Here is a 72,089-nt window from a genome sequence, read left to right as displayed (position 1 = left end):
TACTTTTACTCTCTCTCATCTCCTGACGTTGGTTTTCATACAGACATTTTATCAAATACCTTACAGGCAACCTTAATTCTCAACTTTTTCTCATGGCACCTAAGGATTTGATCATAGATGGAGCCAAGTTCGTTCCCAACAACTATGCTGCAATCCTAAATCATGATGAAGCTCCATCTGAGTTGCATTTTGTGCAAGATCTTCTTGCACACAGCGAAATTGGGTATGCATTGACCCAGCCTTCAGTCTTTTCAATCCAACAAGTTCTGACGTTTTGGCGGACTGGGCATTTTGATAATGGTGGTGCAACTGGTACTCCCAGCATTGTTTTTGAAGTCAATGATGATGAGCATGTGGTAACTCCTGGAACAGTTCGCAAGGCTGTACATTTACCAAAAGGCTGCATTTTCTCAACACCGGAGGAACCAGCTCTACAGCAGCTCATGGCCAATTTGGGGTATGAGCAGAGTTTGGCTAAGCTTGGACAGTTGAAACGAGCACATATCAGAAAGGAATTGAGCTTTTTCTTCGACTGCATCACTAAAGCCTTCGGGAATAAGTGTTCCAACTTTGATGCCATTCCAATAATGAGTCAGCACATCGGGTATGCTATTATTAACCAAACTCATTTTGATTTTGCAAGTGATGTGCTAGGTTTTATAGGGGATAGGATGACAGAGGATAGGAATTTTGTCTACTTTACTAGATTCTGTCATCTTATATATAATTTCTATTGTGCTGATGAACCCCAACCTACCACTGACTTATTTCCACCCTTTAAACTTGCAAAACGGGCTTTTAATGACTTGGTAAATGCTGACCTTAAGAAAATGGTGGTTAGACCTTTACAGATTCCTCAGTCTGTAAAACAGATCCTGGTAAATGCTGTTCCTCAAACCTATAGATCTGTTTATCCTGATGTTCAACCTACCACCACATCCCAAACACCACACCAACCATCAGAACATACCACAGATACATCTATACCTCAACCCTCTCTCAGAACATATCTCAAAACTTATCTCACACCTTCACAGACAGCTCAACCTTCATCCTCAGCACCTACTGTGAAGCCTTCATCTTCCAAGCCCAAGAGGAAAAAGATTGTACCTCAGTCACCACAGAAGAGAAGGAGGATTATTCTGAGAGATGAGTCAGACATCGAGGAACATGTTTCTGCATCAGAACCTGTTGTTAAAGAAGCTGAGAAGGTCCCTTCTCAGAAGGATTCTGGAATTGAGGGATCTAAGCTTCTCAAAAGGCTTAGAAGAATGACTTCTGCTGAACCTCCCAAGGAATCCCCACCTTCAAAGAGATACAAGAAACAGAGAGCTAAAAGGCCAGCTTCAGATGATGAGGAAACAGCAGCTAAGGAAGGAGATCAGGAATCTCTGATCTGAAAAGAACCAGAATTTGCTGAAGCTACTGCATCTCCCTCTTCATTGTCCCCAACTCAGGAAGCTGCTACAGATAAGGCAAACACACCATCTGTGTCTCCTGTACATGAAACTGTATCTCCTGTAGACCCAGGCACAAGTGCTGAAATTGATATTCACAACCTGGTTGTGCCTGAGGTTCTCTACTTAGAAGCTCCAACATCAATTAATCCATCAACAACACCTTTTCCTGATGCTACTCAAAATCCAGAATTATCTACAACACCTTCTCTGCATCTAGATGTAGATGATCAAAATATAGGTGAGCATCAGGATATGACTGTTGATCAGAACTTGGAAACAGATCAGCACTTAGAGGATGATGCTGAAGCCTCAATTGCTTCTCATACTGTTGTTTTATCAGCAGATGCTGATTCTGTCAGTTTTGATGCTTCAAATGCTGATGATATTGGTGATGCTGCTATTAATGCAGATGCTGATGAAGCCGGTCCTTCAGGACATGCATCTCAACAAACTGTTCATAAATCTGAACTAGTTAAGAAGTTTGTTACAAGAGCAGTACCAGTACCTTGGAGTGAAACTCCTAGAGGACAGGAGTGGACTAAGGAATGGAACTCGGTTACCTTTGTTCCATCTGAAAAGATTCTTGCTGAGCACTTGGCAAAAGCTGATGAAATATTAATTAATGATGATTTCAAGACACAGCTTCGAGTCACTGCATTGAGTACTAGACATCTTCAAGGTCTCCATTCAACAACTCATGCCGAGTTACATAAAATTCAGGAAGAATTGCTCAAGCAAGAAACGACTCAGAAAATTGATAAGAAAAAATTCTTCCAACCTACCTTTGACAGAGTTGCTTACATTGAGAAGACCCAAGAGAAGCACCAGTCTCAGATTGATGAAATTTTGAAAAATCAAGCTTCTCAGCAATCTCAACTCGATGAAATCCAAGCCTTAGTGGAATTTCTTGTCTCTCTTCTCTTACCTGCTGATGCCAAAAAGGGGGAGAAAGTAATTAAGTCCAAATGCAAAACTGTTAAGACACTGAAGGGGAAGGATGATGAAAAAGATGACCAGGGAAACTCTGGAATGGGTGGAGGTCATGGTCAAGGTAGAAGTTTCTCATCAAGAAGAGCTGAAATTACAAGTAACAGGACAAGTTCCGATGCTGGAAAAAGAATTACTTCTGCTACTGGTAAAAGGATAAGTTCTGATGAACTTTTGGATCTTGATGAAGAAATATCAAGACAGTTATTTCTGAAAGAAAATCCAGGATTGGACTTGGAAAGTCTGATGGAAGAAGAAGCTAGACTTAAGTCAGAAAAAGTCAATTCTAAATCTGAAGCTTCTGTTGGTAAAAAGAAACTTCCAAAGGCCAAAGGCATTGTGATAAAAGAAAGAACAAATCCTGAAGCAACCAAGGCTAAATCACAATTGCAGATAGATCCAAGGTCCAAGGTCAAAGAGAAAGTTGGTGAACCTATCAAGCTTTATGTGCCTCATGTGGATGAAGAAATTACTGTTGAAGATTCCGATCTTGCTCTGACTTCAAGAAAAATTTCTAAGACAACCTCTGACATGGCTCAAGTTGTTCAGAGTAAAGATATAGTTAGTTCTGATATTTCAAAGAAGCAAGTAACCTCTGACATAGCTCAAGTTAACTTGATATCAGAAGATAAATCAAAGGAAACCTCTGACATTGCTCATGTTAAACCTTCAAAGATACTCCTACCAGGATTCACCAAAGCCAAACAGACTCAACCTTTGAAGACTGCTGCAAGTGGTTTTGAAGCAACAGTGGTTACTGAAAAGGAAGCAAGAGATAAATCTAGATTGGGTAGTGCTGATGAAAGAAGAATACAGAACACAACCAATGATCCAACTTCCTTAAGTGAACCAGGTATTGGAGCAACTCCTGAAAGATTGAATCAACTAGAATATGTACAGATGGTTTACCATACCTACTTGAAAGAACACATCTTGTTGTACTTCATGACAGATCGTAGGGTTTATCATATAAGGGAAAATGTCATTCCACTGAAGTATTTTGAAGAATTGGAATATATATTATTCTTACTTCAAGTGAATGACAAAATAACAGAAAGTGCTGCAAACTATTTGAAGAGTCAAATTCAGAAACAGAAAAGGCTTTATTCTGTTAAGTCTAACAGCATATATCTTCCAAAGTACAGAGATCACAAGGGTGATATTGCTGAGATGAAGCCTAACGCTGCTAAGATTATAACTACCTTTCTGGGTTACAAGGCTGTGGAATTCAATCTTGAGTCTGACAAGGCATATTTGATCAGACCGGATCAGGACATAAGGATAGCTAAAATTAATGATCTCAGGGCTGCAATCTTTCAAACTGGTGAAGATTCTGCAGAACTTAAAGATGCTAAAAGGAGGATGATTGATGAACTCAGATATGCTGAGAGATGTTTGTTAAAGAATTATCTCAGAACAACTCCTGACATCAGAGAGATCAGAAAGTGAAGCCAAGTCAAGATCTACAACTGCTCAAATTCTGATATGTATACAGATTGAAGTTGTTATCAGAAGTTAAAGTTGGTAAAGCTTTAAGGACTGTAAGTTGTAGTTATCTAGTCAAATTCTCATGCATTTGTACTTAATGTTTTTGACATTATCAAATATCTGTTAAACTTGTATATTATGCTAATTTAAAAGTTGGGGGAGATTGTTAGATATATTTGATAATGTCATGTCTAATATGATTTATGTTTAGTTTTTCAGATCTTACTTAAACAGGACAAATCAGTACTTAACTGAAATCAGCACTTATACTGAAGTCATAACTTAAGTCATCAGTACTTAAGGTTCAGGAGATATTTATCAGAAGATAATATCAGGACTTAAAGGAAATATTAAGATAAGGAAGGCAGCTGATTTACAGGAAGAGAAGATCTAGACAAACGTAAGAAGAGATATGCATAAAGAAGGAATTCCGTGAAGATTGGAATACTTGGAAGAAAAGATATCCGATTAATATATTTTAGGAAGCAGAATTATATTCCATATCAATTAGCGATTATCTTGTAAATGTGTAGTATATAAACACAGACATAGGATTTACACTATAAGTGTTATCATTATCGAGAAGATTATTCATTATAACCCTAGCAGCTCTCGTGATATTTGTTCATCACCGAGAGAGGATAGTTCCATACTATAACAGAGTTTATTGTTTTGAATAAAGTTTGTTTTCTGTTACTTGAGTTATTAGAGTTCGATTTGATTGTGCTATACACTGTATTCCCCCCCCCCTCTACAGTGTGTGTGTGACCTAACACCATGTTTGAGTAAAAATTCTGACAGTGTGTCATACCAGGCTCTAGGTGCCTGTTTCAATCCATATAGAGCCTTGAGTAATTTGTAAACAAAGTTAGGGAATTCTGGATCTTCAAAGCCAGGTGGCTGCTGTACATAAACTTCTTCTTCTAGTTCACCATTAAGAAAAGCACTCTTGACATCCATTTGATACACCTTGAAATTTGAGTGTGCAGCAAATGCCAGAAAAATTCTTATTGCTTCTAGTCTTGCAATAGGAGCAAAAGTCTCATCATAGTCAATTCCCTCTTCTTGTGAGTAGCCTTTAGCAACCAGCCTTGCTTTGTTTCTAGTAACAATTCCATTTTCATCCATTTTGTTCATGTACACCCACTTACTTCCAATTATGCTTCTATTCTTTGGTGCAGGAACCAATTTCCAAACTTTGTTTCTCTCAAACTGATTCAGCTCCTCCTGCATAGCACATATCCAATCAGGATCCAATAGGGCTTCTTTAGTTTTCTTGGGCTCTACTTGAGATAGAAAATATGCATGTAGGCATTCATTAGCAGTTGCACTCCTAGTTCTCACACCAGCTGAGGGATCACCAATAATAGCTTCTACTGTATGACTCCTATCCCACTTTCTAGTGTGTGTCTGTTGACTAGTGCCTTCATCATTTTCTTCAGTATTACCATGACTGTCATTTCCATTCTCTTCTTTTCCTCCTGAGTTTGTGCCATCAAATTCAGGTGTCTGAAGAGAGCTTTCATTCCCATGAATTTGTTCAGAGGTCTCTTCATTTGTCACTTGTTGTGCCACAACTTCATCTTCCTCATCAGAATCACTATCAGTGGTTAGATTTTCAAATGCAAGGGCTTCAGCATCATTTACATCAAGGCATTCCAAGCCTGGACATTTGTCATCATCAAAAGTCACATCCGTGCTTTCCATAATTTTCTTTTGATCAATCACATAAACTTTGTAGGCTGTTCTTTCCAATGAATATCCCAGAAAAATTGTTTCAGAAACTTTAGAGTCAACTTTTCCCACATATTCAGAGTTGTCTTTTAGAATATAACACTTGCTTCCAAACACATGTAGATGTTTCATTGTAGGCTTCCTGTTAGACATGATTGAGTAAGGTGATTTACCATGAGCTTTGTTTATGAGATATCTGTTTTGAGTGTAGCGTGCAGTATTAATAGCCTCTTCCCAAAAACTAGTTGGCAACTGAGCATCTTGTAGCAAGGTTCTAGCAGCTTCAACCAATGTTCTATTTTTCCTCTCAACTACTCCATTCTGTTGAGGTGTTCTAGCTGCTGAGAATTCTTGAACAATACCTTTGCTTTTGCAGAATTCACTTAATGTTGAGTTTCTAAATTCTGTTCCATTATCACTCCTCAATCTTTTCACACTAACTTCTCCTTCAGCTTGCTTCTTAATCTTCTTGATGTGCTAAATTATAATGTTTGGAGTTTCATCTTTAGAGTACATGAACTCAACCCAAGTGTATCTTGAGAAATCATCAACCATGATAAGGGCATATTTGTTCCTTGAAATGGACAAGACATTTACTGGCCCAAACAAGTCCATGTGAATAAATTGTAGAGGTGCACTTATAGAATTCACAGATTTTGATTTGTGACTTGATCTTTTCATTTTTCCTTTCTGACAAGCTTCACAAACTTCCAGTTGAGCAAATTCCAGACTGGTCATGTCTCTCACAAGCTCCTTCTTGACTAAGGTGTTGATTGCTTTGAAATTCAAGTGAGATAGCTTCTTATGCCACAATTTGCTTTGCTCTTCTGATGCTTTGGTGTAGAAACAACACACTCCATCCTTATTTGTTGAGTCTAAGTCTGCAACAAATAAGTTTCCCTTTCTTACTCCTTTGAGAGCAATTTCACTAGTCTTTTTGCTAATAAAAGCACAATCTTCTTTGTTGAAAACAACTTGAAAACCTCTGTCTGCAAATTGACTAACACTTAGAAGATTTACTTCTAAACCAGCAACTAGTGCTACATCTTTAATGACAACATTTCCAGAAACAATCTTGCCATATCCCATTGTGATTCCTTTGTTGTTGTCTCCAAAGGTCACCAAAGGGCCAGCCATCTCCTCAAATTGTGATAGCAGGGCCTTATCACCTGTCATATGCCTGGAACATCCACTATCAATGATCCATATGACCTTCTTTCCTTTGCCCTGCACATAATGAGGATTAATTGTGTTTAGCTACCCAAGCTGTGTTGGGCACTTTTTTCATGTTAACTGATTTTGCAGAAGTAGAATGTGAATTTTGAGATAAAATGGAATTCATAGACTGTTGAGCATTCTCCCTTTTAGATATAGAACCAATTTTTGATTCTATGAGATCAATTCTCAATTTGTGGCAACTATTCATCACTTTCATGTTGCAGGGGATGCAGTCAAACTTGTCACAGAATGAATAGGGATCATTAGCCTTAGCTTCATTGTACTTGCAGACTCCTTCAGGTGAATTGCTAACAGTCTTTTTACAAAGGTGATTCAACTTTCTTCAAAATAATTGGAACATCCTCAGTTTCAGTTGATTTTCCTTTGTCACTGACAGACTTCTTTTTGTTGTTCAAACCCTCATAATCAAGACCAATGGCAATGTTTGCACATGGCTTGTTATTTTTCATGATATTGGCCAATCAAATCAGAAGCATTTTTAAAGGATTTCAGCTTCACTTCATTCTTCTCCAGCCTTTCTCTCAATACTGCTTCAATTTCACTTGCACACTTTAATTTGTTCTTTATGTATGCATTTTCTTGCCTAGCAGCATCAAGCTCAACCAGCAAAAATTCAGTCTCTTGTTTTTCACTCTCAAGTTTTTCATTGATCTTTTTCAATCTGCTAAGTTCCTCATTTGCAGCAACCATGCTTATATGAATGTGGAACATTTCTGTGCTCATCTTTTCAACAGTTTCCTTATATTGACTCACATTTAAATCAATTGTGGTAAGAGTTGGTACCTGTGATTTAGATGATGAAGAGTCTCCTTGCTCCAAGGCCATGAGTGCATAGTTTCTAACTTTTTCATCTTCATCATTATCTGAATCATCCCAGCTCTTACCCTCAACAATATAAGCTTTCCCTTGTTGCTTCTTTAGAAAAGCATCATACTTTGCTTCCAATTCAAGATATGCTTTGTCTTTCTTTGCCTTCTTGGGTTTCCTACATTCTGTAGCAAAATGGCCCAACTCATCACAGTTAAAGCATCTTATGTTTGATCTATCAACAGATCCAGTTTTGTAGCCAGTTTTGCTATCAGGAGTCTACTTCCCTTTTCCTTTCCAGCTGCTGTCTTTGTTGAAGGACTGTCCTTTGCTCTTGAAGAATCTTGGTTTCTTCACTCTAATGTTAGGGAATTTTCTGGCCAAGTAAGCCACTGATTTTTCTAGCTCATCAAGCTCATCAAGAGTGTAGAACTCATCTTCTTCATCCAATTCCAGTATGACTTGCTCTTTAGTGTCATTGACTCTTTTCTCACTTATAAAAATTTCTGGAGTTTGGGATATTTGCTCATCATTAGAGGTCTGGCCATCATTCACAATTAGTGCACTTGAGCCGTCCAGTACATATCCTTGACCAACCCTTAATGATTTCTCTTGAATCATCTCAAGTTCATAAGTTTTCAGAACCCCATAGAGCACTTCCAATGTGATTTTACTCAAATTCCTTCCTTCTCTGATTGCAGAGATCTTTTGTTCCAAATGATCAGGGAGAGTAAGCAAGAACTTCAAATTCACTTCTTCGACATCATAAAATTTATCATGAAGCTACAAGTTATTTATCAACTTATTAAACCTTTCAAACACATCAGTAATACCCTCCTTTGGTTTAGCCATAAAACCCTCATACTGAGAAATCAATATCCTTCTTTGATTTGACCTAACCTCCTCAGTTCCTTCACTAAGTATCTCAATCTTTTCCCAGATCTGTTTAGCAGTGTCACAGTTGACAATATTATTATACATTACATTGTCAAGTGACTCTATTAGTATCAGTTGCAAAGCACTGTCTAGGGAAACTTTCTCTCTTTCAGGTTCAGTATACTCAGAGGGATCATTGGGAGCATAATGAGCTGGAATAACCATATCTCCATCTGTGGTTTCCTCAACTTTAACCACAACAGTGAAGGGCCCATTCTTGAGGATACCAATGTAAAGGTGATTGGTCATTCTTATAAACAGCAACATTTTCTTTTTCCATAAAATGTAGTTGGCCTTATCAAAGGGAGGAATCTTGATACTACTGATTTTATGTGTATTCATTTTTCAAGATCTAATCTGTTTACTTTCAGATTTTGCTCTTGTACCACTTGTTAGGTATGAATACAACACAGGGGGGTGAATGTGTTTTGGCTTAAATATTTGATTTTGATCGACTTTGGCTTTAGCAGTTGGTTGTTATCAATGATTTAGTAGAGTATATGTTAAATATAAATAACTGTGCAAATATGTAAAACAAAGATCTTCAAAACTCACTTAATTTTATATTAAAAATAAGCAATGTTTTGCTACAAAATCTCTAAGTTCTTGTTTTAGAACTTAGCTTCTTTCTTGAGAGAGAATTACCAGATTTTCTATCTAGATTGTTCTGCTTAACTAGAGGACCAGTGTTAACTTTATAACTCAGTTAACTGCTGGTTTACACAGTGGATAATAAACATGTTATTAGCTTTTCTAAACTGTCACTTATCATTTCTATTTATAGAAAAGCAAATCTTCCATTTCTGGCTTAGCATATCTTTAGCATCCCGTGATTACTTTAATCTCCTCTGTCAGTTAATCCTTGCCATTGATCTTGCACATCTCTCAAGCTGCTTTTTGTAGACTTGCCAATCCATCTATGTGAATTGTTTGTTGATTTGCAACCTTGGATATTGAACTGTTCTGCAATTCTGTACTTAGAGAAATTTCTTCACTTCGAGATCTCCAATAAAGCTGTAGAGAACTCGACATCTCGATAGGCATATTGGCTTTTCGATATCTCTGAAACTTCATTGTTGACTTGACATATCGACAACTCTGAGTTTTCTAGTGAATTTTGGTTTATCGATAACTCAGAGTTCTCTAATGGAATTTTGTTTATCGATAACTCAGAGTTATCTAATGAATGTATACTTGTCGATATCTCTGAGTCCTCGAATGGGTATCTGACTTATCGATATCTCCAAGAGCATTACCTGAGTTCTCGATAGACAATTCATGAGTTCTCGATAGGTCTTTCTGAGTTCTAGATAGGTCTTTCTGAGTTCTCGAATGACTTCTCTATAACACTAATTCTATGACTTGTAGAGATCTTGACTTAGAATGTTTTACACCAAACAGATTTATTCAACTCCAAGTTTCTTCATAATTCTTCTGAGGCATGATCTTCTTGATCTTCTTCTAGATAGAATTCTTAGTCTTGACACTGTTTAGGGAAAAATGCTCCAGTCTGCTCCATTTACATTTTACAGATATTAAGTGTTACAAGTATGAATTACAGATTAAGGTTACAGTACAACTAATCTCAGGATTTTCAGTATGACTTAGTCTTGTTATGATACAGGCATGTCTTGTACAACAAAGATCTTCAAAACTCACTTAATTTTATATTAAAAATCAAGCAGTATTTTGCTACAAAATCTCTAAGTTCTTGTTTTAGAACTTAGCTTCTTTCTTGAGAGAGAACACACAATTTTCTATCTAGATTGTTACTTTTAACTAGAGGACCAGTGTTAACTTTATAACTCAGTAAACTGCTGGTTTACACAGTGGATACTAAACATGCTGTTAGCTTTTCTAAACTGTCACTTGTCATTTTTATTTATAGAAAAGCAAATCTTCCATTTCTGGCTTAGCATATCTTTAGCATCCCGTGTTTACTTTAATCTCCTCTGTCAGTTAATCTTTGTCATTGATCTTGCACATCTCTCAAGCTACTTTTTTAGACTTGTCAATCCAGCTGTGTGAATTGTTTGTTGATCTGCAACCTTGGATATTAAACTGTTCTGCAATTCTGTACTTAGAGAAATTTCTTCACTTCGAGATCTTCAATTAAGCTGTAGAGAACTCGACATCTCAATAGGCATGTTGGCTTGTCGATATCTCTGAAACTTCATTGTTGACTTGACTTATCGACAACTCTGAGTTCTCTAGTGAATTTTGGTTTATCGATAACTCAGAGTTCTCTAATGGACTTTGGCTTATCGATAACTCAGAGTTCTCTAATGAATGTATACTTGTCGATATCTCTGAGTTCTCGAATGGTTATCTGAGTTATCGATATCTCCAATAGCATTTCCTGAGTTCTCGATAGGCAATTCCTGAGGTTCTCGAATGACTATTCCTGAGTTCTCGATAGGTGTTTCTGAGTTCTCGAACGACTTCTCTATAACACTAATTTTGTGACTTGTAGAGATCTTGACTTAGAATGTTTTTCACCAAACAGAATTATTCAACTCCAAGCTTCTTCATAATCCTTCTGAGACATGACCTTCTTGATCTTCTTCCAGATAGAATTCTTAGGCTTGACATTGTTTAGAGAAAAATGCTCCAGTCTGCTCCATTTATATTTTACAGACATTAAGTGTTACAAGTATGAATTACAGATTAAGATTACAATACAACTAATCTTAGGGTTATCTGTATGACTTAGTCTTGTTATGATACAGGCATATCTTGCACAACACAATATCAGTATACTCAGAGGCATCTTTGGGAGCAAAATGAGCTGGAATAACCATGTCTCCATCTGTGTTTCCTCAACTCTAACCATAGGAGTGAAGGGCCCATTCTTGAGGATCTGAATGTAAAGGTGATTGGCCATTCTTATAAACATCAACATTTTATTTTTCCATAAAGTGTAGTTGGCCTTATTAAAGGGAGGAATCTTGATACTACTGATTTTATGTGTATTCATTTTTCCAAGATCTAATCTGTTTACTTTCAGATTTTGCTCTGATACCACTTGTTAGATATGAATACAAAACAGGGGGGGTAAATGTGTTTTAGCTTAAATGGTTACTTTTTGATCGACTTGGGGTTTAGCAGTTGGTTGTTATCAATAATTTTATAGAATAGATGCTAAACATAAATAACAGTGCAAATATGTAAAACAAAGATCTTCAAAACTCACTTAATTTTATATAAAAAATCAAGCAGTGTTTTGCTACAAAATCTCTAAGTTCTTGGTTTAGAACTTAGCTTCTTTCTTGAGAGAGAATACAATTTCTAATCTGAATTCTTACAACTGACTAAGGACCAGTGTTAACTTTATAACTTAGTTAACTGCTGGTTTACACAGTATGTAATAAGACATGCTATTAGTTTTTCTAAACTGTCACTTGTCATTTCTATTTATAGAAAAACGGATCTTCCATTTCTGGCTTAGCATATCTTTAGCATCCCATGTTCACTTTAATCTTCCTTTGTCAGTTAATCTTTGCCATTAATCTTGCACATCTCTCAAGTTGCTTTTTGTAGACTTGTCAATTCAGCTGTGTGAATTGTTTGTTGATTTGCAACCTTAGATATTGAATTGTTCTGCAATTCTGTACTTAGAGAAATTTCTTCACTTCGAGATCTCCAATTAAGCTGTAGAGAACTCGACATCTCGATAGGCATGTTAGCTTGTCGATATCTCTGAAACTTCATTGTTGACTTGACTTATCGACAACCCTGAGTTCTCTAGTGAATTTTGGTTTATCGATAACTCAGAGTTCTCTAATGGACTTTGGCTTATCGATAACTCAGAGTTCTCTAATGAATGTATACTTGTCGATATCTCTGAGTTCTCGAATGGGTATCTGACTTATCGATATCTCCAATAGCATTTCCTGAGTTCTAGATAGATAATTCCTGAGTTCTCGATAGGTCTTTCTGAGTTCTCGAATGACTTCTCTATAACACTAATTCTGTGACTTGTAGAGATCTTGACTTAGAATGTTTTTCACCAAACAGAATTATTCAACTCCAAACTTCTTCATAATTCTTCTGAGGCATAACCTTCTTGATCTTCTTCCAGATAGAATTCTTAGGCTTGACACTTTTTAGGGAAAAATGCTCCAGTCTGCTCTATTTATATTTTACAGACATTAAGTGTTACAAGTATAAATTACAGATTAAGGTTACAATACAACTAATCTTAGGGTTGTCAATATGACTTAGTCTTGTTATGATACAGGCATGTCTTGCACAACATCATTAAATGCTTTATATGAGAAATTGAATAGTAAAACTAACAATCTAGAGGGTGTGTTTCAGGATGTTAGAATTAATATACTTACTGATACATGGAGTACTAAGAGTTACATTGATAAGAAACTGGTAGATAAAGCTAAGTTTCAAAAGATTAGTTGTGAAGCAATTACCATCAAGTGGGCTGATGGAAGGACTACTGTTAGCAACTACTATGTACCTAAGGTTAAATGGAAAGTACATCAATATGATTTGTATTTGATTTCAGAATAATTGATATTGCTGGTTGGGATATAATTTTTGGAGTGGATTGGTTAGAACAGTATAGTCCTATACTGTTCGATTTTTAAGAAATTGTATCTTAAGTTGAATGCTGATTCAGATACTCAAAATCAAATTCTATTAAATGGTAGAGTAGATGAGGCTACTTTACATTTGGTCAGAGGAAAGGAATTATAGGTTCTTAATAAGAAGTTAGCACAACAAAAATTAAAGGAAGATTTGTGCAGTTCAGCAGAAAATCCTAAGTTGGCTAAGGGAATGTCTAAGTTACTTGAGAAGTACTCCAAAATGTTTGAAGTTCAAGTTGGTTTACCTCCTTCAAGGTCCATTGATCATGAGATTCCTCTACAAGGAGGAACTATACCCTTTAAGTTAAAACCATACAGGTATCCTCATTCTAAAAAAAACTGAGATAGAAAATCGGGTGCAACAAATGTTAGATAGTGGTACTATCAAGACTATCAATAGTCCTTTTGCATCCCCTGTAATTGTAGTGAGAAAAAAAGATGATTCTAGAATATTTTGTATTGATTATAAGCATCTTAATAAGTAGACAATAAAAGATAAATTTCCTAATATTGATGAGCTATTGGATGAATTACATGAAGTAACAGTTTTTACAAAGTTGGATCTCAGATCTGGTTATTATCAGATATTGGTTAAACCAACAGACACCTACAAGACTGCTTCTCAGACACATCGCGGACATTTTGAATTTGTAGTGATGCCATTTGGTTTAATAAATGCACCTACAACTTTTCAAGAATTAATGAATCAAGTCTTTCAACCCTTCTTGAGAAAACCTGTACTAGTATTTTTTTGATGATATATTGGTATATAGTTATGATTTGGAATCTTATATACGATAATTGGAATCTGTGTTGAAGCTATTAGAGGGAAATCAGCTTTATGCTAAGCAATCAAAGTGCATTTTTGCAGTCGAATCTGTAGAATACTTGGATCATATTATTTATGCGTAAGTATGGATCCTTCAAAGATTCACAGTATCATGTCATGGCCTATACCAGATTCTATCAAAGCTTTGAGAGGGTTTTTAGGTCTTTCTGGGTATTATAGAAGGTTTATAAAAGGTTATGGAATGTTAACAAGACCTTTAACTGAGTTACTGAAAAAAGATGTTTTTTATTGGGATGAAGCAACCACAATAACTTTTAAATTTTTAAAGCAGGCACCCTGTGCAGCACCGGTATTGGTAATGCCCAATTTTGATATTCCTTTTATAGTAGAAATTGATGCTTGTGCTACAGGTATGAGAGCTGTTTTGATGCAGCAAGGAAAACCAATTTCTTACTTAAGCAAAGCTTTTAATAAAAGGAATTTTGGTTTTTCAGTTTATGAAAAAGAACTGTTGACATTGGTGTTAGCTGTTACTAAGTGGAGACACTATCTAATGGGTCATCACTTTATTATTAAGACTGATCATTAATCTTTGAAATACCTACTGGAACAACCTCTGCATACTTCTCTACAGTATAAGTGGTTAGCAAAATTAATGGGAATGGATTATGAGATACAATATAAAAAAGGATGTGAAAATATTGTTGCAGCTACTTTGTTTAGGGTTATGGCAACATGGGAAGAAAGACATAAAAGTCAAATTTCAGAAGAAACAGTTTCTGACCTAAATGCAATTTCTGAGTTGCAACCCGTGTGGGTACAACATGTGGAAACAACTATAAAGGTGATGAGGAATGTCATAAATTGATATCTCAAATTATATTGGATGTTGATTCACCTTTGCATTCTGAGTATCACTATGTTCAAGAAATATTGAAGAAGCAAGGGAAAACTTATGTTGAAAGTAATGGGGAGATCAGAAATCAAGTGATTGCAGCATTACACAATTCTTCATTAGGAGGTCATTCAGGACAGACAGCTTGTGTTCAAAGAATGAAATTACTATTTTTTTGGCCAAATATGAAGAAGGATGTGGATCAGTGGATTCAGAAGTGTGAAGTTTGCCAAAGGTATAAAGGTGAGCATGTACTGTCACCAGGATTGTTACAACCACTTGGAAGTTCCAAATGTACCTTGGAAACACATCTCTATGGATTTTGTTGAGAAGCTGCCAGTTTCAGAAGGTGCTGATACAGTATTGGTAGTGATTGATAAGTTGTCAAAATATGGTCATTTTATACCTTTGAGTCATCCGTTTAATACAGAAACAGTAGCTAAAATATTTTTAGATCAAGTCTTCAAGTTGCATGGTTTCCAGATTCTATAGTTTCTGACATAGATAAATTTTTTTACTAGTAAGTTCTTTTCTTACTAGATAAACTCAGAGTTAAGTTGAATTTTACTTCAGCTTACCATCCACAAAGTGATGGACAGACAGAACGTTCGAATCGGTGTTTGGAAACTTTTCTAAGGTGTTTTTCTGGAGATAGGTCGGGAAGCTGGAAGCAGTGGCTTAGTATGGCTGAATATTGGTATAACACTTCATTCCAGACTAGCATAAGAATCACACCTCATGAAGCATTATATGACATTAAATCGATTCCTATCAATTTAGGAAATCTCAGTGATATGACTTTATCAATAGCCCAAGATCTGTTATCACACATGGAGCAAGTGTTGCATCAACTGAAAGATAACTTGCTGAAAGCTCAGCATATAATGAAATTTTATTCAGACCGAAAACTGATTGAGAGGGTGTTTAGTAAGGGTGACTGGGTGTTTTTAAAATTACAACCCTACAAGCAGAAATCTTTGGCAGAACGGGTTTCATTAAAGCTTTCAGTTAAATTTTTTGGACCTTTTCAGGTGGAAGAGAAAGTAGGGGCAGTTGCTTATAAGCTGAGGCTTCCAGCTCATTCTAAACCACATACTGTATTCCACATAACATTGCTGAAAAAATTGTTAGCAATAATAATCTCATTACTGCAGGAGAATTGCCTGAATATGATCAAGAAGATGTCATTAAGTTGGTCCCATAGAAAGTGTTGCAGAGAAGACAAGTCAGGAAAGGTGATGAAGACATTGTTCAATGGCTAATACAATGAAAAGACTGGCTAATACAGTGGAAAGACTGGGACAAGACTGAAGCTTCATGGGAGGACTGTACTTTCATTTCCAATCGGTTTCCACAATTTAAAGCTTGAGGACACGCTTTTGTTGATGGAGAGACATTTGTCACGATACTAATTAGAAATGACAGAGTTTTGGAGGGAAATTCAGTTATAAGTAGACAAACTCTCTTTGAGAGGGGAGTTAATTTTTGGATATTCTGATTCTGTATTTTTTTTATGTTATCCCTCTCTCTCCTTGACATCTATCATTTCTCTCTCAATCTCTTTGTATCTTCTTCTCTGTTCAATCTTGATTGTAAACAATTTGTGTAATTGGAGCAATAAACAGAATTTATACGTTCGATCGTAACACCGGGCTCGGCTAAATTTTAAGACCCAATTCTATCAATCTCAAGCTGGAGTCTCTGGTAATCTTAAGAAGGTGGACCGGACCTGGCTGATAATTGGGGCCCAATTAAATGAGTGGCCGGTCAAATGCCAATGCGTTCCTCCCATATCCAATATTAATAAATCAGAATGGGGCCTGACGTTTAAATTGAATCTTGGGCCAAACCACAATTTGGTGGAATGAATGAAAACAAAATAATTGAGGGCAAGATTAATTATTGGAATATGATTGGGTCATGTGTTTGCACATGAGGTGTAGGGAAATGTACTGAAATTGCAGTAAAAGAAATGGAAATCATAATGAAAACAACAATACGTGAGCAAGTAGCAATGAAAGCTTCGTTGTTGTTTCTTACACGCCATACTCAAACCCTGACATGCTCTGCATGTATGATCATGGTTTCATTTTACACACAATGTAGTAAAGTGTATTAGTACGTACAAGAACATAGTATATAATTAAGTCACAGTGTAGTAGATGTAGCATGCAAGGAATATACAAAAATCAAACCAAAACTTACTAATGGAGTTTAAGTAGGGATTTGTTCAATGAGTTGCAAATTGGGTTGATCCTTATGATTGAGTTTACTCTGAGGATTAGGATGTGTACTCTCTCCTCCGTCCCTCCTTTTGTATTATTAACATTATTCAAATTATATTAACAATATTTGAATGGGACGGAGTGCTTATCTATCCAATATTATTGTTTTGTTGGAGTAATTGAACATTGTAATCTTGGCTGGTCCCGAATTTGTCTCTCTACACAGTTCACTGCATATCTCTCAGCTAGATGATCTTGCAAGGCCCTTAAATAAGCTCAGGGCTAAATATCTCTCACTCCTTGAAATAAACACAATGACAACAACTCACTTCCCCAACAGATTCCCAAATAAATTCTAAAGAGTACAAATTTTGGTAGATGTTTAGTACCATTGTTAAGGAATGGGGTGTGTGGGCTGGCAAATGGTAATCTTTATCTTTTAGCAATGTCCCCTATTCTGTGGGGATGTAAGTGATATGAGAAATCTGAAATGAATGTCATGTATATTCTAAATGGATCCCAAGAGTAAATGTAAAGAAAAGGGGGGGGGGGGTTTGTCCTTAAACAAACACACTTTAAATTCCTCACAAACTTTGCCTAAAGGAATACTGTTGGGCTGTGCTTCTTGTGGTCCAGTTTATAGCACAAGACAAATTTTATAAAGGGCTCCTGGGAATGTTCTCAACGCCTACTAGCTTCTATCCCCCCTTTATTATCATCTACATTATCCCAATTTATGCGATTGCCACACACTATAAACATAGTTTATCAATCATCTATTCTCAACTAGGGCTCCTCGGATCTCAGGGACCGGCCCTCGTGTGAAAGATTAAACCATATCATATGGGAATGAGATAAAAAATGAAGTAGTGGCATATAAACAGCCCTTACATGAAAATAACCAAAGCATAAATAACTTGTAGCAGATGTTTTTGAATGGAAGATTTGCGGAAATAGTAAAAGGAGGATGAAGCAAGCAAGAGTACACAGAAAATAAAAATCATTAAAATTCACGTGTTAAGAATGAATGAGCTAAAAATGATGTAACTGCAGGCTTTATAAATCCTCATCCATGGGGGATGGGCAGACATGAAACATTAATGCTACATTTTTCACATTCAAGCAACCATCTGAATACATAAAAAGTTAGAAGCAATGCAAGAATCTATTTCCTACATTTGTCAAAGATTAAGTTACATCCATTGTTTTATAACTTGGGCAAAAGAAAAAGGAGTAGGAATTTGGCAAAGATTACATGATACCTGGTGCCCCTGGTGGTAGGTCACCATGCATGTGGAATTGTTGTTCCTGCATTTTTCTCACTTAAAACCCCATAATACACATAAATCACACTGTCTGCAGTCTTATTTCTCTGGAACATTAATCATTTAGTTTTCTTCTTTTAAAAATATTTCTTATTTAGTTTTTTTTTTTCACTTTGGCTATTCAAGTCAAACAACAATGTAAAAATTAAGAGGTTGATATTTGCTAGAAAATGATTGTTCACACTTAAGCATGGGACAGAAGAATGTCCAGGACTAATAGGATCTATTAAAGAAAGAGCTAGTGGGATCAAAAAATCAAAAGATGGGGATAGAAGAATTATCGATAAAGTTTGGTTTTATGAGAATTACTTTTATTCTATTTCAGGAATAAGTGTGGTCAAGAGAAAGAACAATATGCTCTTATCAAACCATAAAGTTTGTTTAGACTCTACCATTGTATGATTGTGATTACTAAGATCACTTACATTACCAAAGAAGAAGTGATCAAATATCAATAATAGAATAAAGTTTGGTTGATTGAGATAGATACATGTAAATGTAAGGCCTTTCCTCTTGAGATGAACCCTTATAAGCTTGTAAACAATCTTGTGTCACAAACCCCATATCATAATTCTTATTGTGACCCCTTCTAATTGTCTCTTTGGGACCAAGTTGTTCCTAAGGGATTGCTCAACTTTGTTGGATTCCCTTTTAGAGTATAAGCCTAACTTTTAATCGTAGTTTTAGCTACTCTCCTTGTAACAAGTTCTCAACAGCCCAGCTTAAGAGCTGTTATGTCACGTGGCGTTGGTATTCCTTTCCAAACCCTTTACTAAGTTACACTAAAATTTGTTGAAAAGTGAAAATTTTGGTACTATTATTCCAATAATTTTTATATGAACCAAGAATTTGGTGAAATGTCATTTACTGTGAAATTCGAAAAAACCATTACATAACTTGAAATTCCAAAAGATTCTACTAGACAGAGGAGTGTGGAATAAAGGGCATGCATCCAAAAAAAACCCAACTAGAATGACTTGATCAATAACCCACTAGCTAACCAGATTTTCAAAGTCACCTTACACATGCACAAACTAATTAATTTGCTTGACCTGTATGCACCAAGATGAGAAGATGGTGTAATAATGAACAAGGCTCAGGCTTGGTCTGATGAAAACCATGATGATAAGTTTTTTTACTCCAAATGCAAAGTCTGGCTCTTGAACAATAGTATAAGCCATTATAAAAGAACTTGCCTGTTTTCAGCTAAACTGCCATTTATCACTGTTCACCAATTGACCTTACATCTCACTAGTTATTTATCAACAGTAACTCTACATATTTTTTTCTGTAGATAATTGCATTGTTTGAGGTCAATAAAGAATTATTGAAGATTTATAATTGTATTCCTTGGTAGTTCTCAATTGTCTGACACACAAACACTGGTATCTCCCCCCAAATGGTGCTAACCTGATTCCTGATAGTGCAAGCAAAGCAAGCAAGTGCCCCACCTTTTCCTTTTCATCTTCACCTCCTGTATTTCTTCAGTAGATTCTTTATCTCTCTGTAAAACTATTTTTCTTTTTGTTTCAATGGAAATTTATTTATGTGGCAATTTCAAAGCCTATCCTTGTATGAGGGGTCAAAATTCAGGATTTCTGGTTTTCATGAGCAGGGTTCGTGTTCATAAACGTGTCAACTTGTTTTAAAGTTACTCAAGTAGTGAAGTGTAATAATATAATCTAATGTATAAGCTCAAGAGAATAACTAGCCGTTTTAGATCATAATAGGGTTCATTAAGCCGGATTTTGTCTCTATAAAGCGTGTCTAAAAATTGTGTCAGTGATAGTTGAATTAGAAACCGTCTTCGTATACTAAACACAATAAAGGGTGTAAATGACTCGAATTATTAGTAAGCTATTTGAACTCCACTCCTAAATAATTGAATAGAACTGTACAATAATTAAGCGGAGCTTGAGCTCGAGTTTGAAATTCTTCTGTATTCAACATCAAATATTTTATCTACATAAGTTCAACTTCCAAACCCCTCTACTCAGTGAATCATGCTAGCCTAAACGAGTTTATTTCTATATTATATATATAAGTTTTGTATATACTTGAAAAAAAATAGTCTTATAAACATATTCTGCAGAGATGAACTTATCGTTTGAAAAAATGTCGATATCTTGTGTATTTAGGTTGAGGTCGAACTTTGGCGGAGGGAGCTGACTCGACTTGGCTCGGTTGGGCTCGTTTTTACCTCATATTTGTAGTCATAATATCTTAAAATAATTATCTTTTTGTTATTCCCTCTCTCCCAATTTTGGCCTTCACTACAGCTATAAGCCCTATGTTAAGTGCTTCACTAGCAAAAAAAATACCTGCAAAACTCTCTGCATTGTCTCTCTACTTTCCTTCTCCTCTCCTTTCCATTCGTCACCCACTAGTTATTACACTTTTCTAAACTAAACCATTTCTCCACTTTGTCAAACCATTGTCTTCTTTAATTCAAGTTTTTGTCTTTTGCAATGACTGGTAATCAAGCTCAAGAGAATGCCAGAAACACATACTTATGTGAGTATTAATCCCATTACTTAGCAGCTATATAATACATATTAGCTAATGTTTTGTGCATGACATTGAACAAAGAACATTGATTTCAGTCTTGTCTTGATGCATGTTTACTAATCAAAGTGTTCTTTCACTGATCTTTACTTATTATATACTGTCCTTTTCAGGAAAATGTCAAATATTTTCTCTCTTATGTTCCATTCAAAGACATAAAGAGACTGGAAACTGATAATGCAACTACTATAGTTTTGGTTCTTACTTGAAATATTTGCTCCACATTTATGTTTAATAAACCAAGGCTACTGTTTTTTTAGGTTAGATAAAACACATTGGACATTTTCCTTTGGTAATGTTTCAGCTGTCATAATCTTTGAACTATGTAGTGTGTGCTTCCAAACATTGGACAACCAATTGTTTAAGATATTAACACACTCTCAAGTTTTATTTAATTATATATGGCAACTGTCACTTTTTTAGATCCCTATTAATAATTTAGTTTATGTGAAATTCATCTGTCTTGCTCCTTGCCCTTTTGGTCTCCAAACAAACAACAATAGTTTTATTATTGAGAAAAGTGAAAACTCTATTTTGAAGCCATGGAGATGTCTAGTCAAGATGAGGAGATGCCACTTCCAATTAACACTACATATGGACATGGTCACATTATTAACCATAATCCCATTCCACACCTACAAAATCCCATTGTCCCAATCTCAGTGTCTCAAATCCCATCCAATGATGACCATGTGCCATACAAGAAAATGGTGACATACAAAGAATGTCTTAAGAATCATGCAGCGTCCATAGGAGGAAATGCAACAGATGGCTGTGGTGAGTTCATGCCAAGTGGAGAAGAAGGCAGTCTTGAAGCCCTTACATGCTCAGCCTGTAATTGCCATCGAAACTTTCACAGGAAAGAGCCAGAAGATGAAACAAAACATCCCATTTCTTCTTATGACTGTTACCAGAGGAAACTTATGTTGGGACATCATTTTGGAACACCTAGTTTTGTTCCCTCCAGACCAGCACAGCCCCACCAGATGATAATGTCTTCTTATAACATGATGATGGGGTCAAGTTTAGCTTCAGAATCTGATGAACAAGAAGATGGTGGTGGAAATAACATTCATGCAGGATATGGATACGTGGCTAGGCCACATTTGGCGAAAAAGAGGTTCAGGACAAAGTTTTCCCCAGAACAGAAGGAGAAAATGTTGAACTTTGCTGAGAAAGTTGGGTGGAAAATACAGAAACAAGAGGAAAGCATGGTGCAACAGTTCTGTCAAGAAGTTGGAATCAAAAGAAGAGTTCTCAAGGTTTGGATGCACAACAACAAGCACAATCTTGCTAAGAAGAACCCCACCACCACCACTTCTACTGAACCTCCAACTGTTCGAATTCAAGATTAAATAATATATATTTCTATGTCAGCTCTCAAGATTTTTCTTGGAGTTTCTGATCTTGATACTTAATGACTATGGCTATGTAATGTCATTCGAGGTAATTGAGATTTTAGATTTTTAAGTGTTCGGAATGATCATTAATTAATTCCTTTAATGATTTACGACATAACTATATTATTATGATTATATATTTCTATGTCAGCTCTCAACATTTCTTTTGTAGAGTATTAGTTTTTAGAGTAATCTTGATATTTATGTAATGTAGTATAAGGGAATCGAGATTTTAGGTTTTTTACATTTTCAAAATTATAATTAGCTAAATCCTTCAATGATTTACTATATGATTCATGTTAGTGTAATCATTTCTTGATCTCCTAATGTTCTGGGGTCTCCGGATTAGCAACATATAAAGGAGCACTTTAAGTACCAACAAATTCTCATGCAGGGGGAAACGGAAAACGCACTGAACTGTTAAAATATTTGAATACATATAAAGTAATTATCAAATCTTACCGAGGAAGTCTCTCAAATCTTACCGAGGAAGACTTGCAGAGCTTCTTAAGAAATAAACTTAATCAGGAAGACTTATAAAGTTTATTGAGCAAGACTTGTAAAGCTTATTGTGAAAGTTATGTAATACTTAATGAATAAGATTTGAATAACTTACTTAGTAAGACTTGTAAACCAACTATTATAAATAGCTAATTTAGCTAATGAAATGAGATACAACTTTCTCTGCATATTTTCTATTCTCCTATACTTTCTCTACATTAAACATAACTAACATTTTCAGTCAAGATTTATAACACGTTATCAGCACGAGTCTCTGCCAACTAAAGCTTTATTCTCGAAAAAGCTACGACTGATTCTGACCCACGAGTCCCTATCAACTAAAACTATTTCATAGAAGAGGTATGTTTTCTTTTCATCATTTTATTCTAAATATCATTACATATTTATGTTACTGATTGAAATCGCTATGCCGTCAAATAATACTATAAAGATGGCTCTGCCGTCAAGTAATACTACTATAAAGATGGCGATGTCGTCAAGTAATAATAAAAAGTTTTCTGGCCGGCTATGCCGTCGTAACTTTTGTATAAAGTTATTATTTCAACTTGTTTGTTTAAATATTATGTGACATATTATATCTTATTTAAAATCTATTCAGCATGGCGAATCTTGCAAAATTAGAGTTTGTTGCCTTGGATGTTTCGGGGAATAATTATTTATCATGGGTCCTTGTTGCGGAATTACACCTTAGTGCTAATGGCCTAAAAGATACTATTGACCCGGAAAAAAATCCCAACTGTTGAACAAAATGCAAAGCGATTATCTTTTTTAGGCATCACATCCACGAAAATCTAAAATCTGAATACCTCACTATCAAAAATCCACTCACCTTTTGGAATAATCTCAAGGATAGATTTGACCACCAGAAACTTGTTCACTTGCCATCTGCCCGATATGACTGGATTAATTTGAGGTTACAAGATTTCAAATCTGTAGCTGAATATAATTCTGCTCTTTTCAAGATAAGCTCAAAATTAATTTTATGTGGTGAAAATATTACTGATGCTGAAATGACTGAAAAGACCCTTTCAACCCTTCACCCCAACACTATGATCCTGGCTCAACAATATAGGGAGCGTAATTTTTCAGAAATATGGCGAGCTGATATCTCTCCTTCTTGTGGCCGAAAAGAATAATGAGTTGCTACTGAAAAATCATCAGATACGTCCCACAGGCTCTGCCCAGTTACCTGAAGTACATAACACGTCATTCCTGAAGAATGAACGTGGGAAATGGCATAGAGGAGGACGGGGTTATGGACGAAACCGTGGACGTGGAAATTTCCGTGGTCGGTTTCACAATCAATATCATTCTGGCCACCTAAAGTGGCAACGTGATGGTTACAACTCTGGCCACCATAAATGGCAACGTGAAGTGTCAAATAAAAGAAAGGCACCCCAAGAAGGAGAGAACCGAGACATCTGTCATAGGTGCGGATCTGAGGGGCACTGACAACGTACTTGTCGCACACCCAAACATCTTGTTGATCTCTACGAGTCATCCAAAAGGAATAATGGAAAGAGAGTAGAAACCAACTTCGCTAATTATAATCTAGTTAATGAACCAGTCAATAAGGCCTCAAATGAAATAGACAATGGTGCTAATCTTTATTATAGTTTAGACGACTAAACTTCATATGTATTGTCTTACTTTACTTATTTCCTTTGTGTTTTACTTATTTCCATTATGTACTCATTTTATATACTTGTTTCATGTTGTTGTTCTATGTACTCGGTGTGTTTTTAATAAAAATATTTTTCGTTTATATAAGTATAGAGATGGAAGATATATGCATTGTTGACTGCGCAACCACACACACTATTTTACAGAGTCAGAAATACTTCTCACAGTTAACTAAAACCAACTCACATGTTTGGACGGTATCGGGTACATCAAATATAATAGAAGGTTTTGGGAAAGCTAGTTTTCTTCTACCAAATAAGACACACATACACATACAAGAGGCTCTATACTCTAACAAGTCAACTAGAAACCTACTGAGTTTTAAAGACATCTGTCTTAACGGGTTTCACGTTGAAACTGCTAATGCGAATGAAAATGAATACCTTCTTATCACCTCAAACACCGTTGACAATAAAAGGGTCCTAGAAAAATTTCACTCGGTTTCTTCAGGATTATATGTTACGAGTCTACGAGTTCTTGAATCTTATAGTGTCAATATCCCCAAAGTCATAGACCCAAAACTACTTTCCCTTTGGCACGAAAGACTCGGTCATCCAGGAGTATCTATGATGCGTCGTATCGTTGAAAATTATGTGGGACATCCTCTTAAAACTCAAAAGATAATATCCCAAGATGAACTTCATTGTTCAACATGTTCCTTAGGAAAACTGACTATCCGACCATCCCCGGTTAAGCTTCAAACTGAGTCCCCGAAATTCTTAGAAAGAATTCAAGGTGACATTTGTGGTCTTATTCATCCATCTTCTGGTCCATTTAGGCACTTTATGGTTTTAATTGATGCGTCAACCCGATGGTCTCATGTATGTCTACATATAACCCGAAATAAAGCCTTTGCCAAATTACTTGCCCAAATAATTAAACTTCGAGCTCAATTTCCTGACCATCCCATTAAATCAATCTGACTAGATAATGCTGCCGAATTTACATCTGCAAATTTTAATGATTATTGTATGTCAGTAGGAATCTCAGTCGAACACCCGGTAGCTCACATACATACACAAAATGGTTTAGCAGAATCCTTAATTAAAAGATTTCAACTTATTTCCCGTCCCTTACTCCTAAGAGAAAAGTTACCTATATCTGTTTGGGGTCATGCAATACTTCATGCTGCAAATATAATTAGAATAAGGTCTTCTGCTTACCACAAACAATCCCCTCAAGAATTGGTTCTTGGTCAAGTACCTAATATATCTCATTTAAAAGTATTTGATTGTGTTGTGTATGTTCCTATATCACCACCTCAAAGAACTAAAATGGGACCTCAAAGAAGAATTGGTATATATGTTGGTTTTGATTCTCCGTATATTATAAGGTATCTGGAACCATTAACTGGTGATGTTTTTACTGCTCGGTATGTTAATTGTCGTTTTGATGAATCTATGTTCCCTACATTAGGGGGAGATAAAATTTTGCATAAATTAAGTTCGGAAATATCATGGAATGCCTCAGGATTAAATGCTATTGATCCGCGTATTAAATAATGTGAATCTGAGGTTCAAAGAATTATACATATGTAACATATTGCTAATCAAATGCCAGGTGCATTTAATGATTCTAGAAATATTGTGAAATCATATATACCTGCTGTTAATGCTCCGGCCAGGATTGAAATCCCTGGCAATAAATCAATTTCAGCGGAATTGATTGGTGATTCGAAGCCACGCCCAAAGCGTGATAGACCTATTGGTGCAAAAGATATTGTACCACGAAAACGGAAATTGATTGGAATTGCCCCAGAAGTGGCAAAAGTTTCAGAAAATACCCCAGAAGTGGTATTGTCTCCTGAAGAGGTTCAAGCCCCTGAAGTGGCTGTAACAAAACTCCCAGACGTGGGATTGCCTCCAGAAGAGAATGTTGCCCCGGAAGTGGCACATGCCCCAGAAGTGGCAAATGCTTCCACAGAAGCAAAGGTACCTGAAAACTATGAGATCTCAATGAATTATGTCGATAACGCGAAATTACTGGATCGTGGGAGTATTGAGGTTGATGATGTATATGCTTTTTATGTGGCATCTGATATTATTATGAACTCCAATCCTGAACCACAAAGTGTGGAAGAGTGTCGACACCGATATGATTGGCCAAAATGGAAAATTGCGATTCAAGAAGAATTGCAATCCTTGCGCAAAAGAAATATATTTGGACCTGCAGTCCAAACACCAGCTGGTGTAGTACCCGTCGGGAATAGATGGGTATTTGTACGAAAACGAAAAGAGAAAAATGAAATTGTGAGATATAAAGCCCGACTTGTAGCCTAGGGATTCTCTCAAAGACCTAGTTTTGATTACCAGGAAACATACTCTCCTGTGATGGATGGAGTTACTTTTCGTTTTCTAGTGGGTAGGGCTTTTATGGAAAAACTGGAAACACGTTTGATGGACGTTGTGACAGCATACCTATATGGATCACTTGATAGTGATATTTATATGAAAATTCCCGAAGGATTAAATATTGAGGACATTAAGACTCGACATTTATATTCTGTTAAATTACAACGATCATTGTATGGTTTGAAACAATCTGGTCGTATGTGGTACAACAGGCTTAGTGAATACTTATTGAATGATGGATATATTTATAATTAAGTGTGTCCTTGCATTTTCATTAAACGATCATCAACTGGTTTTGTTATTATTTCTGTATATGTGGATGATTTGAATATTATCGGTACTACTGAAGATATTACTAATGCTGCTAACTATTTGAAAAATGAGTTTGAAATGAAAGATTTTGGAAGGACAAGATTTTGTTTAGGTATACAGGTGGAGCACTTATCTTCAGGAATATTTGTTCATCAATCAAACTACACTGAAAAGATTCTTGATCGGTTCATATGGACAAAGCTCATCCACTAACCACACCAATGGTTGTTTGATCACTCGAGGTTGAAAAGGATCCTTTCCGTCCTAGAAAACAAGATGAAGAGGCTCTTGGACCTGAAGTTCCAAATCTCAGTGTAATTGGCGCTCTCATGTATCTTACAAACAACACACGACCTGATATTGCATTTGCAGTGAACCTGTTGGCAATATTTAGTTATGACCCTACTAAAAGGCATTGGGATGGAATCAAACATATATTCAGATATCTTCGAGGGACAATCGATCTTGGACTATTCTTCCCAAACAATTCAAGATCACGGCTAGTTGGATATGCAGATACTGGATACATGTCAGATCCTCACTTTGGGCGATCACAAACAGGTCGCCTATTTACATATTGTGATACTGCTATCTCTTGGAAGTCTACAAAACAGACTGTGACCGCAACTTCATCAAACCACGCAGAGTTACTAGTAATTCATGAAGCAAGCAGAGAATATATTTGGCTAAGGTCGGTCATTCAACATATTCGAGAATCATGTGGATTATCAAGTATTTCAGACAGTCCTACAGTTTTATTCGAGGATAACCCGGTCTGCATCAAACAAATTAAGGAAGGATATATTAAAGGGGATCGAACAAAACACATATTGCCAAAATTCTTCTACACTCATGAACTTCAAGAAAATGGTGATATTGATGTACAACAAGTTCGCTCATGCGATAATCTGGCGGATATACTTATAAAGTCACTATCTACATCGACATTTGAGAAGCTGAGAAATAATATGGGTATGGAGAGGTTAAAAAGTTTGCTAGGTTAAAAAGTTTGCTAGGTCAAAATGTCAAAATGTGAGACATTTTATTCAGGGGGAGGCTATACTCTTTTTCCTTCGTCAAGGTTTTATCCCACTGGGTTTTCCCTTGCAAGGTTTTAACGAGACAGTCAATCTTTGCAATAACTCGCATTTGACAATCAATGGGAAGTGTTAAAATATTTGAATAAATATAAAGTAATTGTCAAAGCGTATCGAGTAAGTCTCTCAAATCTTACTGAGGAAGACTTGCACAGCTTCTTAAGAAAGAAACTTAATCAGGAAGACTTGTAAAGCTTATCGAGAAAGTCTTGTAAAGCTTATCAATGAAGTTTTATAATACTTAATGAATAAGATTTAAATAACTTACTTAGTAAAACTTGTAAATCAACTACTATAAATAGCTCATTTAGCTAATGAAATTAAGATACAACTTTTTCAACATATCTTCTATTCTTCTATACTACTCTACATTAAACATAATTAATATTTTTGGTCAAGATGAACAATTTTTTCAATGTAAACATATATATAAATTGAGGGATCCAAAACAAAATTAATAAACTTTTATACCAAGTCGATGTTGGCTCGAATACCACTCTTTTCTTAGTACAGCTAAACGCTCGAGATTCAAACAAGACGGAGAAGCAAGTATTCAGATATAAAAATGTATGCCTTATACATGGATATAAATCACAACTCATATGAGGAGGGACATTGCTTGTGTCTCTTGTTAGAAAAACTTAAGATATGCCAAGACCAGAATATCTTAACACTTGATCTAGCTACCTTAATTTGTTTCTCTGCACCATGTAAATTGAACGTACAGGTTTTACATCAGTTCTTACTGATCAAATACACAATGGATGCTGACAGAAACACTAGGACAGCTGATGTTGTACCAAAAAACTTTAAACTCTGTTTGAGAGTCAAACAGAGCAGTAACTAGTACTACCAGCACGATGGTCTTTTCAAGGATTGGACGTTCCAAAGGAATCAGTGCTACAAAAAATGTGTACCAAATCTGCAAGCATCAACTACGTTAAAGATGTCTTCAAACCCGTTGCATGATAAGTTAAGAACTTTGAAAAACGTCTCTTACATTCAAGTGTAACAATCAACTACCATCTCCAACCCTGAATAATTCAAGTGTAGGAGAGTTCTGAATCTTGATGCAGTCACATCAAACTTAATAAAATCGGCACTGAAAACATTTGTGTAGCCCACAATACAGAAATGACCAGAACTCTTGGTTTATCTGTTAGGTTTGTTTCTTAGAAACGGCCTCCTGGCTTGATATCCATATTCATATTCAGCAGTGGCTGTAATATGTATGAATATATAACAATCCCAGTGTAATAGTGGGTAGAAAGAAAGAGTTTACTTATCAACAAAGACTATAATATATTAGACAAAACTGCTTTATTATTTTTTGCATACAAGCCCTATTACATTTTATCTTTCCACTAGGACTGATTTAACCTACAAACCTGAAAATGGGCACAACACTGGAGTCTTGGTTGTAAAAGTCACAGTTGATATACATAGGGAACACCAGCATCTAAAGGTATCCGACACTCATTATGATGACCAATCTGATTGATCCATAGTGCTACCACAAACATGTGCAGCAGCTCCTCTCTCTCCGAGTTTATAATAAGCTATCTAAATACTCGAAAATTGATGATCTAGATCGATATGAAAATGCCCACGGATTTGACACATTCACTTGGTCAATCCACAGAGCCGAGCTCGGCCTGGATTTAGATGAGATTCTGACATCACCCAGCCCTGCACGATAAAAATAGTTACCAGAAGAAGCATAATTATTATCATATTTCATGTGTTTAAAACATTGCCTATGTATCAAATTTGTTTGATTGAGAAAGAAAAACCATTTTACATAAAAATATAACACAACTCTATTTTACAACAAAAAGCAACCTCTTATAGAATACTCTGAATCACACACCCTGTCAGCCATGACACCGCTCTCGATTAAGTAAGATGTGATTCTCACATCATGCAACAAAGACAACTAATCATATTTCTAAAGATGAATAATTGTTAAGTATAGGGATTTAGTTTTCAATTATTCTGTCATCTTTTTAATTGAGATTTCAGACCTTTCTAGCTCAAAGTTGTATAAGGACTTTCTACTCCACCAAAAGAACAACTGTTAGGCCTTGCAACCGAGAGAAGATACCATCAACAGGATTAACAGAACCATGTTTTCTCTCGTGCTAGGCATACACAAACACATTATTAGAGCCTTTGAGGTGGTTAACTGGCATGACAATCTTAACGCTAAATTGCAACTGTTTTCATATTAATAACAAACATGTGCTTTCACCTACCTGTTCTTTAGCTTTGCTCATAAATGGTGCGTACAAAGCTGAGACCATCTTATAAGAGTCTGCGATATGAGCTTCAAGATTGGTTGAAGAGGGCAGCAAAACTGAAGGATCACTATCATTTTCTTTCCTAGATGACCAATTCCCGTTTGATGAACGAATGATATGCAGAAGTACATTTGCCTGCACATGAGAAAATTTAGCTTGGTCCATAACAATATGAAATTCTCCATTCCTATAACAATAACATCAGTTTTGCTCACATGGAACGTAGCTTTCAAAATGTCATCGGGTTTTGCTTGATCCTTGAATAGAGCATATATATTACCCTTGGAAGGATTATATGTAATTACATATCTTTCTCTCTGAGATGAATAGCAACACAAAAGGCAAATCAAACAAGACACGTTAGTAAGTACCAGTGATATGCAGTAGGAACAAAGAGTTATCAGCCAAAAATTATGTGAACTCTATGAGAGCGTTGTTGTACCTCAAAAACAGGCTCTATGGCAAGGTAAGAGTTTGCATCCTGGAATGCATCTTTAAATCTTGATCCTGAAATTCACAACTTGAGTGATAGCTAGAGAATAAATCAATTTTTGAACGAAAAAACTACACAATTACGTGGGAGAAAGATTAGAAGTATTAGCGTACCGAGAACAATGGGGCTGTGGTTTGACCATGGTAAATTAAATACACTTTCCATTGCATTTCCCTCCTGTAACGTTGGTACTCGTCCTGAAATTTTGACATGAAATACAATCAGTCATCTCAATTAATGGAACCAGAGAAAATACAAAATCTCCTCAGGACTTTTCAACTAGGAACGTTCCTTTGGGAGGCGAATGTCCCCCCAATGGATGGTGATGGGAAAAAATAACAGTAGCTATTACTCGACAAGAAAAGCACAGCATTGCATGCAAGCTAACCAGTCTTAAGGAAAGAATCTACAGCCACGGTAAATCTTGCACGATTTAATGTATGCAATACAACAGATTTGACCTGGCAAATAAACAATTAATATCAGATATCTAGATCAACCTTCGAACAAAATTGAACAATTAAGTAAATACATAAAAAAAAATATATGAGTGCATGTCTTAACAAAATGTAGGTGTATGGTGTATACTATATATATATCAAACCTCTTGGTATGAGCTGAAAACGTATCCGCAAGATAGTAAAGCGAAGGTGGTAACCAAAGATGGATTTCTTTTCGCAACCATGATGCTAAAGCCAGTACCCAACTTCAAAATACAAAAGATTCACTAAAATTAGCATTAACTTGAATATACACCATGTGTCAACCAATGGATGACTAAACACCAAGACAATAATATATGTACTCTATTATGGAACAACTAAGTTTAAATGTTAAACTACCTATTGTGTTTTAGTTTGATGAAATATCTTAGTTTCAGGTCTTGCCTTTGCAGATAACTAGAACAAATAATGGGTGAAATCTTCTTTTATGTTTTTTATTAGCAAGTACCAGCATACGATAAAGAGGATTGTCACGCAAACTTCTAGCAGTGTATCCCAAAATTCACATTGGTTGCACCTAAGCTAGAGAACTAAAAAATTGTAGAATAAACTGTACCAGATCTGCAATATTTCCAACGCATTCTCCTTTTGCAGTAACATCACCAATGTTTTCTCCTCTTGCAAAGGCTTTGTATATTGGGGTACGGGTAGATGTTGATGTGACCGCACCAACATTCTACATTAAAAAAGTGTATATAAGATTACTGTACCACCAAAAACCAACCGAAACCTGCATGATAACTTAGACTTCAAACCTTGGCTACATTGGCAGCACAGGCTAAAGGCAGGAAAAGGTGGGGTACAGCTGCAGTTGCTAATTCCACGGCAGCTCCTAACTCCATTAAAAGATCGCCAGCAAACCGCAGCTGAAAGACATCGTTGTAAAAATTAATAGACCACAAATGAAAAATATGGAGAGAAATTTCAATGGAAGTATATATAACCTGTTTCAGATCATAGTCGAATTTTTTGCCTTGTCGGGAATAAAGCATTTTCCCAACACGACCCGCTCCATCCTGAAGACAAAAGTATATCAGTTTTTTCTCATTACAGATGGTGAAGGTAATGACAATGTAACCCCTTCTCAGAGAAGGGTTGAAGATATTGTGCATAACATGCAAATAGAATAGCGATTTACAAGAATAAAAAAAGTGACTGCATGTTACCAAGACTCTCATATAACCTTTTATTTTGCCAAGAAACCCTCATATAACTTAATTTGTAACATTATATCAAATTTATTGAGTTAAAAACAGTGTGAGATTTGGTTGATGACTAAAGAAGTTGTAATAAACGACTGACCCTCAACAGACTTCGCGGAATAATCAATCATGCTAAAATTAAAAATACAACCCAAGAATAAAGCCCAAATTGTCTTAATATATTTTGCATGCAAACACTATTTGACCAAATATACCTTGAGAATCCAGTTAATAGCAACAGCCCCAGGTGTAGATCGATTTCTGGAGACCCCAACTGAGTTCAAAAGCGTCTGAGTTGTGAAAACACTCATTGCCCCACCAAAGAAATGCTACAGTGAATAAAACTTCAGCAATAACAAGAACTGACTGGATAGACTAGTAAATAAGCATTTAGAATCGGAATGGTACCTTCAAAGCTCTCCACGTCATGTATGGAACATAAGATGGGATCACACTATCAGGAAAACCTTCTGGAACTACATAAGATCTAACAAATGAGACCAACTCCTGCACAAGCATGAAGAAAAGAAAATCATGACATTATAATTCAGAAAATTAATATTTCCCTCGACTCTTCTGTAATAAACAAATACTAGAGTCTAGACTAGCATTAACACACAGTATGTGTGTGTTAACTTGAATTTAATTTCAACTTTAGTAAAATTAATAACAACTATCTGAACATTCTTGACACAGCCACATTCATCTAATTGGGGATTAGAACATCATAATCAACTCCAGAAAATATTTGTCTAGGAGGTTCTCCACAAGACAAATATTGAACTAGCTTTCAACCAGGATAAACCAAATAAATGCATTTTCAAATTCAAATGAGTAAACCGTTACCGCATTCTTTTACATAAATAAAGCACTTCAAATAAATTTCAACTGCAGTCAATTAAACCACAACTATTCACCATTACACACAAAGCTGCATTTACAAAGCTGCATTTGTTTACAGCATTAATTTTCAACACTGCCAATTTACAATTCTAACAATATAATCAAACTTCTGCTTATACCAGAACAAGTAATCATATAACTGACATCGGTGATTAACTTTAAATCAGTTGTCATATAAATACAAAGCACCACTTACAGTTACACGAATCATCGGTCATTTGCACTCAAATAACTAGTTTCAGCTATACAAATCAGCAATTCATTTAATCTAAAGTTCTCAAGTACATCAAATTAACCGCAATTACGTTATAATTAACTACAAACCTACATTCGTCTATTTAGGTATTCAAATAGCAATAATTTTCTACTCCAAAGCCGAAATTCATTCAATCTATCATCACAATACATACATACACACATAAGTTAATAAATAGAGGATATAAAACTAACATCAACAGGCGCTTTGGGAGACTGTAAGCTAACGGAACGAATCGAGCCTTTCTTAAACTTAACAGAACCACCTCCTCCGTCTTCAGCGAAGTAATTCCACCGTCTCCCGTCGATCTCCTCGCTACAAATCAATCTCAAGCTCGAATCCACAAACTGCTGCTGCAAACTAACCTCCGGTTGCGGCAGCGGCGGCAGAGTCTTCTCCGACGGCGGAGCGGAGGCGAGATTGGCGCTGATACGGAGAGTCTCGCGCACGAGGAGACGCGCATCTTGAGATGACGCAGCTGCGTTGGTTAGGGTTTGTGATGTAGAGGTGGATGAGGGTTTGAGCTTCATTGTGAAAATGTTTAATTGATTAATTCGGGGGAGGAATCAAAGATGGCGGTGAAATTGAGAGAGAAATAGTGAGAGGCTGCTTATTTATATAAACGGAGAGAGAGAGAGAGAGAGGTATATAGCTTAGGGAGAGAGACGAGAGAGAGAGAGAGATGAAGCATTGGGATTAACGATGAGAAAGGAGGTGAGGAAGTAGCATTTGGAATTTGCACAAGGCTGCTTTTTGCCAGGTGGCTTGGATTCGACTACTGCGGACCTTGTGAGACGATGATGATGCTACGAGCTATGTGAATGGATTGTTTTTAATTTCTTTTAATAAGGGACTGTTTGGTGTATTTCGGATTTTTATATTTATCACAATAACTTTAAATAAATTAATAATTGTTGGTCAAAATGTTCATTTATTTGAGTTTGTAAGTTGAATTAATGTGTCAAATTGGTCTTTTTAGTTTTTTGTTAGATGATCCAAGTCTATTTGACATGTCAATGTTAATATTCAGATAATAATATATATTTTTTGATAAATGATATTTTCTCTTCTAATAAAGGTAAGAGAAGAAAAAGGCAATATATCTCATATTTTACATTTCATTTTTTACGAGTTTTTTGCTAATAATATGTATTTAATTATATTATATATACACTTATATTTATTTATAATTACATAAATAAATAATTCACTTTTTTAACGGATTTAACTCAAGAAATGTAATCCGTACAACAAATTTTTCAAATGACACTTAATATAATTTACACGTGAGACTCATATATACACAAAGGATAATATTATTAACGAAAAAATAATTAATATTATAACCAAACACTTTGAAACAATTCTTAAATTATTATTTAGGACCCTGAATTTTATTTAACTCAATATCTTGGGGAAGAAAATACACACAACCACAAATTAATAAATACTCGTTCTGTCCCCCGACTGAATAGAATATATGGGTTGTGGTACGAAAATTAAGAAAAAATGTAATATAATAAAAAAAAGAAAAATTAAAAAAAATAGTGAAACCTATTAATATTATATGTAGTGGATCTGTGGATGTAGGTGGGTATAATTTATTTATATATTATTAAAATTTAATATTTTTAGAATATATATAAATGAGAGTGAGATAAAAAAGGAAAGTATAAGAGTAACCCATTTTGCATACAGATTTAGCTCAATTTCGGAGGAAAAAAATACAACCAAACACGTCCTTGTGTTGTGTGTAATGAATGTTGTCCAGAGAGTTCAACTATGATAGTTGGATGGGACAAGTGCACACAGCCTTGGTGTATCAATAAATAAGCCGTCAAGTGAGGAAATAAAAAAGGAGGTGAGAAGGAAAAGAGTCAGGCGGTGAAGTCACGAGATGAGCACATGGCTTTGTCAATTGAAGATAGATATTAGATACACTCAGCCAGCCAAAGGCCTGAATTTTTGTAGTTCAAATTTAACTTTAGCCTTCACTCCGTCCAAAATACTCTATTTTTTTATTTATACTTATAATGTTAATTTATAATTCCCGTTTTATATAGAACTCTAGCTTTGAACTTTTACGGAAAATTACGAAAAGAAAAACATTTTTTGTTTGTACGTAGCCGTTTTTAAATGGTTACATAATTTACGACAAGAATAATACAAATCTCTTTTATAGTAAAAATAATATTCTTGTGCACATAGGCCGGTGGTCTTTTAAAAATTCATGTGCACATAAGCCGGTAGTCTTTTAAAAAAATAGTTTCTTCATTATTTGAATTAAGGATAAGGTTGCTTACGTTGTACACTCTCAGACTTAGCCGGTATTATTTGATATGATTGATTGATTGATTTTCTATATAAATAGTACTACCTCCGTTCCAACAGAAACAAATTCTATACGTACACTATTTGCATGCATTTCGAAATTTTTATAAAGTATAATTTCATAATAGTTTTTGTATTTTTTTTTGAATTAAAGTTTAAACATAAAACTTTTATTCAGGAAAAAAATATTTTAATTTTTTTATAGAATTATGTTTTAAATGAGTATTGAAAAACGTGCCAAAAAGTAATGTATAGAATTGAATGAGATAGAGAGAGTAAATGTTTTTCTTATATTAATCTTTTAAAATTTCTTTTAACAATTATTATTGAATTCAGTTCAATATATTTATTAATTTATTGTTTTTAAAATGGGTAAAGGTATAAATTTTTGCTAGATTTAGTTTTTTTCAGAGAATTGATAAGCTATTTTATAATGTTCTAATATTTTTTTTAAAAAGGAAATTTTTACTACTACTTTACATGTTTTTAAAATTATATACAAATATTATACCAGAACTAAAAGACTAATGAGTTTAAGAACAAATATTTAACCTGATAAATCATTTTTAAGAAAACTGTAAAATGAACAAGTTGAAGATTTTAGCATCTTCTCGAATTGCTCTTGAACCTTGACTGCGTTCATCTATTCTAGAATGATATCATATAGAAAATAAAAAAGGTAATTAAAATTTATTTATTTAACAAGTAAAATAGTACAATAATAATAATAATAATAATAATAATAATAATAATAATAATAACAAACAATAGTACTAATAATAATAATAATAATAATAATAATAATAGTAATAATAATAATAACGAACAATAGTACTAATAATAATAATAATAATAATAATAATAATAATAATAATCTATACCATCCTTACTAGATTATAATAACTTAAGCATTAAAATTTGATGTTTCCGATATTATGTGTTGCTCAGAGAATCTCTAATCGTAATAATAATCTTAATTATTGCTGAATCGGTGATACCATGTAAAATACAATGACTAGCTATATTTAAAAATAGTATTTCATTACTATTTTCAAATTCATATATATATATATCCTATATTATTATAAGCAGAATACCATCTATTTGTTTATTGTTCGGCTGTTTGGTACAACAGATAACAAACGTTTAATCATAATTCTGATAATTCTAATAACTGAGAATCGTTAGATGTAATAATAAATTATTATTTATTATATTAATATCTAAACTTCTCTCACAGGGGGTTGAGAATTCAAATCCCCTCAACAGCATATTATATTTAAACTTTAATCACTAGTACAAACTGAATTTTTAGCATCGGTCAAATAACCCCTAAAGTAGCGTCGGTTAAGTGGTGTAGCAAATGTGGGAGACGCTATAGGTATAGGCCTTTAGCGTCGGTTAAGTAGGCGACGCTAAAGTCTTGACATTAGCGTCGGTTATTCAAACAGCCGACGCTAAAGGCTGCCCAACAGCGTCGGTTATTTAAAATGCCGACGCTATAGGCCTGCCAAATATAGCGTTGGTTCTCTGAAATGCCGACGCCATAGGCCTGCCCAACAGCGTCGGTTGCCTGAAACGCCGACGCTATAGGCCTGCCCAATAGCGACGGGTATCTAAATAACCGATGCCTAAAGTGATTTTTTTGAAAAAAGAACATTTTTGTTTTCTTTTAAGCATTTGACAATTTTCTTGTAAGAATTTGACAAGAATATACTTAAATTGCATTAAAAAAAATTGAACCATCAATTCGATCTTAATAATAAAAAAATATTACACAATAATTTATTACATCAAAATAAATGTCTCAGCAAGAGACCTCCATTTACAATATATTCATTAAAAGCGAAAGAGCAGAAAAGACAATCAAAGCTTAATGACTTCTCCCATCTTGTATCTCAAGAGTTAAGTTCACACAACACCAACTCCATGTATTTTAACATTTTACTTGCATAGTTACTCAAATCACATAGGACTCGCAACCACTTCCCATGTATCTTTGTCGCCACTGGAACTACAGTTCAATCTTGATCAGATAAACAATACATTCTGTTTCTAGGCACAACCTGTCCAGAATGATCAAATCCCGGGATAAACTAGTGGACAATGAACATGCACGAATTGTTAATAGTTAATATTAACAATTAGGAAGGAAGGGCCATATTAGGTAATACTAGCTTTCAAACTTTGCATTAATAGTTAATTAAACAGAAATTATATCCAACTTCTAAAACTGAGACAGGTAGAAATTACATTCAAATTTTATAACCAAGACCAAGGTCATAAAATGCAACAAGTACGCACTGAGATCATTTAATAAAAAGGCAAGTAGGCTACATGCCTACATCAACATATAACATACCTTTTGCACCCATTCGAGCTGTTCTTCCAGTTCGATGAAGATAGTCGATCTGAATTTAAAGAAAGAGGATGGGATATTAAAGTAAAAGAATAAGAAACCCTTGATGTGAAAGCTAATGGAATAATATAATAATGACTAATTCCAGATGAAAAGCATACAGATGTCAGTGGGAAATCAAACATGATAACATGGTCAACATCGGGGTCCAGTCCTCTAGCAGCCAAGTCTGTGCAGACAAGTGTTGTGCAATCTCCATCATCACTCTTGAACTTCTTCAAGTTTTCAACCCTAAATTTGGAAAATACCCAATTATGACCGGAAACTTTTGCTAGTACAAAGGATTGACATGCATATTATTTGACTGTATAATAAGCATCCACAAGCCTTTAGCTGTACAAATTACGCTTCATGCTTGGTAAATTTTTCCATCATATAAGATTAGTTATAATCGAAGTTAGAAATATCAAAATGCCTAGCCAGATGATATACTTGGATCTTGCCATCCGTATTATAATTACAGACCACACATATAATATTCAGGCAGTGGGATGATTCATACAAAGTAGAATTGTTGATCTAAAGTACGTTTATCTAAAGTTCCCACTTCCCAATAATTATGTGTACATACATGTAGAAAACAGAAACAGGTGAACCCTGCTACCTACTCACCTTTGTTCTGCCGGCACTTCTCCGTGGTAGTTAACTGTAGAGATTTGATATTCACTTAAAAAATGATCAACAACACGACTAGAATTTAATGTATTGCAGAACACCATAACTCTATTCCCCTTGGCTAAACTTGGCTCCAGAACCTGAAATTGAAATAGTCAAACTGCACACTTAAGTTCTGCATTGCCATCATTGTCTATGACTTTAGCGTCAACACTCATTTTATCCAATTCAGAGGAGACAAGCACCTAGTTGCTTTAATAATTTACAAAGACAGATCTAATGTAGAACATATGAAGTACATACTCCAACCAATGAATATAGAGCATGACTTCAACTACAGGTGACCAGGTATTTTCTAGGAAATGCTCTATTATTAGAATTCAGAAACAGTAGTTGATTTGTCAAACACAAAACCAGGCTTGGAATGTATATAGATTGAAAACTTTGCAACATCTGCATTCTGCAAGTTCATCAAATCCAACATTAACATCACAACTATAATATATGGTCAAGCAATAAAAGTAACAACATATAGATGTGTAACTACATATACATGTATCGGTAGCACAGGGGACTTCATTTTTCAGATTTTGTTTATACTCTGCAAGACCAGAGCTTTGGATATTATAAAATTTGTTTAGAAGTCTGTCTATTGCTTGATTCTATTGCCATAAATAAGGAATATTAAGAAGTAGACTGAAATTATTCCTACTGATCCTACCAAGATAGCAGAAGTGAACATGCAATAAGTAGTAGGAGAATGCATATATAACTTTGTTTCGGAGTCTGTCTATTGCTTCTGTTATGTCTAACATTCCAACTACACATTCACTAGATGCCTAAAACCAGCATTGACAGTCGTGATCTTTTAAGCTTTCTTCAGACCATCAAACTGTTGGGATTTTTCTTGATTAATAGCCTAATATCCTCACCCTCTACTCTGCAGGATTGTCCTAACATATTTTGTTTGTATTAGCAACAAATGCACAACTTATTTACCTTATTAGTTCATGGAAAATCCGTGTTTAGTATGTTCTCGCATCCACTCTATATATCATCACTTCATTATACTACAACAGTATAATAAAAAAAAAGCCGGAATTTCACAACACAAACAACTCAATGACAGCAATAATTAAACTAGACGATAATCAACACACACTCAATTTCACATTAACATTCTACAAACACCCTCAAAATCAAATCTTTACCACAAAAACACTTGAATGACAACAATTCAACTAATACCCACCAAAAAAGCATCAAAGAAGTGAAATTACGAACCTTTTCTTCGCGTTTGCTAGTGTAAACCTCAAAATCAGAGCAATCAGCAAAGATGAGGATATCGCGAGTCTGCCAAACTATATCGACCGGCGATTTAGGCTAAGACTTGAAAAGTGCGATGCTTAAAGATAATTTTGTACTAGTGCACATGCACAAAGGGATAATATTGAGATAAAACTAGTAACAAGTTAAAAACATTGAGAGACACTTACCAGGACTGAGACAAAGAAACAGACGGTAAGTCAAATTAGCTTTGTCTCTCTTGATAAAACATTAAGAAATAGAGAGAGAGGGAGGAATAGAGAGAGGGTGGGAGATGGAATAAACCTGGGACGAAGCAGGACACAGAGATGGAGATGAAATTGATCTGCAGCTTCTTATCGGCAAAACTGGGCTTAATCGGAATAAATGCAATATGGAGATAGAGCTGTCGATTGGAAATTAGGGATTTCTCGGTCGGGTAGGCATTAGACGGGATAAATTTGGGGTATCTCTTTTTTTCAACTCTTGAATATTTATCCAGACTAACAAAAACATATTTCATCATTTTTAATAACTAAGAAGTGACTATTTATTTTTAATTCCACCACAGAGGTGTTGATTGACTAAATGTTTATTCTTATCATTTTTTATGAAAAAATAGTTACAATTTCCAAGACCTTATGACAGACAGAAAATTATTTAATTATGTTTAAATTAAACTATTTTCTATAAATTCTTGTTAAATATTTTTTTATATGTTAACCTTTTAATAATAATAATTAAATTTTGTAAGCAAGATTTATCAATCAATAATAATAATATTCTAAATTGACACAATACTTAATGCAAGATTCGTAGTAACTTTTATCTTTAGTTTTTAGATAACTTTACATATTTAAATTAGAATTTTAATAGTAACATATTAATATCTAAATATCAATAATTTCTTACAAATGTAAATTTATCATTCAATTTCTAAGAATAAATTAATACAAAATATGTGTATTAGTAAAATTATATATAATTAATTAATTTCAACAAAATAATATACTTTATAAATTACAATAAATCACTTAAATTGTATAATATAAGTTAGGTGGCGGGATCAAAGATACACAAAAAATATGAATTTGACAAACTCGTCCGACCCAGAAAATATTAGAAAAATTCGATTAGCAAAAGTCTACCTGGCTCGCAGACTTAAATGGGCCACATTTTTTTCTAGAAAATGTTGTCAGATATGATCCAGTAAAAACCAAAATTTAAATTTGATATGGAAAAAAGCCCAACATGATCCACATAAAACTCTGATCCGGTGAAAATCGGAATTTTATGCAAACTTTTGGTTTAATAACAAAAAATTGATAACCAAATTGTTTTAAAAAAATGGATTGAAATTATTATTGTAAGGAAATTTGTTGGATAATTATAAAAATTTTATTCATTATATTTAATTATTTAAGTAAAATTAATTAATTAAGTAAGAAATTGTTATAAAAATAATTAAATTGTAATTTATGACCAACTTTCTTAATTTGTACTTCTTAAAGAAGATTAAAATATATCATAAATAATTTAAGGTAAAGGGTAGCTAGCATGAAAATGAAAATAACCTACAGCGTCGGCATTTCTGAAGGCGACACTATAAACAGAACCTTTAGTGTCGGCATTTCTAGACCCGACACCTTAAACAGAAGTGTCGGTTCCTAATACCCGACACCTTAAACAGAATCTATAGTGTCGGTTCCTAATACCCGACACCTTAAACAGAACCTATAGCGTCGGTTCCTAATATCCGACACCTTAAATCCAACCTATAGCGTCGGCATTTTGAAATCCGACGCTATAAAACACTTTTAGGCGTCGTTTTTTCAGTGACCGACACATTTAACGGTTAATAGCGTCGGTTAAATAGGCAACCGATGCTATAGATCTAGAAAAATTTACAAGAGGCGTCGGTTTAACTTATAACCGACGTATAAAAGTAGTATAGGCAACGGTTTCCTATACAACCGACGCTAAAAGTGCGACGCAAAAAAGCATTTTTGTACTAGTGAATATTCTACATTTGTATATTATCTATCTTTTAAACAATTTTTACAGGGTTCAAGTCCGTCAACAATATCTTATCTTATCTTATATTATTTATTTTCAGTCATGACACACACAGACATATAACTAAACTTATCAGAGGCTATAATGTCACATAGGAAACTGTTTCCATGAATATCCTTAAATTAGTGTATAACACATGAAATAATGTGTGCTAATTTCGAGATAATATCTTAGTCCTTGATTTTATTTACACGGAACTTAACTCAAATTCAATACAATTTCACAATTAACGCCACATATTGTATTGCCGATGAAAAACTAACCAAACCCTTGACCGATATGTGAGGATGATACTGTACTCGAGTGATCCAAGGCATGATTACAAAACCGATCTAATCTAAATCATTGTTAGGTCTCGAAGTATCATAGAAGGGGGGTTGAATACGATACTCACTAAATCAAGAAATTCTTTCGAATCTTTTGCAGATATTAAATTTAGTGTGCGGTTAGTGGTTCTGTGTTCTTGATGCGGATAGTGTTCATGACAATAAATTAAGGAACACAAGTTATTCGTGGAAGTATATATTCATATATAAATCCCTGAGGGTGTTGCTACACTCTGGTAAATAAATTAACCGGTTACAATTCAAGAACAACAATATTCTTGCTTCTACAAAGATATACAAATTAATTCTTATATAATGATCTAAATTTTGTTTGTGTAAGAATCTAATTACCGGTTAACGATTATAATGTCCCTTATGAATATACAAGAGTTAAATCGGGCATTATAACTTTATTCGATGAGAAATTGAACAGATATACAATGTGCTTGAGCTTCTCTGTATTTCTTTATTTTTTATTTTATTAGCTCTCGTTGGAGAAGAAGATAAACTGAACAACTTAATTGTTATTCTTCTGCTTCTTTGATGTAGACTTTATATCAAAATGAATTACGTGGCTAAATATTAACCAAGTAAATCAATTGATAGAATCAATAATGTTTTTGTTGAGAGTTACTTGCATCCAAGAGAGTTTAGCACTTGGAATATTTAAGGTAGGACTTCACTTGCGTTTACAAGGGTTTTTCCTTGGTTTCTACATGAATTTTCATGTAAGTTACGACCTAAAACCCATAGTAAGTCTAAGTTGCGACCTTATGATCCTTTATAGAGATAGGTTGCGATCCCATGCATTCTAGAGAAGAATAGTAGTCATAACTTGTGCCTTAGAAACATTTCTGAATCCTAAGTGGCGACCTATGTAGCCTAGTGTGAACAACTAGTGCCTTAGAATATTTCAACCACCTAGGATAGCTAAGTTGCGACCCTAGCTCCCCTTGGGAGTGTAAGTTGCGACCCTAGCTCCCCTTAGGTGTGTTAGTTGTGACCCTAGTTCCCCTTGGAGCCTTTACTTAACAGTAACCACACATGCCTTAGAAACTTTTTTGACTTGTTCTTTCCTTGTATGCACAACTTAGTGCCTTAGAATAATTTTTTCCAAGTAAGAACTGAAGTGGTGATTCCTTGTAGTTCTAGGATCACTAGTAATAACAACTTAGTGCCCTGAAATATTTCAGACATAGGAATAATTATAAGTTGTTACCAAGAAAATATACAAGCACATTTAGAGATAGCTTCTACTCTAGTATTTTCTCAGATGCTCATACTAAGTCAAAACCAATTCCTATATTGAGATATTGAACTATACTTCAAGGATATTGCTTCTGCTAAGTAGTAGAATGGTCTTAGTGACTCCTACTACAAGGTAGTGATCACTTTGACTTAGTTTATGTAAAACACTTTAATCCTTAAACCATCCCGTCTTCAAGTCTTCTTCCTGAGTCTTGGTATAAACCATATAACCTGCATATCCAGATACAAATCATCACTTAATAATTCTTCTAATGATAATACTCAGATTCCTTTCATAAACTACCGACGCCTAGTACAACTGATCTAGTTCACATACGACTAGCTTCGATACAAGTCTTCATATTATATCTTTGATTACATTGTTAAGCTTACAACAACTTTATCGTTTCAAACACTGACTGTAAATAAACAAATATACTTTCACTGGAATCTTTTCGGGTACTTAGACAACGTCTTCATTGTTACTACAATCTTGAATACTTCATTCACTATTCTTCACTGACACTTGAACATCTAAATGAACTCCTTTTAGTGAGTATAACTTCAAGACTACAGCTGTCTTCCTTCACCTTTGTCTTCATCCTGTCGTCAATTCTTCAGATACCTATGCTTCGTACACTGTCTATCTTAAATCAATTCCGATACACTAAAATCTTCTGGTGGCACTTTTGTACTGAATCTTCACCACTTCTGAAACCCTGAAAGTCTTTAACCTTTATTCTTCACTCAGATATGAACATATTAATGAACTTCTTTCAGTGACCAGTAAATAGACTTCAAGCCTTCTTCTAATCTTTTGATTCTTTGTATTTGCCTTGTCCTCATTTCTTCCTGATATCTTGTATAGGCGTAATATTATTTACATGTCATATTCTAGTATTAAGTTATCATGTACACTGTTCATATAGCTACGCAGTCTCACCAATAATCTCCTCCTATTTGATTGTTAAACCTAACAAACAAATTAATAGAGAGGATAACTCAACTAACAACTAAAAAAGGTAAAGTCCGGGACTTTTAAATAATGCTACTGGTTTTCTGGATCAAATTCTGCATTTCCAGATTTCTTGAATAACTGAAATGAAAGATGCTTGTTCCTCTAGCACTGAACTGATCTTCAAGTAGTCTCATCTTTACTTCATTGGTTCTTCAAATCTATGCCAGATAACACTTCTTAGTCTTGAAGTAATCATTAATAGCTTCTTATGTACAACCATATTTCTATTGAGGAGCACATATCTCTCTTGCTTCTCCCCCTATGAAAGTCAACTTCTTAAAGGAGATCATCTTCATTTATCACATCTCCCGTACAATAAGATCCGCAGATAAAAATCAATGGTACTCCCCTTTAGGAAAACAGCTTCCCCCCTTACGAAAAACAGTGATGAACCAATCCACTTATTCTGAACATTAGAAATCATCTTCGTGTTTGCCACCTCTCCCGTACAATAGGATCCATAGTTTCAAACAATAATGGTGTGGTGTGGCATGCATATACTTCACCTTTCTTTTTCTTGCCACTTGCCACTTCTACCCCTTAGTTGAAGAATCCTCTAATATTTCCTATTAAACACTTATTCCCCTTGGAATAAGAGAAGGAATGTATTCTGGTGTCTGAAGGAGTTCTCATATAGCACTTGGTTAGAAAAAAGTAACAAGATATAGTCTGATTAACCATGCCTTTTAAGTACTGTAACAATGGCTTCACCGTTGATCATCCTGTTAATCAAATTTCTTGACATCCTTATACCTCCCAACTGTTAGATCACAATTGTTAGGCCCCAAATATTTGAGTCCAATCTGTAAACGTTAGGTCCCTAAGAGTTAGGTTCCAATCATAAACATAATTGAGGCAAACATTACGAACCATGTTTAGGGGAAGGGAATGAGATCTGGTGTTTCTCTTTCGTCCTCACCGTGAGTGTATGATTCTATTTTGTGTACCTCACAAGTGTTTCACTATTCTCTCCACTCATATTTACACTCATTCTTACAAGTGTATCACTCCTCTCATAGCTCCAAAATCCAGTTGTACCTGCAAGGAAAATCACCTTAGCCATCCTTAAGGAGGTCACATGTGATGCAATGGGAGTTCGCAAATCCACATCCTTGTTAGACTCGTCAGATGAATCTGAGTCATAATCTATAATTTGCTAGTTTTCTGTTGGGGGTTCCATATATGAACTTTGGAAAGGTAAACAATGATCCAAAGAATTTAGCATAAAGATCAAAGTTTTCTTCTAATTTTTGTGAAGACATTTCTTTGTGACTCATCAGGTAAATCTAAATCATTGTCGACAAGTTGTCGATCTGTACCTATGTCAAACCCCCTATCCGTAGATGCATCCTAGGGATTTAAGCCCGGGAGGTAGACACTGACCACTAACATATAGCTATTGGATCAATATCCTCTCCTAGCACCTGTAAAAGCAATTGGTCCATTAAAGAACCTTGAACAATCGAATCTGACCTTAAAATGGTCGAAAACCTTATTTTTGTCAACTCTTTCTTTGTGTGTGTAACCTCACCTTGTGCATCAAGTATTGTTCGTGTTTGAGGCGATGTCACTACATCAGATACCCTGTCCAATAGGAGAATTTCAATAGACGCACCATATTGAGAGGATGAATCTAGTAACTGTTTTTGTGCCTTTTAAGTCGTTACATCTTTCTGAGAAGATGTATGGAAAGTTAGCAGTTGCCTCAGTTTTAATACTACTCAACTTTGTAGGAGACATAACTGCTGGATTGACTTCTGAACATTCCTTATGTGGTGCATTAAGGCACTTTCTCCCTCACGCTCATTCATACTTCATTTTAGGGGTAAGAGAGTGTTGGCTGGTTCTGTTTTTGTGTTTTTCTTTACAGTCTGGGATAAATGTTGTGGGTTTTCAACCTCGTGTGCAACATACGTGAATTTTAAATAATTTTAAAATTTTTAAAATAATTATAATAATAATAGTAATAATAAGAATAAGTATAAGTTTTGGATTAAATTTGGAAAAGAATAAGTTAATATATATATATGATTAAATTAGAAAAGGAAAAGGAGTGATAATAATATTTATTTAATTAATACAACTCTAATTCTAATAGTTATAATATAATTTATGCAATATATAAATATATATCAACACACCAATCATTATTCAAGTATGGAGACTAATAATAAAACCCTAAGACGTGAGACAATATGAGAGAGAGAAACAGAGAAGACAAAACATAGGGCATGCTTGATACTATAGCTTGTTTGATCCACTCCTCTTCCAACTTATATCAACAAGAAAGAGCAGGTAATACTATTTGTATATTGTTGGAAAATTAATTGAATATGATAACATCTTATGCAATTTATAGTGTTATGTGCCTCTGTTTCTGCGTCGAAGGGAAGATAGTAGTTTTGTGACATTAAAGTCAATCATGGTTTCAAGTTTTTAATACCATTATATTAGGTACATATATGACATAACGTGCATTGTATTATTTGTTCGATTTTGATTTATTATTTTATTAATATGGAGCTATGTATCTAGAATTTCGTGTTGTAATACCCTTAGTTTACTAAAGTATCTAAGTTGCAAAGTTGAATTTAATATATTATACTCATGACTTGCGCCGATTTCTTTTTAATTTTTTTATGTGTCAATCTTGTGCTCCTTTGTTCAACTAATATCATAAACGATAATTTGTTTATATATTTTATTTGAAAATAAATAATAATTCATTTTGTTCAGTTCTTACATTTATGTGACTTGCCTCTAATTTATACATTAACGGAGTTATGTAACTTGTCTCATGTTGTATAATTCTTTTATAATATATTTAGTTAAGGATATATAAGTGCATTAAATAAAAAAATATTTAACATGAAAATGGACATATTTAGCCAACATATATAATTTAGTTTAATATTGTGCTTTACTTTTGCTTTTGCTATGACTTGTGTTAAGATCATTAATAAACTAATATATATGTCAATTTACTAGCTAGTCAAGGTAGTGCAAGAAGTTTCGAAATGCTTAGTCAGATCATGTATATGAGTCCAGGAGTTTTATTCATTTTGGGTATTAGCTAGTTTGTTTTTATTTTATAAGCATGATCACTGATCACCTTCAAGTAGTACACTTAATATAAAATATTCGAGTGGTTTTGGTCAAACTAGTTAACTAGCCTCAGTTTAGTCTATGTTCGCAACCTAGAGTAACAAAGACTAAAAAAATCATTTTAAATCATGTACATAATTTATAAGCAATAATAATTAATTAATAAATGAACATGAGTAAACATATGGATATTAATCGTAAAATATAATTGTGTTTTCAGTTCGGGGCCGGGAGATTTAGCGGAGCTTTTGCTGATCTTATTAGTGTTAGAGTTTGCGATATTTGAGGTACAGATTTTATCTCCTTTTTATTCAGCGCTACTCCTCTTAATATTCAAATATATTTGATTCGTTCATTTCTATATTTTACTCGTTCCTTTAAATATTTGATCTGAATGTTTTGACTTCCGAAAATTATTTTAAAATTGATTTGGAAAATTTTAAATATCTCTTTACGCGATTTTTAAAAATTATTTATGACACCCTTTGTTTTGGAAATCTGAATTACTTGTTTCAGGTGATTTTAAATTTTGCGAGAATATTTTATTTTGAACCCTTAGTGATGTAGGGTACACCGAGTTAACCAACTGTAGGGGTACTACTTACATGTCATTTCAAGCCAGTGACATGACAATTCCGTGACAGTGTGATTGGTCACGGCGTATCCTTCCGTTAGCTCTTGGGAGGAGCTTTTGTCCATTTGATATTTGTTCAGGATACATGGGTGCACCCAAAGTTTGATTTGTGATTTGATTTATGGTGACGTTGTATATGCCGTACACATTATCCATTCTGTTGCACGCATTAGGTACCCTATGATATGTGTATTTGTATCTGTTTTGATCTCAATATTAAATATCCTAAGCCCCTCGTTGATTCAGCCATGCTTGTTTTAAAATTATTGTTCTAATTATAAATTATGAAATATTCATTCCTAGTTTTTTATTTTATAAAATGTATTCCAAATCCGTACTGGGCATTTGGCTCATGCCGTATTCTTTTTCTGGCAGGTGCTTAGGGGGATCTGGGACTGTTTGATAGAGAGCTCCCCTTTATTTCATTTTTAGGATTTCAGACTCCTATCATTATTTAGACTTTATTATTTATTAGAGATTTTGGAATTTATATTATTGGTTAGAACTGTTTGAAGATTTAATATATTACTTTTGAGATCTTTAGGCTGTTTAATTTTTATTTAGGAGATATGTTAGAGCTCTATTTACAGGTTTAGGATTATAAGTAATATCTCCTTTTTAGGAAGGAGGTGTTTGAGAGATGGCATCAGAGCTCAGGTTCTTTCTTATAGAAAACCTACTTAGGTTGACTTGTGAGTTTTGTTAGACAATTCTATTTAATTTCTGTTAGGATTATGTGTATTAGTTTGATGATAAGTTAAGCAAAACACTTAAGTAGAAATCTAGTGTTTGTAGCCTCAACGGATAAGACCATCTTGGCTATCCGTTGAAGGAGTAGCCTTACTTAGCAATACGTTTGGTATTGTAGCACATTTCACTCTCTAGTTTCAAGCTGTAATTCTTAGATGTTGTTAGGAAACAATCAGTCATGTTGACTACTAATGGATGTACAAATAGGAGGGCTAATTGTAAATATTTCGCGCCTTGTAATTTTGTATAAGTGAAGAAGTGTCAACGGATATTGAAGACCTTCAACGGATAAGAAACAAAACTTCAACGAATGTCTCTAAATGCTTCAACGGATAATATCCATCAACGGATAAGTGCTTCAACGGATAAAGACTTCAACTGATAATGCATCAACGGATAAAGGCTCAACGGATAAGGCATCAACGGATGAAGCCTTCAACGGATGCTTAGTTCATTAGCAGTTGATAGTGACAATTCACAAGCTGACAGAGGCACATGGGTTGACAGAGACATACTGGAATGTGGAAGCCTCTTGGAGGAATCAAGAAAATGCAGCATTTCCATTCTGATGCAAACAAGGAAGTATTCAAAGATCTACAGATTACCCTAAATTGCATTAGATAGAGAAATGAAGAAGAAACAAGTGAAGAAGTTTTTTAATTATATTTTACAGTTTTGTCTTCACTTGTAAACTTGGTGATATATAAACCAAGTAGCAGCTAGTAATTAGATGTGAATTTTCCTGTGCTGTTTAGAAATATCAAAAGAGAAAATCATCTAGTTTGTACTAGGAAGCAGCTGTGATTTAATTTTTGAATCACAGATTTTCTGAAATAACACATCTCTGGTGGAACAACAAATCCACCAGAAAAGTTTTTAAGTTCTTTGTGTTCATTGCATTTGTGTTTGAATATATATCTTTCTGTATTAGCTTCAAGCAATTCACACACATTTGATCACTTAAACACTTAGCCTTAGAAACTGCTCAAAACTTGAAAAAGTTTTGAGATTTACATTCAACCCCCCTTCTGTAAATCTCATTGTTAGTCCACTGGGAATAACAATTGGTATCAGAGCAAGCTCTTAACATACAAAGAGTTTAAAGATCTATTCTGCTAACATCATGAGTGCACAGAAGAACCCTCCTGTTACCATCACGAACAGGAAGGATACTGGTGTAAAGATCCCAGTCCTGGAAAAGGATAACTATCATCACTGGAAAGTGAAGATGCATTTACATCTTCTTTCTCAAGATGAAAGCTACATCAACTATATTGAAAATGGTCCTCACATCCCTCACAAAGTAGCCACAGCTGCTACTGCAACAGTTGATGTTGGACAGTCCATTCCCAAGCCAAGAGCAGAATGGACTATTGAAGACATGGAAGAAATCCGCAAGGATAAGAGAGCCATGAACATTTTGTTTAATGGCTTAGATCAAGATATGTTTGACAATGTCATCAATTGCCAAACTGCAAAGGAAGTTTGGGATACTGTTCAAATCATCTGTGAAGGAACTGAGCAGGTCAGAGAGAACAAGATGCAACTTCTTATTCAACAATATGAATATTTTCACTTTGAAGAAGGTGAATCATTAAATGATACCTTCAACAGATTTCAGAAACTGTTAAATGGATTGAAGCTGTATGGTAGAGTATACCAAGTCAAGGATTCCAACTTAAAATTTCTTAGGTCTCTGCCAAAGGAATGGAAGCCCATGACTGTCTCTTTGAGAAACTCTCAAGATTATAAGAACTTCACACTTGAAAGATTATATGGAATCTTGAAGACTTATGAACTTGAAATGGAGCAGGATGAGCTGTTGGAAAAGGAAAAGATAAAAGGAGGAACAGTTGCTCTTGTAGCTGACAGTGAGAAGATGGAAACCAGGAATGAGGAAAAGACAATGCCAAGTCTCAAAATTGGCACAAGCAAATCAGAATCAAGCAAGGGTAAAGAGCAAGCTGCTGAGGATGAAGACAATTCCAGTCAGGATGAATCTGATGATATTGAAGAACATTTGGCCTTTCTGTCCAGGAGGTTTGCAAAGATGAAGTTCAGGAAAAACACAAAATTCACTAAGCCAAACAAAAACATGGTGGACAAATCAAAGTTCAAATGTTACAACTGTGGCATTAGTGGACACTTTGCAAGTGAGTGTAGGAAGCCAAATTCTGAGAAAAAGAAATTTGAGCAAGTTGATTACAAAAAGAAGTATTTTGATTTGCTCAAACAAAAGGAAAGAGCATTCCTCACTCAAGATGATTGGGCAGCAGATGGGGTAAATGAAGATGATGATGTGGAATATGTCAACCTAGCCCTGATGGCTAATTCTGATGAAAATGAAACTAGTTCATCAAGCAACCAGGTAATTACTACTGATCTCTCTCAGCTTTCTAAACATGAATGCAATGAAGCCATAAATGATATGACCAATGAATTATATCACTTGCGTGTTTCCCTTAAATCACTAGCAAAAGAAAACACTAGGATCAAGGAGAATAATGTGTTTTTAAGTGATAGGAATGCTGTGTTAGAGGATCAGGTAATTGAGCTTGAAAAGATAAAACTTAAATGCCTGACTGCTGAGAGTGAACTAGCAGAAACTGTTAAGAAAGTGGAAATTCTTTCTAAACAGTTAGAAAGTGAGCAAGAGGTAATCAAGGCCTGGAAAACATCTACGGATGTTAGTGTTCAGATTGCAAAGGTCCAGGGAATTGAATCATTCTGTGAGGATGCCTGGAAGAAAAACAAAAAGAAGTTAGAATTAATTGATGGATTGTCAACGGATGTGGAATCAACGGATGATGAAAGTTATCCGTTGAAGAAAGAAAAGGAGCATCCGTTGAAGGCTCATCAATTAAAACAGGCAAGTTCTTTTAAAAATAAAAATCTAAATAAAAAGAATGATTCAACTCTCAAGAACTTTGTCAAAGAAGGAGCTAGCACATCCAAAGATGTTAGTAAGGTGAATATAGGACACATGACTTTAGACCAGCTAAAAGATAAGCTTAAGTTGGTTGAGGATAAGAAGGAAACTAAAAGAAAATCTAAAAGAAATGGGAAGGTAGGGATTAATAAACATAACAATTACACACCTGATAGGTATGCTCCTAGAAAAAGCTGTGTGCATTGTAAAAGTGTTAATCACCTATCTGATAATTGCAAATCTGTTAAAAATGCTCCCATGCCTTCAAATCCCTCCATGTCTAACATGTCTATGTCACCCCTGCATGCTATGCCTGTTATGTCTCACCAGAATCCCCATGCATATTTTGCAAACATGCCATATATTAACAATCCTTACTTTATTGCATTTAGTATGCCTCAAATGCCATACAATATGCCTATGTGGAATAACATGTTTGCACAACCTATGCCTTATCAAATTCAATCAAATATGTTAAATAATTCTGTGACTAACCCTACACTTCAACCAACCACATCTGAGACCAAGGTTGACCTAAAGTTACCTAAGTCAAAAGATGCAGGAGGAATGAAGTCTAGGAAAAAGACTAATAAGGCTGGACCCAAGGAAACTTGGGTACCAAAATCAACTTGATTGATTTTGTTGTGTGCAGGGACAAAGAAGGAATCTATGGTACTTGGACAGTGGTTGTTCAAGACACATGACAGGAGATTTCACCCTGCTCACAGAGTTTAAGGAGAGAGCTGGCCCTAGCATAACCTTTGGAGATGACAGCAAAGGATTCACTATGGGATATGGCTTGATTTCAAAAGAAAATGTCATCATTGATGAAGTTGCACTGGTTGATGGTCTCAAACACAATTTATTGAGCATCAGTCAACTATGTGACAGAGGGAATACTGTTTCCTTCAATTCTGAAGCCTGTATTGTCACAAGTAAAAAGGACAATAAAGTGGTTCTAACCGGAGTTAGAAAAGGGAATGTGTACTTAGCTGATTTCAACTCTATAGATGCAGAATCCATTACTTGTCTTCTCAGCAAAGCAAGTCCAGTTGAAAGTTGGCTATGGCACAAGAAGCTGTCCCATTTGAATTTCAAGACAATGAATGATCTAGTAAAAAAGGACTTAGTTAGAGGAATGCCTCTAGTGGAATTCACAAGGGATGGACTGTGTGATGCTTGTTAGAAAGGAAAGCAAAAGAAAGTATCATTCAGTAAGAAGCTTGAATCTGTAATTGATGAACCACTGCAACTTCTACACATGGATCTTTTTGGACCAGTCAATGTATTGTCAATTTCAAGGAAAAGATACTGCCTAGTGATTGTAGATGATTTCTCAAAGTTTTCAAGGGTTTATTTTCTTGGATCAAAGGATGAAGCTAGTGAAATCATCATCAATCATATCAAGCAAGTCAACAATCATCCTGATTTCAAAGTAAGGAATATTAGGAGTGACAATGGAACTGAGTTCAAGAATTCAACCATGAAGATGTTCTGTGAAGAAAATGGGATCATGCATGAGTTCTCAGCTCCAAGAACTCCACAACAAAATGGTGTGGTGGAAAGGAAGAACAGATCACTAATTGAAGCTGCAAGGACAATGCTTGAGGAGTCAAAACTCCCAACTTATTTTTGGGCTGAGGCTGTTAACTGTGCATGTTACACTCAGAATATTTCTCTAATCAATCAAGCAAAATGCATGACTCCCTATCAATTATTCAAGAGAAGAAAACCAACTTTAAACTTTCTACATGTCTTTGGTTGCAAATGCTACATCTTAAGGAATCAATCTGATCACAAAGGAAAGTTTGATGCAAAGGCTGATGAAGGAATATTTGTTGGTTATTCTGCTGGAAAATCATATAGGGTCTACAATCTAAGAACCAACATTGTCATGGAATCTGTACATGTTGTGTTTGATGATAAAAAGATTGATGGACTAACAGATGAGGGACATCATGAAGGACTCAAATTTGACAATATTGAGATATATTGTGATGATAGTGAAGATGAGAATGATGAAGAAGGCATCTCAAGAAGAAACCAGAGTCTGCCTTTGGATAATGCACAGAATGCTGCATCCGTTGAAAGTCATAATTCAGCTTCCGTTGAAAGAAGCAATGCAGCATCCGTTGAAAGACAAAGTGCATCATCCGTTGAAGTTCATAACGAAGCATCCGTTGATCACAGTCTGTCAACGGATAATCAACTCACCTCATCAGTTGATAGAACTCCCAATTCTTTTCAAAGGATCAGCAACTCAGGGGGAGTTTCAACAAATCAACATTTTATCTCACATCATGACAATACTGAGGCAACCTCATCAAGGGCTAATCTACCACCTCAAAGGAAATGGACCAAGAATCATCCTTTTGAACTGATCATTGGTGTTGCTACATCAAAAGTATAAACTAGAAGGGCTACTCAAGATGAATGTCTGTATAGTAGCTTTCTATCACAGGACGAACCTAAGCGAGTGGAAGAAGCTCTTTTGGATCCAGATTGGATTTTAGCAATGCAAGAAGAGCTAAACCAATTTGAGAGGAACAAAGTATGGAAGCTGGTACCCAAGCCAAAGAACAAGAGCTCTATTGACACAAAATGGGTATTCAGAAACAAGATGGATGAAAATGGCATTGTCATAAGGAATAAAGCCAGATTGGTTGCTAAAGGCTATTCTCAACAAGAGGGAATAGATTTTGATGAAACATTTGCTCCAGTTGCCAGACTTGAAGCCATCAGAATCTTTCTAGCCTATGCAGCTAATGCCAATTTCAAAGTCTATCAGATGGATGTCAAGAGTGCATTTCTAAATGGAGAATTGGAAGAAGAAGTTTATGTAAGCCAACCTCCAGGTTTTGAAGATCCAAATTTTCCAGACCATGTGTATTATCTGTTGAAAGCACTCTATGGACTAAAGCAAGCACCTAGAGCCTGGTATGAGACTTTGTCAAAGTTCCTTCTAGATAATCACTTCACAGGAGGTACTGTTGACAAAACTCTCTTCTTTAGAAATGTTAATAGCTCTAAGATACTTGTACAAATTTATGTAGATGATATTATATTTGGATCTACAGATGATAAACTTTGTAAAAAGTTTGCTAAATTAATGCAAAGTAAATATGAAATGAGCATGATGGGAGAGCTAACTTACTTTCTTGGTTTACAAGTTAAACAAGTTAGTGGTGGAATTTTCATTAGTCAAACTAAATATATTTATGATCTTTTAAAGAAGTTTGACTTGATGGATTGTTCACCTGCAAAAACTCCCATGACCACTACCATTAAGCTTGAATTAAACAAGGCTGAAAATTCTGTGGATATTACAAGTTATAGAGGCATGGTTGGCTCACTTTTATATTTAACTGCTAGTAGACCTGATATTATGTTTTCTACATGTCTCTGTGCTAGATTTCAAGCTGACCCTAAAGAATCTCACTTAGTGGCTATTAAAAGAAATTTCAGATATCTCAAGGGGACTCTAAATCTAGGAATTTGGTACCCTAGAGAGTCTGGTTTTGATCTAATTGGCTACTCAGATACAGATTATGCAGGTTGTAAAATAGACAGGAAAAGCACAACAGGCACCTGTCAATTTCTAGGGAACAAGCTTGTATCATGGTTCAGCAAGAAGCAGAATTCTGTTTCCACATCAACAGCTGAAGCTGAGTACATTGCAGCTGGTAGTTGCTGTGCACAAATACTATGGATGAGGAACCAGTTATTTGACTATGGTATGACTGTTGACAAAATTCCAATATTTTGTGACAACACAAGTGCCATTGCCATTACTGAAAATCCAGTGCAGCACTCAAGAACCAAGCACATTGATATCAAGTACCACTTCATTAGGGAACATGTGATGAAAGGTACAGTGGAACTTCATTTTGTTCCAAGTGAAAAGCAGATTGCAGACATATTTACCAAACCACTTGATGAATCAACATTCACAAGATTAGTAAGTGAGTTAGGTATGCTCAACTATTCATAATCTATGTCATATATATAATCTGTCTTGTAGCCTGAAATGAATTTGCTGCAAGAACAAAGTTGGCTTTAATCAAGACTTATCCTGTCAACGGATATTCCCTATCCGTTGAAAGCCAAAATTGTTCTATCAACGGATATTCATCATCCGTTGAAAGACAAATACATTTTTGGTAATTTTATCCTTCAACGGATAAAATGGTATTGTTCATCAACGGATAACTATTTACCTTATCCGTTGATGTGTCACGTCAGTGAGTCACAGCCGTTGATTCTTTTACTCAACCGTTGATACAGATATACAGTGTTGTATGTATTTGTACTTACGGTAGTTTTCAGAATTTCTACAGTTTTATTTATTCCTGAACGGCTGTCACTTACTTAAAAGTATCATTTAATTATTTTATTTATGTTTTAATTCAAGAAAGTATAAAAGCCCAATTGAATTCTTATTTTCACTTTACGCTTTCTTGCAATTATCATTCTCTTTCTCTCTCAATTCTCAAGTGTCTCTCTGCAACCTCTACTCACAACAATGGCACCAGTAGTCAAAATTATGTCTCAAACAGGATTTGTTTATGAGAAGAATAATTTCATAGTCTTGGTTGAAAAGAACGAAGCCCATTCTGATTATCACAAGATGATGGACTTCATCAAGAACTGCAAACTGAGCTATGCAATGCTGGAAGCCCCAACCATCTACTATGAAGTGATTGAGGAAATTTGGACAACTGCAGAGTTCAACTCCTCAGATATGACTATTGCCTTCTCTCTCAAAGGTAAGGACTATTGCATTAATTGTGATGATATACAATCTTGCTTTAAGTTGCCTGAAAATAATGCCATGACACCACACACTGATAAAGATGTCTCTGCAATGCTAGATTCCATAGGCTATGCTTTTGATTCTGCTAGTTTAGGTAGTATTAGAAGGAAAGGCCTTAGGAAAGAATGGAGTTTTCTTGGAGATGCCTTTATTAAGGTTTTCTCTGGGAAGATTAGCAACTTTGATGCTATCACTTCATCTCTTGTTAATATGCTCTATATGCTAGTTTCTGACAGGTATTTTAATTTTAACAACTGTGTTATGCTAGAATTAGGTTCCAGATTAGGTAACAAAGCTAATAGACCACATAACATCTACTTTGCTAGATTCTTTATGTTATTGGCTAACCATGTTGCTGAAGGTTTGGTTATATCCAATGAGAATAATAAGCTCAAATGCTGGGCACAAGAGAAAAGGGTCCTTGCAGACCTTTTGAGAATGAACCTCAACAGCCAGGTGCCATTGGTATACTTGCCAATTATGAATGCACCACAGGTAAGTGAGGTAAATGTTTCTATAACTCCTATTATCTCCAACCCCAATGTTTCTTTGCCTTCTAGTGTGGCTATGGAACCTGTGTCTTTGTCCAAACAGGCTCCTACCAAAGCCACCAAATCTAAAGTTTCCAAAGCCAAGTCAAAGAAACCTACCTCTGTTGTTTCTCAAAAGACAACAGTTGTAACAACTACCATAAAACCTGAAGGGAGTGAACAGGGTGTGAGTGGTGAGGGGAGGGGTGAACATCAAAAAGCCCCCCAGGATAAGGTGGGAGAGGTGAGTGGTACCCAAACCAGCCAAGCCACAGTCTCTCAAAAGACTGTGGTGGTTCAAAAGGAGTCCAGCACATCCCTAGTTGCATCCTCCCAAAAGGATGTAACTATTGAAAATAGTCCCCAACTAGGGACACAGAACAAAAGAGGGAGGGACACTGAAGCCACACATTCACCAATTAAAGCTTTTTCAAGAAAGAAGAAGGCCAGAACCCTAGTTTCCACACAAGGGACACACACAGCACAGATACATCCACCAGTATCTGTGCCTTCTCAAATTCAGCTTGATGTGATTCCAACAAATGTGGAATCACAGCCCCATTCTCTCAATATAGAAACACACCATTCATCAAACTCTCCAACACCCTCTCTGGATGTGGATATGATATTCACATCAATTCCTGATTCTCCCTCATTAAAACTCAGGGAGGAGCCCCACTCAAAACCTGATGATCATCATCTTTTAGATGATTTGTTGGATCATCAGCCAATTCTTTCAGATGTAGTTGAAGATTCTGTGTCACCTCACTTAAAATCAATCCACACAGATTCAACAATTATGTCACTTTCTATCTCTACATCATTTCCTTCTTCAACGGATATCTCTCATCCGTTGACAAGTGGTTGTTCTTCAACGGATAAGCTTAACAGCAGTTATCCGTTGATACCATCAGTTTCCACTTCAACGGATACTCCTTATCCGTTGATGGCCTCTACACACTTAACAGAAACAATTCCAACTGTAGAGGACATGGCAACTGTACAATCACTTTTAGGTTTGAGGGAAGGGAGTGATCTTTTGAGTGAGAGGCTGGGTTGCTCCCAGGCAAAAGGAGAGATTGAGAGCCACCAAATGCATGCTATTTCTTCCAGCATGGCAAAAGTGAGTGAGAGGAGTGCCACCTTAGAAGGTGAAGGTGAGGGTGTGAGGGTGTGTGTGAGCCAGGGGGAGCCCCTGATGCAAGAACAGAGAGAAATTGAGAGAAAGGCAGGTACAGAAGCTATAAGGGTGGATCCAGCCATTGCTAGTGAGTTAATGAAAGTGGATGATGCAGATAAGGAAAGACAATTTCAGCAACATTACAAAGCTGTCATTGATAACACTTCCTTGGATGCTGACACTTTTACTCACCCTGTTTCAGCCTATCAATTGTTGGCTGCTCAGGGCAATGTGGAGGCAGAACAGACACTACACATTGTACACACTTCAGAATCTCTTCTCAGAGACAAAGCTGCTGTCAACAGGCTGCCTTCTCAAGCTGGTGAGCCATCTGAAGAATTTGGAGTAAATTCTAATGATGATGACTCTAATTCTTTGAATGAGAGCATGAACTTAGGGGGAGTAGCAGGCCCAAGTTCTGTTCCTGATCTTCCTGCATGGGCATGGGCAAAACCATCAACACCAGGAGAGTTTGGTGTCACTTTGGTCAGACAAGTTATGGCAATTCAGCAGGCCCTTCAGGAGACTCAGGATGTTGGTACCAAGGCAATTCTTCAGGCTCATCTGGAATCTCTGCATCTCTTGCAGTTGCAGCATTACCAGCAAAATCTAAGTGTGGATGAGCTCAAGCTGGAAATTGCTGATCTGAAATCCTACAATGCTGAGAAATTGGATTCAGTTATGCCCTATGATACCATGCAAGATTTGTTGGGGAGACTGAGGAAAGCATCTGATGCTGACAAGAGGCTGGCCATATTGGAAGATAGGGTTCAAATCATTGAACAATCTATGGTCACCATTCTTCAGAATCAACAAACTCAAACTAATCTACTCATGCAGCTGGCACAAGCACAAGGCTTGACCCCTACCCTTGATGATAACAAAAAGGGGGAGAATAAAAGGGAAGGGGAAGGAGAGCCATCTACAACAATTCAGATTTCTCAAGTGCTAGTTCCTGTTATCACAACTTCTTCACCTATTCAAGTCAAAGGAAAGCTAGATGGAATTGATCTAATCCAGATAGCAGCAGCTGAATTGAAAGTCAAAGAGCAAAGGAAGAAGATTGATGAAAAGATGCAACTGATATTTGGTTCTACAACTTCTCAATCACAATCTGTGAAGCACAGCACAAAAGTGGAATCAATTGTTATGGAACTCAAGCCAGTAGGGAGGCATAAGGGTGGAGAAACTTCTTTCAAAGATCTGAAACCTATGGTTCTTAAGCCCAACAACAGATCCAATAAGGACTCCACAAAGAATCCTCTAAAAGAAGTGGATTTTCCTCTTCCAAAAGCTGATGAGAACAAGGTTTTAGGGAGAAGAATTGCAGATTTCAAAGAGTCCATGGATGAGGATATAAGGAGAAACATGGCTATTATCTTCAGAGAAGGAAAGAGCATATGTGTGATGCAAGGACATCCCAAATTCTCAATAGCCAAGAGGGAAGAAACCAAAAGGTTGAAGGAAGAAGCCAAACAGCTAAAGGCTGACAAAAGAGCACAAGCAAAGCTTGAAAAACAGCTAAAGTCAAGTCAGGCTGAAGTACAGAAAGTAATTGAAGACAAAGGTGAAGATGAAGCTTTGGGGAACATGGTTGGAACTGAGATGGAGGAAAGAAGTAAGGAAGAATGGCAGAAAGGGAAAAGAAAGAAGGTCAATGCAAAAAGAAAGATGGTGGATGAGACTGAAGAAACCAATTCAATATCCAAACCACTACCCTCTATTCCTGAACTCATTGTACCTGACCCCTTCATGAACATTCATGGTGAAACAATCATTCCCAAAGAGGAACCAATTGATTGGGACACCATCAAATTGCCCACCTTCCTAACCTCTTTTACACCACCAAAGAAGTAGAAAAGAAGAACTAAATCAACACCCTCTAAAGCCTCAATAAAATTCACACAGAAGCCTAAACCTAAACCTCAAATTTCTAAAGATGATTATGTTCACATCTGTGACATAAAAGAATTTTCAGACATTGAACTCTATCTGGATGAGCTGGAGGATGTAAGGGGAATAGCTGCCTACAGACAGCTACCAGAAAGACTAGTGTTTAAATATAAAGGAGCTGGGGAAAGAACATGGCCTCTTTACAGAATTCTGAATGAAGGCTACTCTACCTTGATCAGAGTCTATTCAGCCATACAAAGGGATTCTGGCTTTACCAGGACTGCCAAGACTGAAATTCTCAACAAGATTGCCAACATAAGGAAAATTTGGAGGGAGCCCAATGCTTTGCCTAGAACTTTACTCATTCAAGAAAGAGGAATTACAATTCACAAATCACCTCATTGGTTGATGGAATTCAGAGACAACAAAGGAGTCAGAAGATTTTTTAGAATTGAAGATCAGCTAAAGATTGCCAGTAATGAAACTCTCAAGGATATGCAATCTAAGCTAGATATCAATGAAGAAGATGAAGCTGAATTCTACAGACAACTTCAACTTCAAATAGAGGAGAATGACAGGAGGCTTGGAAAGAAAACCAGAGATCAGAGGAAAATAAAGTAATTTGCTCAGGCTAAAGGAGCACCCTTGGAAATAATGTAATTCTTCAATTTCATCTCAGCATATACACTTTTGTAGCACTTTTGAATTTCTGCTTTGTTACAGTTTATATATTTGTTAAGTGTTTTGTTATCATCAAGCTGAACCCAAATTTATGCCTACAGTTCTAGTAGACACAAATAGGGGGAGATTGTTAGGATTATGTGTATTAGTTTGATGATAAGTTAAGCAAAACACTTAAGTAGAAATCTAGTGTTTGTAGCCTCAACGGATAAGACCATCTTGGCTATCCGTTGAAGGAGTAGCCTTACTTAGCAATAAGTTTGGTATTGTAGCACATTTCACTCTCTAGTTTCAAGCTGTAATTCTTAGATGTTGTTAGGAAACAATCAGTCATGTTGACTACTAATGGATGTACAAATAGGAGGGCTAATTGTAAATATTTCATGCCTTGTAATTTTGTATAAGTGAAGAAGTGTCAACGGATATTGAAGACCTTCAACGGATAAGAAACAAAGCTTCAACGGATGTCTCTAAATGCTTCAATGAATAATATCCATCAACGGATAAGTGCTTCAACGGATAAAGACTTCAACTGATAATGCATCAACGGATAAAGGCTCAACGGATAAGGCATCAACGGATGAAGCCTTCAACGGATGCTTAGTTCATTAGCAGTTGATAGTGACAATTCACAAGCTGACTGAGGCACATGGGTTGACAGAGACATACTGGAATGTGGAAGCCTCTTGGAGGAATCAAGAAAATGCAGCATTTCCATTCTGATGCAAACAAGGAAGTATTCAAAGATCTACAGATTACCCTAAATTGCATTAGATAGAGAAATGAAGAAGAAACAAGTGAAGAAGTTTTTTAATTATATTTTACAGTTTTGTCTTCACTTGTAAACTTGGTGATATATAAACCAAGTAGCAGCTAGTAATTAGATGTGAATTTTCCTGTGCTGTTTAGAAATATCAAAAGAGAAAATCATCTAGTTTGTACTAGGAAGCAGCTGTGATTTAATTTTTGAATCACAGATTTTCTGAAATAACACATCTCTGGTGGAACAACAAATCCACCAGAAAAGTTTTTAAGTTCTTTGTGTTCATTGCATTTGTGTTTGAATATATATCTGTCTGCATTAGCTTCAAGCAATTCACACACATTTGATCATTTAAACACTTAGCCTTAGAAACTGCTCAAAACTTGAAAAAGTTTTGAGATTTACATTCAACCCTCCTTCTGTAAATCTCATTGTTAGTCCACTGGGAATAACAATTTCATTTCATTGTGCTCCTTATCATTTAATTTTGCTTCATCATTTTGAAATATTTTTATAACTGCTTCATCATATTTATTCTCATAATCTTCATCCGTTCGCTATCTTATATTGTAGATGCCTCCTAGACGTGATCCTTTTCACATTGACCCCGCTGAGCTTACTACGATGATAGGGAAAGCAGTGGCTCAGGATGTACAACAGGTTTTGGCAAACCAAGGAAATCAGAATGGCGAGGGAAATCAGAATGGACAAGGAAATCATAATGGCAATGGGAATCAGAATCAGAACGGTCAAGGCCATTAGTTGGAGCCGTTTGTATGGTTGGAGAAGTTTGTGAAGCAGAAACCAGACTCTTTTAGTTCAACATCGACTCCAATTAATGCTGAAAATTGGATTGTACATCTCGAGAAGATTTTTGATGCACTGGGTTGTGATGAGATTCAGAAGGTCAGTTTAGCTGTATATAAGTTGGAGGGGGATGCTCAAAGGTGGTTGAGAGGAGTAAAAACTACTAGAGGGGATGAATATACAGAGGCTTTGGAATGACATGGATTTAAGGAGGTATTCTATGAGAAGTACTCCTCTAATGCTGATAGGGAGGCTTATTTGAGGGATTTTTATTCTATTATACAATACCATGATGAGAGCATTACTGATTATATGGAGATATTATAAGGTTGGATGGATTTGTTGGGACAATTACAGGGACTGCTGCACAGCAGGCTGATAAATTTAAATGGGGGTTGAAGTTTTATCTGAGGGGTTCCATAATTTCTTTTAAATTTGATAATATGGCAGAGGTGGCTGATGAAACAAAGGATGTTGAGAATGAGTGCATAGATTTCAGGACTTTTAGGTCTAACAGTGGTGGTAAGAGGACTAGGGAGGATCAGGGTTTTGTACAGGGTAGACAGTGGTATGGAGGTCAAAGTGGTCAGCAGGGACAATGACGCGGATAGAATCAGAATAGGGGTGGTCAATCATTCCATGGACGGAATCAGTATGTTGGTTAGAATCAGAATCAGCAGTTTCAGCAACAGAAGCGGCCTAGGCAGTGGCAGAATCGTCAACAGGGGCAAAGCCATTACTCAGTGTATGGGGGAAATCCCAATGTGATTTCAATGGCTCCTTGTGCTACATGTGGTGGACATCATCCAGGTAGAACTTGTTATAGACATACTAGGGCTTGTTTCTTTTCTGGTAGCATGTCCCATAGGGCAAAGGATTGTACAATGTCACACAATACTAGTGGAGGAGGAGCTAGTGGTGGTAGTGGCAGTCAGCAGAATCCTACAGCCAGAGGGTTTGTATTGACTGCAAATCAGGCAACAACTAATTCAGGTACCGTTTCAAGAACATTACTTGTTGGTCGACGTGATGTTTATGTTTTATTTACTACTAGTTCAACCTATTCTGTTGTGTCTTTATCGCTTGTTCGTCATCTTGGCGTTGCACCTTCTTTATTATATCCTCATATGTGTATTGCTACCCCGATGGGGAATTCTGTTATTATATATGATGTGTATCGAGAGTGTCCAATAGCTGTTGGAGATAGAAATTATAAGGTTAACTTGTTTCCGATGGAGATGCATGCTTTTGACATTGTATTGGACATGGATTGGTTGAGTGAGGATCGTGCCATAATTGATTGTCAAGGAAAAAGGGTGATATTTGGAGATGTAGATAAACCAGAATTTGTATACCAAGAGTCTCAGCCAAAAGGGGAGGTTAAATTAATTTCTGCTCTAAAGGCGAGCAAACTTTTATCTAAGTGTTGTGATGGCTACCCTGCTTTCATGAAGGATACATCAAAGGATGCACCCCGCATAGGGGATTATCCAGTTGTAAAAGAGTATGCAGATGTGTTTCCCAATGAGCTACTAGGTTTGCCACCACATAGGGAGGTGGAGTTTACTATTGAATTTGTTCCAGGTGCCGAGCCTATTTCTAAGGCGTCTTACCGAATGGCACCACTTGAGTTGCAAGAATTGAAGGAACAGTTGCAAGAGTTATTGGATAGGGGATTTATCAAGCCAAGTGTGTCTCCGTGGGGTGCTTCTGTGTTGTTTGTGAAGAAGCAGGATGGTTTCATGAGATTGTGCATTGACTATAGGAAGTTGAATAAGGTGACTGTTAGAAACATGTATCCTCTACCACGCATTGATGACTTGTTTGATCAGTTACAAGGGGAGAAGTAATTTTTGAAGATAGATTTGAGATCAGGTTACCATCAGTTCTGAGTTAGGGAGGAAGATATTCTGAAGACTGCATTTCACACTCGTTTTGGTCATTATGAGTTTCTCGTGATGTCCTTTGGATTGACGAATGCACCAGTGGTATTTATGGATTTGATGAATCAGATCTTTCATGATTATCTGGATAAATTATGGCGGTCTTTATCGATGATATCTTGATATACTCTAGGAGCATATAGGAGCATGAAGAGCATTTACGTATGGTACTTGAAATTTTGAGGGAGAAGAAGTTGTTTGCTAAATTTTCAAAGTGTGAATTCTGGTTGGAGGAAGTGGCATTTTTGGGGCATATTGTGTCTGGTAGAGGCATTAAATTGGATCCTGTGAAAGTTGAGGCTATTACTAATTGGCCCAGACCTAGCAATGTGATAGCGTGAGGAGTTTCTTGAGTTTAACAAGTTATTATAGGCGCTTTGTGGAAGGTTTCTCATTCGTAACTTTGCCATTGACTCAACTAATGAGGAAGGGTGTTAAATTTGAGTGGAATGATGATCGTGACAAGAGCTTTCAAGAGTTGAAGAAGAGGTTGGTGTCTGCTCCAATACTTGTGTTACCATTAGGCAGTGGAGGTTTTCAGGTTTATATTGATGCTTCTAAGAGAGGATTGAGGTGTGTTCTTATGCAGTATGGGAAAGTGATTTCTTATGCCTCCAGACAGCTTCAACCTTATGAGGTGAACTATCCTACCCATGACTTAATGTTAGCAGTGGTGGTCCTTTTTTTGAAGTTCTGGAGACATTATCTTTATGGAGAGACTTGTGACATCTTCACTGATCACAAGAGTCTAAAAAACATCTTTACTAAAAAGGAGCTTAACATGAGGCAGCGGAGGTGGCTAAAACTTCTTAAGGATTATGATGCAAATATTCACTACCATCCAGGGAAGGCGAATGTAGTGGAAGACTCTCTTAGTAGGAAGAACTTGGGGAGTGTTTCATCTCTCATTTCCCAGCCGCACCTTATTTCAGATTTGGAGCGATTGGGTGTTGAGTTGTATGTAGAGGGTCAGGAGGTAGCATTGCAAGTTTGAAAGTGGAACTAAATCTTATTTTTAGGGTTAAGTAAGCTCAGAAGACTGATACAGGTTTGGATGTTATTAGATCCGAGGTGGCAGGTGTAAAGCAAAAACATTTTTGTGTTGATGATGATAGTGTGATATGTATGGGTAGTAAATTGTGTGTGCCCGCCGACTCGATAATTCGTGAGGAAATTTTGAAGGAGGCTCATAGTTCTTTATTTTCTAGTCATCCAGGTTCCACCAAGATGTATAGGGATTTGAAGAAGCATTTCTGGTCGAGTGGAATGAAGGGAGATATAGTTGAATTTATGGTAAAATATCTTACATGTCAACAAATGAAGATAGACCATCAGAGGCCTAGATGATTGTTGCAGCAGTTAGATATTCCAGTTTGGAAGTGGGAAAACATTACTATGGATTTTGTGACTCATTTTTCGAGAACCTTCAGGAAGAACGATGTCATATGGGTAGTGGTTGATAGACTTACTAAGTTAGCAGTGATTTTTCAGCGTGATATTGTTAGACTTCATGGTGTGCCTGTGTCGATAGTTTCTAACAGGGATACGAGATTTACTTCGCATTTTTTGAAGGGTTGCCAACAAGTTTGGGGTACGAGGCTTAATTTTAGTACATCTTATCATTCATAGACCGATGGACGGTCGGAGTAGATGATTAATACATTGGAGGATATGTTGAGGGCTTGTGCATTAAAATGGACATGTGTTTGGGATAAGTATTTATATCTTGTTAAGTGTGCGTAAAATAATAGTTGGCACACGAGTTTTGATATGCCACCATTTGAGGCTTTGTATGGTAGGAGGTGTAGAGTGACGGCCTCAACCCTGGGGTCAGGAGTTGACGTCACCAAACACAATTACCAAAATATAAATAAAAAGATTATTATTAAAAAATATTAACTTGACCCCAAACCAAGATCCGATCTAGGTTCAAGTATAATTCAGGTTCTCATTATTACAAACCATTTATTCAACATCTAACACACTCTAAGTTTATTCAGCAACTCATCAGACCTCATGGCCTGATACAAACTACCTCAGAGGAGCCGGGTCCTGAAGGGGCGGGAACATGGGTCTGTCTGACTGGACTTCTAGGCATCTGCGAGATATACATAATAGTTTAAGAGGGTGAACATAATCGCTCAGCAGTACCAACATATGAATAGCAGAATAAAACAGTAATATAACAATAATAGGAACAGAGCTGTAATCATGATATCAACGCTATATAATGAAAATCGGAGATAACTGGATATCACTAACTAGCATGCTTTATCAAAATAACATAGTAGTGTGCTGTATAAATACCAGAGTCTAATTTTAGCATGCTAATCACTTTTATAAAACCGCTGTATCAACTACTTATACCTTTACATGAATCACAAATCCAAATCAGATACGTAGCGGATATGTGAAGACAGCTGATCAGGCTATCAACACCAGACGGCTCTAACTGCCATCCCATTTACCTGTTCCGGAACTCAGAGACTAGCTAGGTCTCTAACCTGCTGGACTAATCGGTTTTATATTGTGCGCAACCGAATTAGCCTCTTATGCCACCTCAATAGGCCACCTCTGGCCCTAATGTATCCCATATATGACCTTTATATCCAATTTTCAAAACACTTGTACCTATCTCATTTCAAAATCATTTATTTAACCAACACACATATAAAATTTAATTCGCAAAGCATTTCCGTCGAGATAGGTACCTTTCGAAGTTACTTTTCCCCAAAACAATTTGAAAACATTGATTTATAACTACAGGGGATACGTAACTTAAAATGTTTCTGTTCCATTACGAAAATAAAGCATTTAGATATTCATACGTACTGAACCATAAAAGAATGGTCAGGGGTACCTGCCTTGCAACGCATTATAAAACCCTAAGTAGCTTTCATGCTGACTTCGGTCCTGGGGAAACTCGACTGAGATCTACAAATATAGAATAACCTATCCAGTTATACTGACATGCTTGATATCCTCAGATCCTAATTACCCAATCCGATAAACCAACTCGTATAGTTATTATACACATAATCACGTAATTACATAACCCGAACACAAATAGGGGTAACACGTATAATATAAATACGTACGTTTAAAAATATATTTTTAAGAAAATTTTGGCAGCAACTCCTTTGTTTAAAAGACTACCCGTCAATTACAATCGACGTCAACAATCACAACAATCCACATTATCACTCCACCATTTTATACAACGTACATCACAACACCATTCGAAATTAATTATTTAAGTCCGAATATATTTTACGTAATCATTTTATTTATTTATAAAGTTTAGGACTCAGAACAAAGTCATCACCGTCCACCGTTGACTCATCGAAGTTCATTGTCAACGATGGTATAATTTATTGGCGCCCGATATAATACGGGTTCCCAAATAAATTACGCCGATTAAAATAATTTTCTCGCAACGAATATTTTTATATCACGAATATTACTCAAAATTTCCTATAATATAGAAATTATCATTAAAAATCTGCACAGTCCAATCCATCAGCACACAAACGGCCCAAACTGGCCAGACAACAAAACAATCTGCATAAACAGTCTCAACAGAATAAGCCCAATAGTATAGCCCAACTAAAAAGCCCAATAACCAGCCCAACCAAACACACATCCGCACAATTGCACAGCTAACACACGCGCGACCGCGCCATACACATACACACAATCAAACACACACACACATACACACACACAATCGAACACACACACACACATACACAGGGCACACACACATATATATATACATGTATACCAACTGAATAAGACAAAGCCAAGCCAACCAGAAAACAGGGGCGGCTCACCGGAGAAATCGCCGGAAAAAGGCAAGAAAAAGGAGGAACGAAGCCCAGGGAAGCAAAACGAAAGGAAAAAGATAAGAGCCGAGGAAATAAAAACGGAACAAAGCAAGAAACAGAGAGAGAGAGTCGAGAGAGTTCGAGACACAGCCGAGAACCAAAGGGAAATGGATGTCAAAGAAATAACAGGATAGCCACACGTGTCCTGTTAAAACAGGATACGTGTTGGCTGATTATTAATTCGCACTCCTGAATTCCCGGAAACCCAATTTTATATTCCGACATTACATTTTTAACGAATCAAGTAATATTGTAAACACATCAAAATAAATCCCCACTAATCTAAAAAGATCAGAAATATTCCGAAATAATTAAAAACATAATTTTCGAAATTATAAAAATAATTCTTAAAGCGCACTTTATACTCGCTTTTAACAAATAACGAAATGGCGCACGGGTGAAACGAATCCCGAAAATTTTCAAAACAATTTTAAAATTCTCAGAATAATATGAACTTAATAAAATATGAGTTTTATGATTTTTGAAGATTTCCTGAATTAAATATGGATTTTACAAATAAACACAATCAGAGAATCATTTAAAAATAAATAATTAATGAAATATTAATTTCTCAATTTTACAAAGTCCTAAAATTAATTATTGAAATTATAAAATTATAAAACCAATTTTAGAGATCATCCAAATATTTATGAAATTAAAAATGTAATAAAATCAGTTTTACAAGCGAAATAAAATCGTATAACTCACTAATAATTCACACAATTCAATCTCACATATCAACATATCAAAAATAATGAAATAACAACCAATAACTGCTGCCAAAACCATTACACACATTTTATTTAATTATTTAACCTTTATTACATAAAAATAAAAGAATATACACGAGTCGTTATATCCTTCCCCCTTAAAAAGATTCTGTTTCCAGAATCTGACTTAGCTAAATAAATTAGGATATTTATCAATCATGTCTGACTTTAATTCCCAAGTAGACTTTTCTACTCGAGGATTTCTCCACAAAACTTTTACTATAGGAATCGACTTATTCCTAAGGACTCGTTCCTTACGGTCTAGAATTTGGATCGGTTGTTCCACATAGGACAAATCTGGATGAAGCTCAATCGGTTCATATTCTATGACTTGATTCGAACTAGGAATATAGGGCTTCAACATAGATACGTGGAACACCTTATGAATGTGCTGCCACTGCGGTGGTAACGCTATCTCATTGGCAACCTTTCCTACTTTCTTCAAAACCTCAAAGGGTCCTATAAATCTAGGGCTAAGTTTACCCTTTTGACCAAATCGTACTAACCCTTTCCAAGGTGATACTTTTAGTAACACCAGAGCTTCTATCTCGAAGTCCATATCTTTCCTATGTAAATCTGCATATTTTCTCTGTCTATTTTGGGCCGCTTCTAATCTTTTTCAAATCAACACTATGGCATCTCTGGTTTGCTGGACCAACTCAGGACCTAACACTTTCTTTTCTCCTACCTCATCCAAATACAACGGTGATCTATACTTACGTCCATACAAAGCTTCGTAAGGCGGCATCCCGATACTGGCATGGTAACTATTATTATACGAGAACTCAATCAAGGGTAGGTGTTCATCCCAATTACCCTTAAAATCTAAAACACAGACTCTCAGCATATCCTCTATGGTCTGAATCATTCTTTCACTCTGACCGTCTGTCTGCGAGTGATAAGTGGTGCTCATATTCAACTTCATTCCTAGGCACTCTTGGAATTTAGTCCAGAACCTGGAATTAAATCTCGGGTCTCGATCTGACACTATAGACACATGCACTCCATGTTTGGTAACTATCTCATCCAAATATAACTTAACTAGCTTTTCCAATAAATACCTTTCATTGATCGGAAGAAAATGCGCTGACTTAGTCAATCTGTCAATGATTACCCAAATAGCGTCGTGATTTGCTCTCGTTTTTGGCAATCCCACTACAAAATCCATAGCAATCTCTTCCCATTTCCATTGGGGAATCTTCAAAGGTTGTAACAATCCACTCGGTCGTTGATGCTCTGCTTTCACCGTTTGACACATATGACACTTATTTACCCAATTGGAAATATCTTTCTTCATTCCTGGCCACCAAAAGTTTCTCTTCAAGTCTTGGTACATCTTAGTACTACCAGGGTGGATAGAAAACTTAGAGTTATGCGCTTCGTGTAATACCTCATTCTTCAATTCCGTTACATTAGGAATCCAAACTCTGGATGAAAATCTATAGAAACCTTGATTATCTTTTTAAGTACACAATTCTTCTCCTGTCAAAGTATCGGACTCTTGTTCCATAACTCCTTCTTGACACCTTCTGATCTTTTCCATTAATGACGGCTGGAAAGTAACTTCATATAGTTGCTCTTGATTCTCACTAGGTACTCGGACCTCAATCTCCATTCTTTCTAAGTCTTGTGCTAGTTCTTCCACCATCTTAATCATATTCAACCTTTCTTTTCTACTCAAGGCATCAGCCACCACATTGGCTTTACCTGGGTGATAATTAATCGAACAATCGTAGTCCCTAATCAGCTCCAACCACCTTCTCTGTCTCATGTTCAAATCCTTCTGCATAAATATGTACTTCAGGCTCTTATGATCTGTATAAATATCACATTTCTCTCCATACAAGTAGTGACACCATAATTTCAGAGCAAATACTATAACTACCAATTCAAGGTCATGAACTGAATATTTCTGCTCATGAGGTTTTAACTGTCTGGAGGCATAAGCAATAACTTTATCATGATGCATTAGCACACAACCTAATCCTT

The 72,089-nt window shown here is 35.7% G+C and overlaps 4 protein-coding genes across 5 annotated transcripts; 3 read left to right on the top strand and 1 right to left on the bottom strand.

The window, feature by feature from the left end:
- Nucleotides 1-14,169: 14,169 nt before the first annotated feature.
- Nucleotides 14,170-16,202, top strand: LOC141674323 (uncharacterized). The gene is made up of 4 exons (XM_074481051.1): nt 14,170-14,455; nt 14,756-14,889; nt 14,985-15,183; nt 15,514-16,202. The coding sequence occupies exons 1-4, from the start codon at nt 14,170-14,172 to the stop codon at nt 16,200-16,202; spliced, it is 1,308 nt and encodes a 435-aa protein (XP_074337152.1).
- Nucleotides 16,203-20,657: 4,455 nt separating this feature from the next.
- On the top strand, nt 20,658-22,605 carry LOC141670919 (zinc-finger homeodomain protein 4-like). Of its 2 annotated transcripts, none has more exons than XM_074476975.1 (2): nt 20,658-21,004; nt 21,596-22,605. In XM_074476975.1, the coding sequence occupies exons 1-2, from the start codon at nt 20,959-20,961 to the stop codon at nt 22,408-22,410; spliced, it is 861 nt and encodes a 286-aa protein (XP_074333076.1). In that variant the 5' UTR covers nt 20,658-20,958; the 3' UTR covers nt 22,411-22,605. The 2 variants fall into 2 exon arrangements, with proteins under 2 accessions (XP_074333076.1, XP_074333077.1); XM_074476976.1 differs by having other exon boundaries at nt 20,673-21,004; nt 21,169-22,605.
- Nucleotides 22,606-29,697: 7,092 nt separating this feature from the next.
- Nucleotides 29,698-34,900, bottom strand: LOC141671502 (protein root UVB sensitive 6). Its single transcript, XM_074477777.1, has 13 exons — nt 34,272-34,900; nt 33,327-33,425; nt 33,134-33,247; nt 32,661-32,732; nt 32,472-32,582; nt 32,273-32,392; nt 31,818-31,919; nt 31,602-31,674; nt 31,327-31,410; nt 31,163-31,227; nt 30,936-31,037; nt 30,676-30,855; nt 29,698-30,109 (listed from the first exon to the last, which is right to left on the bottom strand). The coding sequence occupies exons 1-13, from the start codon at nt 34,605-34,607 to the stop codon at nt 30,044-30,046; spliced, it is 1,524 nt and encodes a 507-aa protein (XP_074333878.1). The 5' UTR covers nt 34,608-34,900; the 3' UTR covers nt 29,698-30,043.
- A 29,373-nt stretch (nt 34,901-64,273) lies between these two features.
- LOC141674322 (uncharacterized) lies at nt 64,274-65,350 on the top strand. Its single transcript, XM_074481049.1, has 2 exons — nt 64,274-65,151; nt 65,266-65,350. Exons 1-2 carry the CDS (start codon nt 64,274-64,276, stop codon nt 65,348-65,350), a joined length of 963 nt encoding a protein of 320 aa, XP_074337150.1.
- The last annotated feature ends 6,739 nt before the right edge of the window (nt 65,351-72,089 follow it).

This window comes from Apium graveolens, chromosome 7, assembly GCF_009905375.1.
Source record: "Apium graveolens cultivar Ventura chromosome 7, ASM990537v1, whole genome shotgun sequence".
Lineage (NCBI taxonomy): Eukaryota > Viridiplantae > Streptophyta > Magnoliopsida > Apiales > Apiaceae > Apium > Apium graveolens.
Note: the sequence above shows the minus strand (reverse complement) of the source record. Positions and strands in the feature narration are given on the sequence as shown.

Excerpts from the sequence above, each read along its gene's own strand:
- LOC141674323 (XM_074481051.1), top strand. The coding sequence starts at position 14,170 with ATGGATCCTTCAAAGATTCACAGTATCATGTCATGGCCTATACCAGAT. Across the intron at positions 14,890-14,984 it reads ATGTGGAAACAACTATAAAG|AAGCAAGGGAAAACTTATGT; the intron begins GTGATGAGGAAT and ends GAAATATTGAAG. Across the intron at positions 15,184-15,513 it reads AGTTTGCCAAAGGTATAAAG|CTTACCATCCACAAAGTGAT; the intron begins GTGAGCATGTAC and ends ATTTTACTTCAG.
- LOC141670919 (XM_074476975.1), top strand. The coding sequence starts at position 20,959 with ATGACTGGTAATCAAGCTCAAGAGAATGCCAGAAACACATACTTAT. Across the intron at positions 21,005-21,595 it reads TGCCAGAAACACATACTTAT|CCATGGAGATGTCTAGTCAA; the intron begins GTGAGTATTAAT and ends TCTATTTTGAAG.
- LOC141671502 (XM_074477777.1), bottom strand. The coding sequence starts at position 34,607 with ATGAAGCTCAAACCCTCATCCACCTCTACATCACAAACCCTAACCAAC. Across the intron at positions 33,426-34,271 it reads CTCCCAAAGCGCCTGTTGAT|GAGTTGGTCTCATTTGTTAG; the intron begins GTTAGTTTTATA and ends ATGCTTGTGCAG. Across the intron at positions 31,675-31,817 it reads TTTTCAGCTCATACCAAGAG|GTCAAATCTGTTGTATTGCA; the intron begins GTTTGATATATA and ends TTTATTTGCCAG.
- LOC141674322 (XM_074481049.1), top strand. The coding sequence starts at position 64,274 with ATGGCTCCTTGTGCTACATGTGGTGGACATCATCCAGGTAGAACTTGT. Across the intron at positions 65,152-65,265 it reads TTGCAAGAATTGAAGGAACA|GAAGTTGAATAAGGTGACTG; the intron begins GTTGCAAGAGTT and ends CATTGACTATAG.